This window comes from Arachis ipaensis, chromosome B5 (genome assembly GCF_059453495.1).
Source record: "Arachis ipaensis isolate K30076 ecotype BB chromosome B5, ASM5945349v1, whole genome shotgun sequence".
NCBI classification, from domain to species: domain Eukaryota; kingdom Viridiplantae; phylum Streptophyta; class Magnoliopsida; order Fabales; family Fabaceae; genus Arachis; species Arachis ipaensis.
The window spans coordinates 135,332,891-135,404,979 of NC_142440.1; the positions used below are offsets into that span (position 1 = coordinate 135,332,891).

Genomic DNA, 72,089 nt, shown 5'->3' on the forward strand with positions numbered 1-72,089 from the left:
TTGGTCCTTGCGGGGGCTGTCTTCATGGCTGGATCGAGTAATTTTAGCTTTGAGATCGGCTTCAAGCTTTAGTAGCTTGTCTTCTAATTCTCAGTGTCGTCTAGCTTCCCTTCGTAGGTCTCTCTCGGCTTCCCGTTGATATTCGACTTCTTTTTCGAGTTGTTTTAGTCGATCTTGAAGTGCCTCCATGACTCCCGTGCTTGGCGAATTCTTATTTTTGTTAGGTTGAGAAGTATCGTCTAGTGTGACATCCGTATTTTTATGCGGCGTTCTGTTCTCCAAATCAGAGTTGTGATCGTTGTCAAGGTTGTCCTCCATGATGGTTGGGATGACTTCCAGGTCCCCGGCAACGGCGCCAATGTTCCGAGGGTTACCTGAAACTATAGGTCGATCTTGGATGAGATCTTCTGTGCTGGTCGGTGCTGACGTGTCCGACTTGTGCGTGGTGGCCGGAGCCGCCGCGTCCGACTTGTTGGACTGGTACTGCTGCTGATCCTTCGTCCCCGGAGGGTGGTGGTACCTGCAAGGGACTCCGATGCGTAAGTTAGCAAGGGTATTAAGCAGGTTTTTAGTAGAATCAGAGTATGAGTTATACCTGGGTGCTCTAGTGTATTTATAGTAGTGTAGGTTGACCTTTCTAGATAAGATAAGTTAGTTATCTTATCTTATCTTTGAGTGAAGTCATCTTATCTTCAAGGGAGACCGCCCTTATCTTTTTAGGCTTTGGCTGCCTTTAGATTGGGCTATGTTCCTTTATTTGGGCCTGCTTGGACTCCTTGTAGTGTTCTGGCCGAATTCCTTGAGAGGAGGTCGGGTGATCCTGATCTGAAGAGGTCGGTTGAGTCAGCTCGGGTCGGACAGCTCGACCCAGTGTATGAACACTATCCAAGGCATAAATGTTGTTTGTCCTAAAGAACTTAAGAGGTCCCAGCTCTTTTGTTTGTTTTCCGTCTCTGGGCATCCATAAAAATATGTGGCTCGCCATTGTCTTCTAGATTCTGTCATGGTTACTTCTATGTCTATGTGATTTGAAAAGAGTGATTTAATTGACACGTCAACTGTGTTGTCCCAGAGTACCGCAAGCCCTCCTGATCTTTGTTTTCCTTCTCCTTGGCAGTCCACTCCCACAATGTTGTTTAAGCCCCTTTTGTATCTAAGTCTCATCACTTCATTCTCTTTTCTCCTAGTTTCCATGAGAAAAACGAGGTTGGGCCCTTAGTCTCTAATGAGCTTATTTAAAGCTCGGAATGCCCATGGGTTCCCAAGCCCACGGCAGTTCCAGCTGATGTTCCTCATGGTTCTCGGCAGGGCTGCTCTGCAGCCGCTGCCGCTGTTTGATCTGTGGTATGTTCCCCGCATCTATCAGCATATCATTACTATCCTTCGCCTTTCTCTTGGTTGGGATGGTTTTCGCATTTTCTTTCCCTTCTGCTTGACCTGTTGGTGCACTTCTGGCTTTCTTCTTCCATGTGCGGGTATCATGTTTGATTTTGTCATCTGTTTTGTTTGTTATTTCAGTGAGGGCTTTGGGTTTCATGGGTTCCAGTTTTTTCCCATTTTTTGTGTTCTCTTCGAGTGGAAGTTGCTTTTGTTCCCCTGGTTTGTTAACTTCCTGGTTATGCTCCATTTTTCCTTTGTTTTGCTCTGTCTGTTTGGTGGTATCCACTTTCAAAAGAGGTGGGAAATGGCTGTTTTTTCCCTTTTTATTGGTATCACTAAGGTCCCCCTCTACAGGGGTTCCTCGGTGTCCCAACGCAGGGGGCTGGTCCTGGTCTTTTCCTACAACTGAGCCATTTGGTTTTGTCATAGTCAGGCCCGCCAGCTTCTCCAATAACATGTCATTGAACCTCTTTTGAATGTTTGTGTGGTGTGTGGTTTCGGAATTTTCCTTGTTTTGCTTTTGGCTACTGGCTACATTTACTTTGGTTCCATTTTCTTCATCTCTCATCCATGGTCCTAGGTTTTTGGCCCTGGTTTTTTCTATTATCTCATCTTTTGTGGCCTTTTCACAGTTAACTTCCTCATGTCCTAATAAGTCACAGTAATAACAAAAGCTTAGTAGTTTCTCATACCTGAACTTAGCCCATAGTAGTCCATCTTCAATGCTCCCTATGTTGGGTCCTTTTTGTAGTGGCTTTTTGATGTTGATCTTTACATTGGCTTTGATGAATCTGATGTGGTCTCTGCTTGTTTCGTAGATCTCACGGTCTTTGACCTCGCCTGTAATGGCTGCAATCTTCCTCCCCAGTTTACACGTCTTACAATGTTCTGAGAGACCCCAGATCTGTACCTTTATCTCAGCTTCTTCTAGTCCTGCTTCTGGTGGTTCCTCATCCCTAATCCATTTTTTCAGTATTAGCCATGAGTTGTGGAATGCCCAGGGGTTTCCTTTTAGTACTCTTTCCATATCTGTTTTCTTGTTAAAAAAAAAACCGATAGATCTTAGGTTTCACTTCCAACACTCTTAATCCTTCAGGGTTCTTCCATATGTTTCCCATTGCTGATTGCAGCCGTGATGTGTTGATTGTTTTTTCTGTTAGCAGTCTTCTAACCAAGCTATTTTTGCATCCTTCTATTGCATCATGAATGTCATTGTTATCAAAGAGTATGATTGGCTCATTGTCTTCTTCTGCAAGGTCACTATTTTCCATAGTTGGTTTTTCTTCATTGGTTGTCATTTTGGGTAAGTAAAGGTTTTCCAAGGTTTGGAAACAGCACAGTGGCGAGAAGGCACGATAGAAAATGGACAAGTGCACGATGAAAACGGAGGAGGCACTACACTTTCCTTAGCCCTAGCAGAGAAGGTTACGGAAAGAGAGGAGTGTTTTATTTTACGTTCAGAGCTGTTAGAACTCAATTTATTAGCTTCTTTAAAGATTATATTATGAGCAAAATCGAATTTGGACCTTCATTATTCTTTCGAGCATATCCAAGTGCAACTATGCACATAAAAGGATTGAGCTGGATATGATCTTCTTCACTGAATTCATCTCCCCTGTTTCCTTGTGTATTATACTATTGCAAGTTGTTTGACTGTACAATCAAACATGAAGATTCAATAGTAAGTAGCTATGATTCCATAAGTATTAGGGAACAACTAATCTCATTTACGTTTCTTTCAAGTTTTAGCTCTTTCACACGTTGCATTATCCTGTACATTTCCTTGCATTGTTTCATGATTTATACAACACGAATTTTCACTCAAAAAAACTAATATTCTCATGCATGCTTCGTTATGAACGCCCTTGCCGTCAAAATGTTACTTATACACCGATGCACCATTACAAATTTACATACAGCATTTGCCCTACTCTTAGATATTCCAAAAAATTTAAGAGTCAACCAATAGTCAAATTCAGACGAAGTTTACAATGGCATTAGTATTGAAGAAAAAATAAGTGAATGGCTCTCAACAAGGAAACAAAAAAATATAAAGGAAATGGTTGTCATCCTTGATTATCCATGTTATGATGAACACGAGCTAAAAGGGGTAAAAATCTACCCCACTTCCCCTTTGAATAGTGTAGTCAGTAACTCAGTATACATGAAACGAAGGTCTATAACAATGAGCACTAAATAAGGAAAAAAAAAAAATCCATCTCTACGACCAATGAGACAAAATCCTTAAGAGTTTATCTAGAAGACAAAAAAAGATAGTATGAACAACTATTCCTCCTTACTATGAGCAATCCTTGCACGATGTCTTAGTTCAGCTCTTTTCCACCTAACAATCAAGTAACACAAGGAGAAGAGTGTGTTGATCTGCCAGAGACAAGATACTTCAGGTCAATGTATTGAATAAGAAACGAGGACCATCATTTAAATGAGTTACGTGATGGAAAATACTAACCAGAATTATCATAGCAATGATGAGAAGGGGCCCCGACCAAAGAACTGACATGAATAATCCATTTGGATCAAAATAGTTTTGACTAGAGAAGCTTTTCCAGTTCATCCTCAGAACAGTGTTAAGCCTCTCAGCGAGATATACACCGGCCACTGCATCAGAACATTCTCAGTAAGAAATGATACATGGAGAGAAATTCAAGAATATCAAGACTGCCATTCAACCACACAAGGAGATGTCTCAAATGAATATAATAAAGATGTTTAAATGGAATTACAAATCACGGATAGATTCATTGATATCTTCAAGATTTAGTGACTTCCACACAGATGTTTATGAATATTACATAACTAGACATCTCAGTTTTTTAAGCTCAAATATCAATGATTCACCTACTTAATAACTTGTTACAACACTGTCATACTCCCAAGTCCTAAACATATTGCTGCATTGTTGCTACATTCATTTAGTAGATAAAACAATCAAAATGATATTTCATATCAGAATCACTCACCACCGGTTACTGGTTAAGATCATCCTAAACAAATATATCTAGTTCGGTAGGCCCTCTCCCTTATATGACAAGTTTAGAAATGTTCACAATGATCAAAGCAAATACGACAAGAGAGAAAAAGGATTTGCACACATGAAATCAAAAATCAAATCATAATGAAAAACAGTAATCTGAATTTCACATAAAAATTGCACACTATGAATAGGAAAGAAGCTATAGCTAACTACATGAAAGGTAACAGATCATATTCATACATGTGAGAAGGAACAAACACATCTGGAAGTTAGTTTTCCTCCTGGTGATGATAGTCACAAGAAGCAACACTATATGGAACCCAGCCAAACCAATCAACCATGGTTCCTGAGACACAACCAACCAACCGTCTTAACTAACTGGATAGAAATAATAACAGGATCAACAAATCCATATTTCACACTATTAATTAATTAACATGCAGATCCACACAAATTTGGAATTCAATTGCTGAATTAACTTACCTTCCAATCAATGGCGTGGAAGAAGCCGATGAAGTTGTCGTAGGCGGGGCGGAGGCCGGCACGAAGCTCGGAAGAGAGCTTCTGGATGAGATCTGCCATGAGATCCATGTGCTCCTCCACTGCAGATTTCACCTCCTCCATTCTAACTAATTTCAAAGCTATTTGTGAAGTCGATGAATCTGCACTACAATTTGAAACTATAATAATGACTATAGCAATTAGAATCAGCTGCAAGCCTGCAACAACAACTGCAACCGAAGCTAGACTCTTCTAGTGAATCTTCGCCAAACCCCCAACCTTCTTCTCAAGCTTCTCATTATGGGCCCATAACTGGGCTGGGCCCAATACAAATTTTGGTAACCAAAGCAAGACCAAAAATAAGGTAGCATTTGTTTGCGAGAGAGACTGAGAGACTGAGATTGAGAGACAGAGACTGAGAGACAGTGACAGAAATAAGTATTAGTATTGTGTTTGGTGTAGAAATATACAAGACTGAATTATATCTCAGTATTATGTTTGGTTTGAAATAAAAGTAGTGACTAAAAAACTTAAAATTACAAAAATACCCTTAATTTTAAAATACAACCCTAACTCCCAAATCCAATTTGATTTTTCTCAGAGTACAACCCTAACCCCCTTTCTCCTCTCCTCTACCATTTCTCCTCTCCTTTCATGTGAAGGAATCCTCCGGTCTTACCCGCCGCTGGTAGCACTTCCAAGGATCTCGAACGATGACGGCGCATCTCCAATTCTCCATCGGTTCACTTTCGTGACGCCAGTTGTTTCCCGAGGGTTGTGTCATTGCCGCTGTTTGTGCACCCGTGGATTTGCGTCGCCACCATCTCGAAGCTATGTCTTTGGCCTCTGCTCTTTCTCTCTCAACGGACCTGGTATTCTTTGTCAATTTACCTTATTTGCTTATTAATTTTGTGAAGTTCAAAGTTGATAATTTGGTATAGCATTTGTGAATTCCACATTTTTTGATTTGTGATAGAACATTTAATGAAAGGAATCAGTAAATTAAACAATATTTGTATAGAACTAACCTGGGTCAGAGCAACTAGGATGACGAATTGGTGGTTGACGTTGATAGCAATCGGGGAGAGGCGACAGTTTCGTTCTTCGATTGTCCTATGAAGGAGAAAACGAGGAGATGAGAAGATGGAGACTACGAAGATGAACTTGAAAGCGGCAAATCACTTACCTAGTGGTGGCTAGGCCATCAGCGACGAGGTGGCTGTTCTTGAAATAGTGCTTCAGAGGCTGCAGTGATGACCTTGAAGAAGAATGAGAAGATGGAGTTACGAGGGTTAACAAAGAATGCTCTGATTTACATTAGGGTTAATGTTGGAATTATTGAATTAGAATGGCGTAATTTAGGTACAAATTATAATTAAAATTTCTATCCCTGTCTTTAAAATTTTCTGTCTCCAGTGTCCCTACTTTTTTGAGGTACTGAAATACTGAAATTTTGAAGGCAGAGACAGAAATTTAAGTATCAGTCTCTAGCTTAACAAACATAATACTGAGTCTCTGTCTCCCAGTCACAGTTCCAGTCTCTACAAACAAACACTATCTAAAGGAATGCTCAATGCTCTATAATGGAGAGATGTTTATGAAGTCTTACCCAGTTCTAAAAATTGGACTGGTCATTGAATCGTTTTAGTTATTGACTTACTAGTTTATTAGTCTAATTAGTTAATTGTGGTTCAACGAGTTAAACCCTAAAATGGTCCCTAAGATTGACATCGTGCACTAAAATCACCCATGAGATTCCAATTGCACTAATTACGTCCCTGAGATTGAGAAAAGTGCATCATTTTTCCTTAACGATGTGATGACATGGTTGGATGACGTAGATGGTAAGTGACACGTGTCACTCCATAATTTGGCCATGTGTAATGATATGATGATGTAGTGACCAGTGACACGTGGCATACTGATGTGGATAGTTGTGCCACATGTCATAATGTTATTTGGCCACGTTATTCGTCCACGTGTCATCCATTATGTCATCGTTGTAGATGCACCAAATTAGTCCCTCACTTTGCATTAAGGGACTCATTTTAGTCCCTAAAATTGAATGTCGTGCACCAAACTAGTCCCTTCACCAATTTTTTCTCATTTTTTTCTATAAATTCAAAATTCTCAATATTTTTGAATGCATTAGTTTCAATTATATTTTTTCACATGTTATTCAAATAGAAATGCTTTTATAAAATATTTTTTCTATTGCGAATACCCTAACCGCCGACTTGGAGTTGACATGAAGGCATTTCAAGCACCTTCACTACTATCTCCGACCTCTTTCAGTACTTTTATAAAATATTTTTTCTCTTGTGGATACTCCTAACCGACGTTTTGGAGTTGACGTGAAGGCATTTCAAGCTTTCCTCATTACCATCTCTGACCTCTTTCGTTTAGACTGTAGAGGTCGGAGATGATAGTGAGAGTGCTTGAAGTACCTTCAATCTAGCTTATTTACATATCATGAAAACGTGTATTTCATAAGAATTAAAAAATGTATATTTTAATTATTGATTTTTTGTTAAAAGCACATGTTTTGTTATGGAAAAAAAAAGTGTCCAATCAATCATATAATTATTTTTTTATAATAACATACTTATATATTACAAAATTTACTAATGTTAAATTATTAAAAAATTATATAATTAAAACTAAAATCTTAAAAATTTTTATGAAAGCACTTGTATTTAAACGATATATGAAAAAATAGAATTGAAATTAGTGCATCTAAGATATTAAAAATTTTAAATTTAAAAAAAATGAGAAAAAATTGGTGAAGGGACTAGTTTTTTTTTTTTTTTTTTTGTGACTAAATAGAAAAGAAAGAAAAAAAGAGACAAAACCAAATTAATTGGCTAGGTTCATATCTAAATCTATTAGATGTTGAAGCTCACTCCATGGTTGACTCCAATTCGAGTGAATGTCCGCGCCAGAAGCAGCTGCTTTAGCCATACAATCTGCAACACTATTTGCATTCCTCTGAATTAAAAGAATAGAGACTCTCCAATTCCAATTCATAACTTCCTGTATATGCTTTGCCAAATCCCATTCCGGAATATGTGAAGGGACTAGTTTGGTGCACGACATTCAATTTCAGGGACTAAAATGAGTCACTTAATGTAAAGTGAGGAACTAATTTGGTGCATCTACAACGATGACATAATGGATGACACGTGGACAAATACTGTTGCGACATGTGGCATAAACAGACACGTGGCCAAATAACATTGTGACACGTGGCATAACTATCCACATCAGCATGCCACGTATCACTGGTCACCACATCATCATATCATATCATTACACGTGGCCAAATCATGGAGTGACACGTGTCACTTACCGTCCACGTCATCAAGCCATGTCATCACATCGTTAATGAAAAATGGGTCAGGGACTAATATGGTGTACTTTTCTCAATCTCAGGGACGTAATTAGTGCAATTAGAATCTCAGAAATAATTTTAGTGCACGACGCTAGGGGTGTTCAAAACCGATCCGGACCGAACTAAACTAACGAACCAAACCGAAAAAACCGAGAACCGAATTAATCAAAAACCGAAAAAAACTCATTTTGCTATTTTTTGTGCGATTCGGTTCGATTTTTTGTTTTTACTCTCAAAACCCTAACCGAACCGAACCGAACCGGTTCGAAAAAACCCTAAAAATGCCTAACCCCGCCCCCCAGACCCCCACCCCCCAAACGAACAAAGGTTGCTGCGCGAGTGTGAGAGCGCCCCCCAGCCGTCCCTAACCCTAACCCCCCAAATTCCCAATCCCTAACCTGCGGCTGCGCTCTCTACTCTCTAGTCTCTACTACCCAGTCGCTCTCACTCTCTCTTCTCCAAATCCCCAAAGCACGACGCCACCCAGAGCACCACGCCGAAGCCTTTCTCTTCGCGGAGACGCCACCCACAGCACGACGCCGTCGCCCACGCACAGCACCACGCCGTCGCCGTTGAGACGCCACCACCTAGCGCCAGCAGTGTTTCTGGGTTCTCCCACTCAGCGCCACTATCATCAGTTCAACCCACTCCCAGCACGGCAGCACCTCCGAGTCTCCCAGTCAGCCTTCCTCCCAAGTCAACATGGAGCCCGAGCCACCGATTCAGGTAATTTGCTGTTTATTGCTGTTTACTGGTTGTTTATTGATGGTTGTTTACTGTCAATATGGAGCCCGAGTCAATATGAACCATTTGTTGTTTACTTTCTATTATTTTTCCTCCTAATTTATGATATTCCATTTTTCGTCGTTGAAGGGAGGAGGATCCGACACGGAATTGACATGGGAGGACGAGCAGAACATCAATAAGTTCAGAAGATTGAACAATCACTTTCATGAGCCTAAGGATGAGATCAAAAATCGCTTCTGATTGTTGCTAGTTGTTGTTTTCTTGCTGGTTCAGTGTTCATTATTTTATTTGTTGTTCATTGTTTAGGGAAATTGCTTCTGATTGCTAGTTCACTGATCATTGTTTAATTTATTTGTCGTTCTGTTTTTAATCTATTTGTTGGTGTGTTTCTGCTCTTGAATTATTAGACCAAAGAAATTGGATTGTGAAACTTTAGAATTGAGCTAGGCATCACATGCGCTTATGTTAGAGTATGGATATCTAGAGTTGATTAAGTGCTTCTCACTGCCGTTTTTCATCTCTAAATGAATTGTTGTGGTTTTCTTTGAATATGAATATTTTCCCTGATTTTTATGATCTAGGTTTTATGAATCTTATGATCAATTGATTACAATAATTGTTCAATTTTCTTAACTACCCCATGGGGTTCAGCTTTTCAATTGTTGAGAATTCTGAAAATTTTGATGTTTGATTCTCTTGTACAGGTGGTGCTTTCCCAGCTTCCATTTGGGATCTCTTTTTTAAGCTTATAGTTTCTCTATTTTTATGATCTTATTTGGTGCATAAAATTAATATGGTAGCTGAATTGATTTGATGCTGATCCCATCTGGTTCCCAATTTTTCCCCCAATACCATTGACATCCAAAATATGAACTATTAACTACCCCATTTTCATAGCATAGAGTTCAATTAACATACAATCAGAGTCAGAAATCAATCACCTCTTTCAAGTACGGCTTTAAATCAAAAACAAAACAACACTCAGAATATGAGCATTGATACGGGTGAGTTTTGTAGAAATAGATTAAATGAAAAAGATTAAGATAGAAATTAAGGATAAGTAAATTTGTGCAAAAAATACTTCTATTAATGACAAATAAGTAACACAAAAATTAAATATGAGAAATAGAGGTGGAGAACAAGTGTTGAGACCTTCACTAATATTCAAAGTTCTGAGAACCGGATCAGTTATCAAATTGCTCTAGTCACTGGTTCACTAGTTTACTGGTCCAACTGGTGGTCAACCAAAAAAAATCGTTTTAGAATAAAATAATAAATAAATTATAAATAAACATCCTAAAATATAATGATAGTCTAATATAAATCTTAAAATATCTTTCAAATTTAAAATACTATAAAATATCATCAACCAAATCCATATGATCTTATCAAAATACAAACTCAAAAGTTAAATAGTAAAAATAATATCTAAATATTAAATACCAACATGAAGATTTATCAATCATCAAATGCATTGTTATCAGGAGGATTAGGATTGACATCATCATTCGAAATAGGAGGATTAGGATTGGCAGGCAAGTTATTATTCACAGATGCATTGTTATCAGCAATTGCTTCTTGATTAATACTATCATCCATAACTGAAATTAATAAATCATTCACAAAATTAAAAACAGCAACAACACAGCCATAAATAAAAAATTATCATTCAGCACCAAACAGGGCATTCAGCAACAAAAACACTATTACCAATAGCATTCAGCATTCAGCAACAAAAATTATCATTCAGCAACAAACAGGGCATTCAGCAACGAAAATCATCATTCAGCAAAACAGCATTTGATTTTATTTCCATTTTTAGCGTTCAGTAACAAATATTACAAAACAGCAACAAGTAATCCCTAATCACACTAAACCTGAAATCAATAAAGCTAAACAAAAAATTTCAATAATGATTTTATTTCCATTTTAGCAGCAGCAACAAAATTTCAACAAAAATTTCAGGAATTAAAAAGGAGTAGCAGCACAAAATCAATTATTTGATTTCCATTACAAAACAGTAACCAATAATCACACTAAACATCTAAACCTGCAACCAGCAATTACAAAACAGAAACAAACATTACAAAACATTCAAGAAAATTTCAACAAAATTTTCAGAAATTAAAAGGAAAAACAACCGATCAATCAGCCATCAGTAAACAGAGCCATTAGTAACCAGAGCATAAAAGGAAAAAGAAGAACCGAAGTGAAAGCAGGGCCACAAACCTTCAACGGAGACACGGACGGCAACCGGCGAGACGACGGCAAGTAGCTACCTGTCGGCGAGCTGCTCCAAGCCTCAAACAAAGAAGTCAGGGAGGATGGGGATGACTTACCGAGCTACAAGAGAGTGCCTGGGTTCCGGACAGGGGGAAGAGGAAGAAGCGGAGGCGCCGACAACACGGACGGCAGCGGCACTGTGGCAGACACGGTGAGGAGGAACCTAGGCTAGGGTTTTGGTTTGGTACTAATTTGCTCTTCTTCAAAATCAAACCTAGGGGGTGAGTGCACGAATTAGGCATGGCAAAAATCCCCGGCGGGACGGGTACCCGCGGGGATTTACCCGTCGAGGAGCAGGTATGGGGGGTAATTTCTACCCGCGGGGACGGGGGCGGGGGTAGAGGTCCCCGTCCCGTGGGGACCCGTTAAATCTCCGTTTGTGTGAAAAGACAAAAACGGCCTGATATATATATATGTGTGTGTGTGTGTGTGTGTGTGAACCATCAGCCATTTGAACATAACCTAACGTCCTAACCCTAGCCGTCACATTCCCCTGCTTCAGAGAGAGAGAGAGCGAGAACTGAACTGAGACTCTCCACTCCTCCTCAAACCCTCAGCCCCTCCTGGCTCCTTCCTACTGACTGCCGACCACCGACCGTCGCCCGCCACCTTCCACCCTCTGGTCCCTCAGCGCCACCTCCCACCCCAGACCCCTTGAGTGGCTCGGTCGCTCACTGAAGGTGTCGAGGCAGTCGAGCTCACCATCGCGGGCTCCGACAACGTCGTCTTCTTCTCCTGGTCACAGCAGACTCGGCAACATCGTCGTCTTCTCCTGGTTGCGGTAGACTTGTCGCGGGTCATCATCTTCTCCTCTTCGCATCGCCGGTCTTCACCGGTTTCCCTTTTCTCCGTCAGGTTCAGGTAAGTCAGCCCTGGTCTTCGCTGGTCTTCCATCCCCTTTTCTGAATTTAGATTTCTGAATTAGGGTAAGAAATTTCTGTGTTCTGAATTAATGAGATTCCATTTAATCTGAATTTTTGTGTTTTGAATTTTTGGATTTCTGAGTTTTGAATTTGTGAATTTCTGATTAGGGTTAATGAATTTCTGAATTTCTGATTAGGTTAACTAATTTTTGAATTTCTGATTAGGTTAATGAATTTCCGACTATGAATTTCTTGTTGTGTAATTTATATTTCTGAGTTAGGTTGATATGAATTTGATTTCTGATTATGATTAATATTTCTGAGTTAATATTCAAGATCTGAGCAGATTAAACCCTGGAGGTGAAAGAAGCATAATAGTGTGTGTAAATTTGATTATTTTGACATTGGAATTGTATGTTTATGTCTGCAAAATTATTGCAAAATTGCTAGGTGTAGTTTGTGAAGTTGTCCCTCTATGTTTTTTCATTGTTTCCTAGTTTAATTAATTTATCTGATCTCATGCATAACACTGTGATCATCACACTAATATTGTAATCAAATCTCATTTTCCTGTGTGTTCTATTTACCTATGTTCATAATCACGCCCTAAACCACATCAATTCATCTGTCAATGTTGTACTAACTTGGTTCCTTGCTAATGTGTGGTATTTAATTGTGTATATAAGACTCTTAAGTTAGTGAGTAATTGAGTCAAACAATTCTGCTGATATAAAAATATCTGAGTTTTTTTATATCCTAATATTGTATTAAAAAAAATCCTTATCATAAACTTTAGCTGCAAATACATGGTAATATGATATGCTATGAGTTTCATTTCAAGTAGAGGCATTTTTTCTTCAGTTGGCCCATACTATAGTGGAAGTAAGATTTACCTCAAACTTTTGATGATGAAAATGACACGACTCCATGATTGTGATTTATGAGGTGATTTATATTTTTGAGTTGGATTAATGTGATTTTGATTCATGATTTATATTTCATGATTTATAGAATGTCTTCTTCGGATGCATTGAGTAATACTCTTGAGAAGAGTACTCCATCGAAAGAACCTATAGGCACTAATATTTAAACTACACAAGAGGTTCCTCAATCTCAACCTCAAGAACCCCCAACGGATATCGCAACCACTAATAAAGGAACGACAAACTCTACAAGTGGTGTTCGAAAGAGGAAGTTAACCTCCGAAGTGTGGAATCACTTCAAGATTGTGGAAATCAAAGAAAAATTAAAGGTTGAATGCAATTATTGCAAATTGAAGCTACTTGGTGACCTAAAACAAGTCACTTCGCACTTACGTGATCACTTCAAAAGCTGCAAGCTCCGCACCACTAGAGATATAAGACAATGTATGATGAAGACAACTCCAACAACTAGTGGGAAAACAGTTGTGGTTGGTGCATATACCTTCGACCAAGAAAATGCAAGGAAAGAGTTATTAGTTATGGTTTGTCTTCACGAGTATCCGCTATCTATTATGGACCACATTGGGTTTCGATGATTTTGTAATGCTTTGCAACCTCTCTTCAAGGTGATTATTTGCAACGCTTTAAAGAGTGACATCTTGAAGCTCTATAATGATGAGAGATCGAAGACAATGAATGTCCTTGAGCGTAATAAAAGTTGAGTTGCAATTACAACTGATATGTGGACAGTAAGCAACCAAAACAAAGGTTATATGGCTATTACGGCTCATTACATTGATGATTCTTGGAAATTTCAAAGCCGTCTTGTGAGGTAATAATATTATCATTATAGATTCTTCCGAATGTTTATATAATTGCAAAGGTGTTCTTTTGGGTTTCATCTTTTTACCCAACACTTCTAGGAAGAACTTAACTCTTTTTTTGCCATATTTTTGGGCCATTTTAAAATTATTTGTATACAAAAAATTCATATTTTTAGTGCACAATCAAGCATTAAGCACAAAAATTGATTTCTGAAAAAAACAAACTTAGAGTAACCATTAATAAATTCAAAACCAAAGAACAAAAAATGATTTATGAACATTAAGGAATGAAGAGTGAGTACTGAGCAGTAAGCATTAAGGATTCTCAATATGATTTCTGAAGAAAAAAATAACAAAAAACTACAACAATGAGCAGATTTAAAGCTAATCATTCAGTATTTCAATATGATGTCCGAAAAAAATGACAAAAAAAAAGACAAAGCACGACGAACGAGCAACCATTACATTTGAGGGACAAGCACGACGGACGAGGCGACCAGGCGACAAGCACGACAAGGGATGACGGGCAAAGTGCAGCTAAGCAGCAAGGAGAACAGACGAGGAATAGGGGAATGAGGAAAGGGGATGGAGCACAACGAACAGACGAAGCTCTTGAGCGCGATGGACGGCGACAGTGAGAAGAACAGCGGCGGCAGTGAAAGAGGCTAGGGTTCTTTTAGGGAAAAGGAAGAGCACCGTTCTTTTTTATGGAGGAGTGAAGAGAAAGTAAGAAACTGAGATTGATGAGAGGACTGGGAGGACTTTGCCCTTTCTTTTTCTAACAAATGACGCCGTTTTTTCTAAAATAGGTCAAGATTCGGTTCAATTTTGGCAAGTTCTCGGCCGGTTCAACCATTTTCAAGCGGTTTTTAATTTAACAACTTTGTTTGCTAGATCAAACTATAAAAACTTTTGGTTTCCAGTTGAATTGGTTCGATCGGCTAGTCCGATCCAGTTTTTAAAATTATGGTCTTACCATGATTTTTTTTAACAAAAAATAACTTATATATAAGAGTTTAATTTTGATATACTGTCAGTGTAAAATATTTTACACAGTTGTGCAATCACATCCGTTCTTTTGGATGACCATTCACGTGGTCAATGTGAAATGTAGTTATTTTTACTGATGTGACGTTATATAATTGGATACACGTGTAAAACTACTTTACACTGATAGTGCATCAAAATTATAATATAATAATGCTAATTCTAAAATATTTTATTCCGTAGTATATATTTTTAAGGTGTTTGCTTCAGTACGATGATAAATTCATACATACCAATATGATAAAAATATGGACAAATAACAAAACAACAGGTGGATTATATTATCCACGTCAGCATTTAATTTTTTTTAAATATATATCATATCAGTACTTTTAGTAAAACACCCTTATAATTTAGTAAAAACAAAAAGGTAGAAACTCAGGTGCAGTTAACTTCATGTGAAGTTGATAACTGAAAAATGTGAAATGATTTAACATGTTTAACTAAATTGTCATCTTACAACTGTCAACTATCAACTTCACAAAAAGTTAACTGCATTTGAATTTTCACTAAATATTATCTTTTTATTTAATTTTATAAAAAAGATCTAAATATCTTTTTTATATTGGACAAAAACTATCCATTTAAATTAATCAAATTTTAAAATTCAACGAAATTTAATCTTATAATTTTAAATTTTAAATAATTTAAAAAATAAAACAAAACAGTTACTCATCAACACTAAAAGAGATTGTTTCAATCTTATTTATACTCCCCCATAAACCTTAATTTCTCATAGTCATTCATAAAAAAAAAAACATCTGAAAAACTAAAAAAAAAAATTAAAGAAGCGCTTCATCTTCACCGAATTTTCTCACCTCATTTTTACACTATCAAGGAACATCTCTCTCACTCACAATTTTGTGACTCAAACTCTCCTCTTTCACTGTCAGTAGTCCACTAGAGTCTCGTCTCCTTCACGCTCGCTGACATCTCGTCGTTCGTCTCGTCTCGTCGTCGACATTTCAACGTCTCGCTGTTTTCCTTGGAATCCTTGTCTCGGGCGACAAAAGCAATTTGTCGAGTCGTCGTCGGTGATCGTGGGGTCATCACTTGTTTCATCGCTCGTCATCTTTTAGTTTCTGGTTGAAAACTAAATGGGGGGAGCATGACCAAGATTGAAGTAATCTCCTTTAGTATGGATAAATAACTGAATTCGTTTTTATTTTATTTTTAAATTATTTAAATTTTGAAATTATAAGATTAAAATTAGTTGACTTTTAAAATTTGCTTAATTTAAATAGGTAGTTTTATCCAACATAAGAAAATATTTTAGGTTTTTTTATAAAATTAAATAAAAAGATATTTTTTGTTTTTACTAAATTATAAGCAGGTGTTTTCATAAAAGTATTCATATGATATATATTAAAAAAAAAATAAAATGCTAACTTAGATAATATAATATAATTCACGTATCATTTTATTATTTGTTCATATTTTTATTATATGAGTATGTATGAATTTATTATTGTACCGAAACAAACACCTTGCTAGTATTATAGACAACGAGGCCGAATTGTTGAAGTAAGCTAGAAATATTCAAATATTTTGATAGGAACAGCTAATAATGTGGCCAAATTAAATGATGAAAATTTTATTTGCCTTAGAAAAGGATTTCCAACTCTTATTATTAAAGGAGAGGTAGTTTCCAAACTAAAACTAGTTCATAATTTCAATTTCATATATATATAATAGATGAAAATCAAAGTAAGCTAGCTTAGGCCTCTTCATTTGCAGACACAGGAATGACCCTAATATAGCTTCCAATGCAGAATCGTGGCCACATCTTTTACCTAAACAAACAAGAAAAATCCATTGGTACGCTGAAACATACACCTTAATTAAATTAACAACAATGTTACAGAATCAGTATAATTTATTATTTTTTTATCAGCAAAAATATTAGGCTATTAACTAAAAAGTGTTGACCAATATAAAATGATTAGTCCTTAAATTTCTGTTAATTAGGTTACACACTTTCTCTTCATTTGCTCCTTAATTAAAAAAAAAATAAGAAGAAAAGCAACACTTCATTTATTAATTTATTTATACTTGGTTTATTTGTACCAATGGAGATTGATATATATATATAGTGATGGAGAATCTCCATCAATTAGGCTCATAATGAAGAAAATGAACAAGGATGATGATATAATTAATTACATAGTATGTAGAATGATAGGGGAGTGGGAGAGAATACTTAATTAGGGAACCAAGTAGAAGATGAGGTCATAATTGATGATGTTCATACGGAGAAAGAAGAGGAAAGGCCAAACTGAAGGCCCCAGAGCTCAAAAGATCCCTTAACAAAGTCATAGTATCCTCCTTTCAGTGCCAGTGTCTTGTTCACCAATCCATCTCTCACAAATGGGTATGTTAGAAGGTTCCCAAGTGAAACATTCACTGCTTCCTGCATTTTCAATTCAATATTCCTAATTTCAGTCTTACCATCACCTCACAGCCACACCATTTCCATATAAAATTATAAATAGAAATATTTATTAACAAAACAAAAATAGTCCAAAACAATTAGAACTTATTTTATTTAGTATTTATTAATTATTAATTTTTATAACAATTAATAAATATTATAAAATAACTTTTTGTTTTGTTTTTCTAATATTACTGCCATATAAATAACTGACCTCCTTTTTTAATACAAAATTTAATTTTTATGCATTATTGCGTTGTGTCAGTACAAAACTAACTAATTTTCAAATTCAGTATTTAAAATGTCATCTAAATATATGAATTTAATTAGATGATTTTGTAAAATTTTTTATATTATCAATGTATCAAAATTTTTCAGTATGTTTTTTTTTTTTTCTTGTAATTCTTTATTGTCTATACCTTCTCACAGTGAAAACACTGCTCTGCAAAAGGTGCATCACCATGTTGTGCCTTAACCTTAGTCTTGGCGGGTAAGCCAATTTTGACCCACTCCTCAATAAAATCACTGCACAGGTTAAAGAGAAAATATAAATAAAAAAATGATATAGAATGTAAAATTCCTTATGAATCAAAAGTGAACAATAATTTGAATGAAGACTAGTTAGTCCTTTTCTTTATACATTCTAATAAAAATGCAAGTTGGCCAGCTAAAATGATTAAAATTGCAACACTGGGTAGTTTATTGTACTAAAAACTGTTAAAATTGATTTTTTTTTTTTTGCTTTCATCGTTATAATAGATGAGAACATAAACATAAATGTAGTGTAATGCAAAAAATAACTTACGTTGAATAGGCTCCATCGTATGGGAAAGACAAGAGTCCCTTAATACCACCACAAGCACTGTGTCCAATGACCACAATTTCGGAAACCTTTGTAAAAAAATAACTTGGTTATGCTAATTAGATTTGACTCTTCCTATAATAATCACTATTAATTAAATCAATATCATTTCATTACCTTGAGATGCAGAACTGCATACTCAATAGCAGAACCAGCTCCAGCGTATTTTGTCTGGTACAAAGAAGAGTAACACCATTAAAATTAACCATCCATTTGAGTATAAAATAATGAAAATCACAAATGTAATTTAAAACGGACCTGGTCATATGGTGGGACAATGTTAGCAACATTTCTGACCACAAAGGCCTCACCGGGCTGGAAATCTAACACATGAGATGGACACACTCTTGAATCAGAGCAAGCAAACACCATGAACTGCAAAAACAAAACCGAACCACCACAAAGTTATTAGCCCTTCGTCCAAAAGAAAAATTAAATTTATTAATCATTATCTAAAAAGGATCCTAATCTAATTTGACATTGTTATTCTTTTTCGATTTTGGACAAGTAAAATTTAAAAGTTATCTATTTTAGTTTTTATTATTAGTTTGTTTCTGTTAAGTACTTACCTAAAATATTATAGCAACAATTTTTTGACATGAAATTGATGAATAAAAGAAAAGAAAAATACCTTGGGGGCTTGTCCTTTGGCAAGTTCACCATACAAAGCAGGGTTCTTGCTGTGGAACAATAGAGAAAATGAAAAACTTAAGGTATAAGAAATAAAAGAAAAGAATAAAGAAAATAAATGTTTAATGAATTAAGTTACTAACTCATATTTCTCTTTCTTGAAGTGAATGAAGCCAGCTTTGATCCTCTCAGAGGCTGCATCAGATGCAGCGATTCCACCGGAAGATGATGTTCCCAATGAAGCTGTTATCTGTTCAACTTTCTCAGCTGCTGTAGCCCTCAGCTCACCCTTCTCCCTGTCACCATTTTTATTTTTTATTTTTTTAATTAATTAATTAATATTCAATCATGATGAAGGTATAATAATACTGTTCTGGAATTTTGCATTGTTCTTAATTGTGTATTTGAGATTTAATTTATTACCTCAAGAGTCTCTGAAGTTCTTCAATAGCCTCCTCGTACTCCTTTCCCATCTCCTCTCTCTTCATAAATCACAAATAAAGAAATATGTGTCAACCTTTGAATCAATAATAAAAATAATGAGTTAAATTAAAGATTGTGGATGAATTTTTATGTTCAAGTTTAAAGAGATATGAAACTAATAATTTATGAAGTTTTTGCCTTATTAGGTTAATAGCTTGATGCTAAGTTAGTAGCATTAAATTTGGTTATGTAAATAAATATTGTTAAAATCTGAAAAATATATATTGAAATTGATATGACCTTGTCATATGTGATGGTGAAAATATATGAAAAAAATAAAAAATTAGTAATAAATATTGCAAAACTGATTTATGATGAAATGAACCTTTTCTTTTTCTATGATTAGTTTGGATTTGCTATATAATTCGCCTTAGAATCCTCCAACAAATAACTAACACACTCTTATAAGTTATAACTATGGTGGCTCCACCATACAGAGCAAAATTTACATTATATAGAATTTAAAATTTTGATATGAAAAATTGGTTAATTGTGTGGTGCTGATTGGTGATACATACTAGTGTATGAACATGTTCATGCCACACACCTGTCACTCAAACCTAACTAAGCTACCAATGTGGTGTGGTAGGTCTCTAAAGAAAAAATAAAATGTTGATCCATGTGAGAATTCTTAACTTTAGAAACTTGATCGAATGTTTATCTTCCATGTAGCAACCAAATTCACCTATTATATATCCTAAGCTCAAAGAGAGATCAAATTTTGTAGTATGCTTAGTATGCTATTTATTAATTTTATATCGAATATTTATGTATATACTAAATTCAACTATTAAAATCAGTTATTAGTATAAAATATATGTTAAAATACATAATATATATTAAAAATAAATTAAACAATACATATATTTATACACAAATACATAATAATTAATTTTAATGGCTAATTTTAATATATAAATAATATTTTTGAATTTTATATATGATCGTGTCATGCATGCATATGATTTGTAAGGTAGTTAATTATTAGGACCAAAGTAAAAAGCATTTTTTTTTTGGTGACTAAAGTAAAAAGCATTTGACAATTAATAACTAGGATTGGCAACTAATAAAGTCAAAGGCGCAAAAACAAATGATATTATTTTGTAGACAATATGGGGAATGACCAAGGAAAAGAATTGGTCTTTTTATTTTATATATAAGTAAGAGAATACGTAGTTTTCACTATATATGTCATTATAAATTGTATTTTGTAACGTATGTATGTCAACATATGACTAGAGTCTAGATCTCTATAACAATAATAATAATAATAATAATAATAATAATAATAATAATAATAATAATAATAATAATAATAATAATAATAATAATAAGAGTTATGTTACGTATACATTAAAATCAGTCATCAAAGTTAGCCACTAATATAAAATACATTGAAAATAAATTAAACTACACATGTATTTATACATAAATACATTGATGATTGATTTTAGGTTTTTAGTGACTAATTTTAGTATATAAATAATATTTTTGAATAAATAATACACTTTTAGTGCATCAACGTTGAATGAACGTTGTCGAAATAGCCCATGACACACTAACATTATAAGCCAAAATTACAAATAGAATTGTAGGTTTTTACTGAAATTTAAAAGAAGAAATAATTTCTTTCATTGTAAAATAATGACTATTTTTTAAAAATTTGATAATCCGAAAATGTAATTATTTTTTTATAAACCAATTAAGAGAGAGAAAGTAAGAAACTAAACAACAAAAACACAATTTTCATTGATAAGATAGAAAAAATAAAGGTGCATCATTTGTTGCACATATATACCAAGGGCAAAGTCGGGGTGATGATGGGTTGAGCAATAACAGGCCTGTCTTGGATGAGAGGAGGAAAAGAGGAGGAGGAGGAGGACGACGAAGGGGTGCTAAGGGCGGCGCAAACGGAAGGGCGCAATGCGGCTCTCCTTACGGAGGTGTTGGCAGCTGGAGAGATGGAAGAGAGACACCAACCGTTAACGGAGGAGGTCGACATTGGTTTGCAATGTTATTACTCAAATTTTGTAGCTATATAGTATTATTGATTATTGACTAGTACTATTATACTATATGGTCATGAACGTGGCCTATACGTGATTCCATGCACCCTCCCTTATATTGGTGAAATAAGAGGTAGATAATGAAAGTGAAAGCCAAACAAATGAGAGCTTCAATCCTATCCTTGTAGATGAGGTTTGAATGTTGGAGATTAACTACCAAAGAATGACCATAACCCTATGTCACTTTGGATCACCTTTTTCTTGTCACATATATACATACATAACCCTTCTATTTTTTTTTTTTTCATTTTCCACCACCACCACCACCATATTCATATTAATTAATGAACGTACATATATCTATTCTCTTGTCTACTACTCACACACACATATAATTAGGAATTCTTTTTAAAAGTTAATTTCTACATATTGTATTATGAGTGGCATTAGAATAATTCACCTTTTTTGAGTGCCTAAGAGGGTGTTATGAATGGACATTGCATTGTGTATATAGATATTATCTATGAGATTTTTCGTACGTTAATTATTATAAGAATAGAAATTGTGGCAACGAGTATTCCAATGGATTTAGAAATTAAGTAATCATTAATAGGTGTAGGGTACGTTTTGTCCCATTTTCTTTTTTTTTTTTTCTTAAAATAAAATTTGTGCGTGTCATGACATGCAAGCAATGCCGGTTTGCCACGTAGGTGAAAACTATAACCACTTATACCCCATCTGAAAAGCTAAGGGACAAAACATTTTATTGCAATAATATTATTGCTCTACATTTAGATGCATCTCTATTCGCTATTTTTGCCACAACTTAGGAGGATTCGTTACATTCATTTGCACATAAATCCATATAGTATGTTGAAATTAATTATAAAAAAAATGGAAGTACATATTTTAATACACTATCTTCCACATATGCTTTGGAAGCTAGATAGAATAAACAAAAGGTACTCACACAAGAGTATATTTATCTGAAAATGATATTAAGCCTATCTACAATATATAATAGTGTGAAATAGTGACATATATTCTAGCCAAAGATTAGATCACTCTACAGTCTACATTTTCCTCTTCTGTGCCATATGTGAACTTCAATATGATTGGTGAGACCATGCAGCTGCTAGGAACATTATTGGAGGTTTAATTTTTCCATTTTTCTTTAAGTTAGTTGATAAGATCCACACACTCTCATATCACTTAAACTTTGTGGCTTGGTAGAAAAACCTCCCAAAAAAAAAAAGTAATAACCTTCAACATCGAGTGCCAAGATTGAAAAAGGAAAGTTATGTGTATGGTCACATGCAGTTTTAACATTCAATAAAAGAAAACAAATTGAAAAATAATTATTCATGTATTTTTATAACCCTTTCTATATCCATAGATTGAACCAGTGGTTCACATGTGACGGACCTCATAAGCGATGGACTACAAGGATAAAACCCTATCCTTCAATCTTTCAATTTGTGGTTCTCAACATCATAGTAGAGTTCTTTAATTAGTTCACCTACAATGGTTGAGCCAGTGGTTCACATGTTCTTTTTTGTGACAATTTTTTTTGGGTTTCAAACGGTATCTTCTGACTCAATAAACTAAGAGTTAATTTTTCGTGAATCAAAATTTTATTTAAAAATTTGTCATTGACCAATAAATTATTTTACATGTATAAAATAAAATTCGAATATTAAACACTTATTTAAGCCAATTTGTAAATTAATCATTCAATTAAGTTAAGTTAGCCTTTTTTTTTTTTGTTAACAAAAGGGTTAGAGGCCTAAAACACAAAGAAAAACTAAAAACAGTTAACTCTTCTGAACTTTTTGGGTCAACAATGACATCCTTTTATTTTTTTAGGTCTGATGAAACTTTACCATTCTAGTGGGCTTACATATCAAATACCTCCACACAAACAAGACCCATATCCGCAGCTCACGGCCCATTTTTCCAAGTTACAAACAGTGGAAAGAATCTTTAATCAGTGTGTGTAAATTTGTGATGTGTATAATTGGGAGTTGTCCAATTTATCTTATCAAATAAATAAAGAAATAAAATATAGTTGTAATGGAGAAATTTTCTTTATAATCAAGATGTGAGCATACAGTTCCCAATAACAGACTCATTACCTAAAGAAAAACAGGTGCTCAAAACGGGGTTATATAGTGATGCCTGTGAATTTGCCTATAAATAACCATGAGAAAGTTCATAAAGAAAAAAATTCTAGAGAGATTGAAAGAACTAAAGAAGAACATATACATACTTACCCCAAATTCTTGGAGAGAAGCCTATATATAATTTTTCAAACCCAATAGTTGGCTTTAATTTGTGGTAATCATAACTTATGATATTTGTGATAAAAAGACCAAATATACATTCTCAACATCAATGTTATTTATACCGTTCATTTTCTACATTTTTACTCTACACCTCACTTTTATGACAAAATAATAGAAAAATTTATATTTTTTCCTTTATCATACATAAAAGGAAGGTGCAGAGAATGAGTATAGAAAATGAAATGTAGAAATAACATTATTGATTCTCCTCCAAATTTTTCAACAAATTCCTTTGTGAGAAACTAAGGGAAACGGCAGTAATAGTAATGCAGTAGCTGCTAGGAACTTGGAAGCAAAATCCAAAGAAGAGAGAATAAAATTTAGGGTTGGTTTTCTCATGAGCAATAATAATGACCAATATGATGCTATATATATTACATACAAATTACGACTATGATAGGGCTATTTGATTTTGATGTCAACATTCAGTGTACACAATGAAGAAATTATGTCGACATTGTTTTCTCGGCATGTCTATGTCACTACTTGAATTAATGAATTGTTTGCGGTTAACAGATCCATAATGCATGCATAGCACATGTTTATATTAACAATTTAATTTAATTTAAATATGAAGTGTATTATTTTAATATTTTCACATGTTTGGAGTTTTAATCTAAAGTATTCTATATATGGACAATACTCACATACATACTTAGAAAATATATACATAGCATACTACGCAGATTGAGCATTCATTTGTTTCTTTGTTTGTTTGGTTCTTTATATATTTTTAGTTGTTTCACCTTGTTATGTTGAATTCTTTTGTAAAAAAAAGAAAAGGAAATATATAGCATGATGGTATATTTGATGATAAAATAATATTTTATTTAAAAAAATAATGAGACTCACATAACATTACTTATTATTAATTTTGCTGTATTTTCTGTATAGTTTTACTATGTATAGAAGTTGGCACCTTAAATTATTGGCACTTCATACTCTTAAAGTTTTCGTTAGATTTTGTTTACTTGGTATAAAACCATATTAAAAAAGAAAAATATTAGAAGGTATAATTTATTATTTTAAAGGTTAAATATAATTTTAGTTTCTAAGGTTTAACTTGAAAATCGAATTCATCTCCAACTTTTTTTTTTTCATTCGAATTCGTTCTCAAGGTCCAATATGATTTTAAAATTATCATTCTAACAATTATATCCTTGTGGTTGTTAATGTAACTTATTGATTTTTTAGCAAATAATAATAATAATAATAATAATAATAATAATAATAATAATAATAATAAGTAAAGAAGGCTTGTGGAAAGAAGATAATAACATCATCTTCGAATACTAAAATGAGAGAAGAAGAGGTAGGATTTAACAACGCTGCTCTCATGGTGTCTCAAAGTTCAAGATCTTCTCGATTTCGTTCAAGTTCTTATGTGAACATGGAGAGAGGCCCGTTTTGCAAGCTTCCTCAACAAAAGAGAACTCAAGTCGATGATTTTGGGGTTGCGTCTATTATGAGATATGTTCGTGTTTTCTCTTGTGAATTAGAGTTTGGGGATATGAGTTTTCTTGTTATGGTATTGGGTTATCGACGGTTTAGAATGGATGTGATTTTTTTTTCTTGGGCAGACCCGAAGTCTGCAGGATCACAGCAAGATACTAAAATTACAAGGATTAGGAGAAAAATTACAAGTTTGAAAGCAAGATTGAGGGATATTGAATGAAAACTTAAGGTTGTTGCTGCTCTAGGGATTAGGGGTGGCAAAACTCCCCAAGATGCGGGAATTCTTGCGAGGACTGTCTCAAATGGAGATCGACTGTGGGGAGGTTTCCCTGCGGGGATGGGACGGGGAGCAAAATTCTCCCGAAGCAAGCGCGGGGATCCCCGCCCTGTCCTCGCTAATCCCCGAAATTCATAAATTTACTTAATTGTCCTTAATAGTTTATTTCTTATATATGTTTGTAGTCATTTCACATGCGATATATATATATATATATATATATATATATATATATAGAGAGAGAGAGAGAGAGAGAGAGAGAGAGAGAGAGAGAGAGAGAGAGAGAGAGAGAGAGAGAGAGAGAGAGAGAGAGAGAGAGAGAGAGAGAGAGACCATCAACGCGTCGTTCTCTATAATCGTGGCGTTCCTTTACACAACTCTATCGTCGAGTCCATTCTCCTCTCTGCTGCCACATTCTGCACCTCGTCCACTACTCTGTGCTCTGACTTGCCGTAGTATCTCCCACTGCATCATTTTGAAAGAAGTCACTGTCTTTGTATAGGATGGATACTTTCAGCTCTATTCCTATGGAAATTAATAATTAGTCAGACAAAGAGATGGGGAATAGGGTTCCCATAGGGAATGGGACCCTGTGAAAAATGGAAATGGGAAGCAATACTCCCCTACAGCAGGAACGGTGACAGGGACGGCGAACAAATTTAAGGGCGAGGATGGGAGCAAGGAGGCATTCTCCGCCCCCGCCCTGCCCTGTTGACATCCCTACTAGGGATGGTTGGGTGGATTATTTTTGTATTTTTGTGGCTGTAGAATCCACACAAACTAGTGCAACCATATGGAATCACTACAAGAAAAACGTTGAGTACCGTTGGATTTACCGTCCGATTTAGCATTGTAGAGTAGCGGCAGATTTACCAGCGGTAACGGCGTTGAATTTGGAAGGTTAAGTAATTACCAGTAGATTTTGTTCCGACGGCAAATCCGCCAATAATATTTGGAGGGAAAAAAATTAAATTGGCGCATCCTTTACCGTCGAAAAAATTTGACGGTAGACCTAATTAATGAAACGCTACGTTTTGGTGACCCGCAATAGTTTACTGTAAGAGAAATCCGATGGTAACAAGGCGTAAATTCAAATCGCGAACCCTCTTTCCCCTCATTCGAGATTCACTCTCTCTCTCACTCAACCACTATTTCCTCCCCTCTCCCTAACACCACCATCTGCCATCGCCGACGCCACCACCATCACAGCCCCCTTTCCGTCGTCGTCAACCCACCCACTGCCGACACCCCTCTCTTCTTCTTCTTCTCCCTCTTCCCTCCTTGCCACTTCATCGTTCACCTTCTCTCTTCTCGAAATCTTCGTGCCGCACTACAAACCTACGACTGCCACTGCCGAGCTTCGCCTCTCTCTCTCTCCTTACGTCTCCACTCGACTTTGCTTCTTGCTCGCATGTCGCTGAACCTGCCTCTGCCTCTCCTCTGCCTTGCAATAACAGGTAACCATTTTAATTTTTTTTTAAGTTATTCTAATATTTTATATGCTATATTAATTTTAAGTAGTTGATTCATTGATGTTATTGCTGTTAATTTTATTGTTGATTGGTTTATGATGCTGATTAGAATATGGCAGACGGCAGTGGTTGAAATATTGAATTGGTTTATGAATTTGTTTATAAATACGAATATGCATTGGTTTTGATGATTATGAATATGCTGAGGTTTTGTTGATTGTTGAACTGGTTTTATATGAATTCATAATGTAAAGAAAAAATTGACATTATTCCAATTATCCAATGAAATTTTTCTTATTTTGAAAATGTAACATTTTAGGAAGAAATATTATTTTGAGTATATGTGTTATGTACATTATTGAGCTTCTTGTTTATTATTTTCTTATTTTTAACTCGCAAATATTTTGAAATCATCTTAGGCACACCAATTGAGTGGAATTTAAACTTTGAAAAGTGTTTCAATTATTGAACTGAATTGCTAAATATTATTGTTGGAGTTGTTTGAAATTGTCTGAATTTTGTTGATTCACTGTGTTCTGACTGGTTTTGCTCTTTGCAGACATGACGATGGTAGAGGTGTTGCAGATCAGGTTGTTGGTCGTGGTCGTAGTCGTGGTCGTGGTAGAAGGAGGGTTTCTTTCGATACCCCTGGAAATTCTGGATCCTCTCTCTCTACTCTGACTACTCCCGTGACGTCACATGTTGCGGGTTCAGCAAACCAGCCGTTCATCATGGCCCCTAACCCCAACTACGTCTCTCAGTCTACGGCGACGATGCCGCCTCTAACCACTCAGCAGCCCGCTGCCACAGCGATGCTGCCTACAGTGATGGAAGCCGCGGCCCTGGAGTCCTCTCATGGAAATAAGGCAGCTTATGCCTTTCTACCACCTCCCATCATACGGTTAACGATTTGACCTGACGGTGACACGAGGTAAGTATCATTTTAAGTCTTCTATATTTTCTTATTATTGAATTACTGAAAGTGTCAAATTATTGATTCTAATTTAGTGGATTTATGGCTGTAAGTTTGAATGGCTGAAAGTGTTTCATGTTTCCTGATTATTGAATTGCAAAAAGTATATGATTATTGATTCTAGTTTAATGAATTTAGGGTTGTAGGTTTGAATGGTTGAAAGTGTTTCATGTTTTCTGATTATTGAATTGCTGAATGTGTCTGATTATTGACTCTAGTTGAGTGAATTTAGGGATGTAGGTTTGAATGGCTGAAAGTGTTTCATGTTTCCTTATTAGTGAATTGCTAAAAGTGTCTGTTGTTCATTTATTGTTGGCAGATGTTAATTTATTGTTTTATGGAAAATGGGGTTTGGTAGCAATAAACGGAAATTTAAATTACACGAAATTAAAAGAAGCAAAGCAATATTTAAACGACAAAAGAAATTAAACTAAAAGTAATAAATCAATTAACTAGTAAAAGAACGGAAATTCAAATGCTAAAAGGATCTTGACAAGGGTTGAGAGTCAAAGATCACTATCCTTGTCATTGACCACAAACATGGTGATTATGAAGAGTTAATCTCACTTAGTCAACCCCTAAACATCAGGAAAAAGTCAAATAGGCATAATTGATCTTAATCAACAAATTCTAACCAACTCACTAATTAGACTTAGTGAAAGGATAACGTTAGTGGAAACAAAATCAACTAACATCATAAATCACCAATCAATGACTCGAGGTCACCTAAGTTCTCAATCCCAAGTCAAAAAGAAAAATCTACTCTATAATTAAAGACGACATTTCATCAAACACTTGGAAGGCATATAAACAAAGTATCATAAATTGCATGAATTAATAAAATCTACAACTAATCAAAACAAGAAAGTAATAGTATCAACTCACTTAAGCATCAATAAATATGAAAACATCAAATTGCATTAAAGAAAAATTAGAATTCAACAATTATTTATAAACTAAAAAGTAACAAAATAGAGAAATTAACAAGAGAAACTAGGCAAATTAAAATAGTAGAATAAGAAAATTTAAAGAAAACTACACTAGAATAATATTAAAACATAAAACTAGAGAAAAATTAAACTAAGAAACCTTAAAAAATCTAAAATTCTAGAATCACCTAAACCATAATAAAACCCTAAATTATGACTACATTTGAGTTGGCACGTAGTTACTTGATTTTATGGGATAAGTCCGTTAGGAGAGTAAAACACGTACTCTCTACGTACTCGTCCTGGTATAGCACGTGTATATTTAGTTTTAATTAAATTTCAATTTATAATTTTACCTAAATGGAATTATAGCCAATAGACAGAACACTTTTTAAACTATTTTTGTCCTCATTATTTAAATTTTTTAAATTCCTCGTTAACGACCATCAAAATATACAAGAGAGAGAGATAAAATTTTGTACACTTAATTTCTTTAAATTTACTGATAAATCAGGTCTTGTCCAAACTTTTTCAAATAATTGGGATTATAATGTTTAATAATATTAATCCCATTATAAAAAAAGGAAAAAAAATGGAACAACACTCAAAATGAAGGGAAGGTCCTTCCCATGCCGTTGAGAGTAGCACAGAACCCAACCAAGTCTTGCCTGTACGGCAAATATGACCTCCTCTTATCCACTCTCCTCATCTCTCTGTTCCTCACATACAACGCCTCATGTGCCGACACTGCCGCCGGCGACCTTTTCCCGGCGACTCCGCCGCCGCCGCTCTCATTGTTGCGACTTCCACCGCTGCACTCCTCTTTCGGTTTCACATTGGCTTCTTTCTTCTCTACTTTCTTCTTCTTTTCTTTCTTCTCCTTTTGCTCCTTCTTGGACGAACCAAACCCTGACGAAGAGAATGACGGCGATGCCGACGGCGTCAAGAAAACCAATGTGTTCTTTCCGTCGCTTTTGCTCCGCCGGAGAAAATCTAGAATCTTCCACCTCTTAGCCGGCGACGACGACGACGACGAAGATCCTGTCGAATTGCTCTTCTTGCATCTGCTCGGCGATGCCTGTACCGGATTCGGAGTCCACACGCAGTACGTTCCCGGTGGAATTCCGTCCAGATCGTCGTCCACCTCCGACGAAGACAACGACGACGGAGGATCGCGGTTGCTCCGGCGATTCTCCGCCTCTTCGCCTATCAACAACTCCTCCATCGAAAATCGAATATCTTCCGCGCCAGAATTCCTATCACCTTCGCCGTCTTCGTCGCCGTTAGCTCCTCCGCCGCATTCCGGCGGAGTTCCAGCGAGATCTTGGTTGAAGACCGGGAAAACAGGACCGTTGAAGCGATCAAAGAAAACGCCGTCAGCGGCCTTTCGAAACGCTATGAACTCGAAATTGGTGTCGTCGTTTTGGAGATGGTCTTGGTGGTTGTCGTTTGGGAAAAGATCGGTGTCGTTTTGAGGAGGAGAGTAGTGCTCTCGTGTAACTTGATCAGCTATGTGTGCGAGTTTGTGAGAAGAGTAAGTGCTGAAGCTTGGGCACACAAGAGAGTACTCCTCGATTTCTTCTTCTTGTTTCCGCATTTCTATAAATTCCTCAGTTTCTCTCGGTTTTTCTCTTAAATTTTAATACAAGATAAAAGAGAATTAATTGTGTTCCTTTTCGCTGTGGGGTTTCCTAAGGAATGAGGAATCAGTTGGTGCATATTTATATTGGAGGAAGAGGAAGATCAAGAACTTCAGATAGAAGGTAAAGACTAAAGACTAAAGACACAGCACTAAAATATTGTAGTTTGTAGCTACAACAATGGATGGGAAATGGATGCGCTCTCTTTTTAAGAAATCATTATTTTTTTTAAATATCTCATCTCATAATTATTAAAACAAAAATTTTTTAAAAGAATCCTCTTAATTTTTTTTAATAATTGAGGAGGTAAAGTGTAATTTTTCATCATTAATTTTATAAATAGGATCAACAACAAATATGAGAGAAAGTAGTAAAAGACTAGAGACTACGCTTTACACTTTTAATTTTTTTAACAATTGAAAAAATCCATTCCACAATAAATACGCTCCTGTTTAAGAAATCATTATTTTTTTAAATATCTCATCTCATAATTATTAAAAAAAAATTTTATAATTTAGAATATATTTTTTACAATTATATTAAATATATACTAAAATTAATTATTAATATAAAATATATATATATTAAAAATAAATTAAATTACATATATTTATACATAATTATATAATGATTGATTTAGTATTAATTTTTGGTGTGTAAATAATACTTTTTTTTAATATTTATTCTAATATATTGATATGTCATAAATATCAAATTTTATTATTCTTTTTATTATTCTCACAAAAAATATTTTAATTTATAAAAAATGCTATATATAAAAAATAATTAACTTTTTATTTTTACTATATATTTTATATAAGTGTTATTGATTTTTAGCATAAAATGTATTCTGATAATAATTACACATTATGTTACAGGCAATCTCTATGTACATTAATTACATTAGATACACTAATAAATTGATGCATTTTGATGCCAAGTGATTTGAGTTTTTAAAAAAACATTCATATTTAATATGAGAGAAAAGAAAAACAACTTTTATAAAAAAAAATTATTTATAATAATCGTGATGTAAAAAAATTAAAGTTTGAAACTTTAGCTTTACATATGGTTTCAACAAGACAACTAATTTGAACGTAACTTCTATATAAGTCAGTTTGCTACTTTGTTATGTGTGTGTTTGGATTACAGTTTGCAAATTGGAGTTTGCATAAAATTGATTTTGTAAAATTGATTTTGATGATAAGTTAGTTTGGGTTAACGTGATTTATATTTGGTAATCTTTATATCAAAATTGATTATAGTAAAATAAATGTTGTTTGGATTATACTACTCAAAATCACTTTTAGATGAAAAATTACTAAAAGAGACATCAATTTTATATACCTGCAAAATCAGAATACTATAAAAAATAATATAAAAATATTTATCATATAAATAAAATAAATACAATAAAAAATAAAAATATAAGAGAGAGTACTATAAATTTTATAATGTCACACAAAAAGAAAATATTCTATAATTTTTTTTAGTATCGTCAGTGTTCTTTAATTTAGTATTATTTTAGACTATAAATTTTTATTATTTATGACTGTATTGTTATTTATAATTAATTTTTATTTTTTTGTCCTTTTTTTATAGGATCATAATTTATATTAGTCAAAATTTTGATAATAAACGTAGTATATAATAATTACAATTACAAATTTTATAAAGTCAGAATAAAAAATAAAAAAATTAATACAAAACAAAAATAGAGTACATCAAAGAATAGAAAAAAATCATACAGATAAGAAATAATAAAAATTCTATAAAACCAACAACATATATCATATGAACAAAAAAATACCATAAAACGTAAATAAAATTCATACGAATAAAATCAAATAAAAATAAAAAAAAATTCATACACAACATAAATATAATGCGGTAAAGGATAGAAAAAAAAGAATTCATATGAAAAAAATAATAAAAATTAATAAAATACCTGAAAAATTAGAACACTATAAAAAATAAAAAAAAGTCAACAATATTTGTTATATGAATAAAAGAAATACAATAAAATAAATAAAAAATCATACAAACAAAGTCAAAAAAAAAGATTTCATAAAAAATATACATATAAAAAAAATAATATAGTAAATGATAAAAAATCCATATAAAAACATAACATGAGAATTCAGAAGACTTACACAAATAATATAAAAATATTTATCATATAAATAAAAATATAATTAAAAAATATAAATAAAAAATACAATAAAAATCATAAAAATTAAAATATGAAAATGAGTACTAAAAATAATAAAAAATTAAAATATTCAATTTGTTAGTAACTGAAATAAATCTGAACCATTTTGATGAAAAAAATGAAACTAAAAAACTATAAAGAAGTAGGAAGAACTACAAAAAATGACTGTGAAAATAATAGTTATTGGTATCATTCTTATAGAAGAAAATGAAGTGTAGGGTTAGTAAAAAAGAAATATTTTAGCTTCTTCTAAAAGTGAAACGTGAAATGTGAAACGCAGAAATTACAAATTTTAGCTTTTTCTAAACGTGGGTTCAGAGGCAGAATCAATTCTGCGTTCAGAAACATAAAAATTACTAAACATCAAAGTGAAACTTTCAAGAAGTTCAAACGGACTTCTCTCCTCTCTAACGTGTTTGCCAAACACACCCTATGTGATTAAGACTTCAAAGAAAATATAGCTATATTATAAACATAAATTGGGTTTAACTAACAACCAATAAACCATCAACCATTGTTAGCAAAACCGTATAAATAATGTATGTACGGGTTAGAATAATAAATGGCACTTTGTTTTAACATTTTCTGATGTGAACATAATTCCAAACCGTACCAGAGAGGGAGCTAATTGCAATCATCTGGAATTTTCCAACTTTGTTAGTATTGATTCCACTTAAAGTGCATGATTACGAAAATTACGTTTTACAATATGTGTTTGCGTGCGCGTGTGGTGATTTAGGGACAGGTAAGGTGTGTGAAATAAATGACACCACTATTTTGGGGGCCAAATGGAGGTCCCAATCAATAGCGGTGGGATATTAAATTATAGGTGTCCTCTTACATTACATACGTGTGTCACACACAAATGCAAAACTACTAGCAGTAGCAAATTGCATACCATATGGATCATAGATGGTTATGCCGTTTCTAGGTTATTATTATTATTATTATTTGGCCACTACAAGACATTAGAGGTTGTTCGATCCATGGGGCACCTTTAAATATACTGCACTAAATTTTTATTTTATTTTTTTTTATGTTGTTAACAAGTATTTTTAAAAAATATTGAAGGTAAACTGTCTGAATATAAAATGTAAGTTTAATGTAATTTATTAAAGTTTTATGTGTATTAAAATTGCAAACAACATCTTTTACTAAATCCTTACTTCTCCTCCTGTATGATATCGTTATTAATTTATTGTCCGTTCTTGAATGTTTACGTGGATTAATTAAGAAAATATTAGAATAAATATATTGTGCATGCCTTCAAATAATTTATTAATAATTTTCTGTCTGTTATATTTTAATAATTAATAATAGCCCATTTCCTGGCATATACATAATTACATATACTAGATTATCACGCAATAATGCTTCATTGTATTACATTACGCTTAACCTTCTTAAATAAAAAAATATATATATTTTGTCCTCTTCCATTCTCTGGAGTTGAGGGATTTCCGGAATTTTTATTATTTTTGATTATCAATAAGCTGCATCAAATTTTGTTCATTTATAGCCATGTTGTGCAACAATATTAAAGCTCAAACCAGATATGCTGCATTATATTGTTTATTGACTCTATACATTTTAAAATTTGAGCTCAAGCTTCTTCTTGTCCGATTCTAACATGGTCTATTCCCTCACAAGTCACAATCATACTTTCTCATTTTAAAAAAAATTTAGCATAACACTTATACACAAATAGAATTCATAAGTTTTAAAAAAAATATAAAACTAATTCCAAATTCATAGTTTTATAGGTTACCATAAAATAAGACATAATTATAACAGTATATTGTTCTAAAAATACTGCATATATATTAAATGGAAAAGTATAGGGTATTAACATATTATCTGCCAACTTATTACTAATAATAATTAATTATTATATTTTAAACACATATATAAAGAGACACATTCAAAAAAATATATCTATAAAAATACTTTTATTAAACACAATCATAAAAAAAATATTTTTATTAGACACATTTAAAAAAGACACTTTCATTGAATACAATTATAAATAAGAGTTGGCAGAAATTAGTAGAAATGTTGTTGGTAATGTTGCGGGATTGATAAGCTCTTTTTTTCTTTATATTGTGCCGGGTTTGCTCTGTTTAATTAAGTAGTCCACTAAAAATATCTAAACCCCAAACCCATTAAACAAACCCAATAGTTAAATGTTGCCAAACACAATACACCCCACACCATTTCCAGCCCTAACTCTTCTGGAAGATGGTTGTTATGATTCTCCACATCCCGCTAATAATTTCCACCCTTTCATGCCACATTAATGTTAATTCCCCATTCTTGTTCTCAAGTGGCGGCAACTTCTTTTTCTGCCAATACTGGCGTCACATCTATGTACTATATTAGGTGCATCATATTATTATCGTTTTTTAATTTTAATAGTTCATTTCTCTATTTAAAAAACATGTAAAACATATATAAATGTATAAACATACGTAATAATTGATTTAATTTCTAGAGTTTATAAGGTATTTTTATCTCAATTGCGTAATATATAAACATACGTAATTAGATATAATATATAAGTATAGTTAACATTATATTGTGAATACCAACTTGAAGACTAATTTGAAAGTTAGCAGCCACGTGACTTCTAGAAAATTTGCTTCAATAATCCTTGTAAAGAAAGAAAATAATAACTGTTTTGAACTTTTGATATAATAATATCATATCAAAAATTTAAATTGAATCCTAGCATATTTATTTAGGTGAGTTCTCTGCTAACTAAGACAATAGTATTTAAAGGTGACTAAAAATTAATTTACAAAATTGAAAATTGACATGTAAAATAATTGATTATAATAAAAATCATTTTAGGAGTACGTGGTTGTGAATTACATTAAAAATAGAAAAAGCTAAGTTATAAAGGATAAAAAAAATATACCGAAGGAAAAAAAAGGAGTTAAAAAACTGTGAAGTTAATAAAAATGAGATTTTTTATTTAAATAAATTAAATAAATATTTTATTTATTGAAATAAATAATTATAAAAATTATTATAAAAATATGTCTCTCAATCTTATCTTGTTTACATTGTAAATCAGATAATTATGAATATATTCTGTTTACAATATAAATGAGATATATAAAATTTTAAAAAATACATTTATCTCGTTTACAGTGTAAACAAGATATATTCATAATTATTTCATTTACAATGTAAACGAAATATGTGTATTTGTAAAATAAAATTATAATTTTTAAAGATAATAAAAAATATTAATAATTTAAAGGGGTAAATACGATTTTGGTCCCTAAAGTTTGTGCTCAAAATCGTCTCTCTTATAATTTTGGATTTAAAATCGTCCTTAACGGTTTTTTTCGTATTAAAATCGTCCTTTTTATTTTTTTTTGGACAAAAATACTCTCACCACTACCAACATAATTACTTCCTCCACCACCACCACTACCAACACCAACACCAACACCACTGCCACAACCTCCATAAACAGCACCACCAGCACCAATGCCGCCGCTGTCCCCCTCCCCCTCCCCCTCCCCGTCTTCCCTTTCCCGCACCCCCACCCCCACCCCGCCCCCCTCCCCGTCTTCCCTTCCCAGCACCCCCACCCCCGCGTCACCCCCCCTTCCCTGTCTTCCCTTCCCAGCACCCCCACAAATAGAAACAGAAAGAAGCAGAAACAGAAAGCACAAAGAAGCAACAAATCAACAAAGCCAACAAATCAACAAATCCAACACAAAGCCAAATCAACAAATTCAAGCACAAAGAAGCAGATGTAGAGGGTGAATGGTGGCGGCGGCTGGGTGGTTCCTTTCCCCCACCCCAACGCGGTGGCAAGAGTATGCATGAACGGCGACGTCTTCCTCTGGTCGTGGTTTCGGCGGCGGTTCGTGGGCGGACCGGCGATGGTGGCGGCGGCGTTTCCTTTCTTCCCTCCACCCCCAACGCGTTTCTTTTCTCCCCCCACCCCCAACGCGTTTTCTTTGCCCCCCTCCCCCAAAACGTTTTTTTTTTAATTTTTTTTAAATTTTATTTTTTTATTAAAATAGGGATAGTTTAGGAATTAAATTAAAAATTTTATTAAAAATGACGATTTTAATACAAAAAAAACGTTAATGACGATTTTAATTCGAAAATTACAAGAGGGACGATTTCGATTTTGGACCAAAACGTTAGGGACCAAAACCATACTTACCCCTAATTTAAATTAGACCAAACTCTTAAAAATGAAACCTTTCAAATAATAGAAAAAAATAGGTGGTTTCAAATAATAGGGACAGTTTCAAAATAACAAATAACATACGCGGGTTGGTTTTTAAGAAAATAATGTGTTGATTTTAAATAGGCAATTTCAAATTACATGCATCCAGTCGCCCATTAATTAGTTAGTTAAAACCGTTTATATTTTTTGTTATTTTAAAACTGTCCATCTTTTCTATTATTTGAAATTGTTTATTTTTCTTATTATTTGAAATCGTCCATTTTAAGAGTTTGGTCTAATTTAAATTATTAATTTTTTTATTATTTTTAAAAATTATATTTTTATATTTACAAATACTCATTTATACGATAAACGAAATCATTATAAATGTATCTTATTTACACTGTAAACGAGATAAAATTAAGAGACATATTTTTGTAATAATTTTTATAATTATTTATTTCAATAAATAAAACATTTATTTAATTTATTTAAATAAAAAAATTTATTTTTATTAACTTCACAACTTTTTTTATTTATTTATTTTTCTTTCATATATTTATATTTTTTTTATAACTTAACTTTTTTCATTTTTAATATAATTCACAAAAATATATTCTTAAAATAATTTTTATTATATTTAATTATTTTACATGCCAACCTTCAATTTGTGAATCAATTTTTTATTATTATTTTGGTTACTAAAAAACTCTTCATTTATTTAATGTAATTTGCATTTAACAATTAGATTATTAATTATTATATTGTTATTGTGTATGTAAAGATTCTCTTTAATCTTTCACATTCAACGTTGACCTTGGGTAAAGCAAATATGCAATGATGAAGAATAAAGTTTTCCACAAGCAGGCAGCAGCCACCATTAATTTCCCAAACAGATTCGTATATGAATGTAGTTCAAGTCCTCTTTGATTCATTCTAGAATGAATATCGAATAAAATAGTAATTAGATACTATAACATAATACTTTACACTGCGATCATATGTAATGTACGTAGACATTTTCTAGAAGGAAATCATGCATGTTATAGACGAATATGATAAACAGTAGTGGGTACTGCAAGTAAAAAAAAAAAAGAAATCAAAACCTTGCTTGTGAAGAAACCAAATAATTGATGAATGCGTCCAAAGTTGAGGTTGCACGTGTCAAATTAAACCAATTAAATTATATTATGTACTATAATGGATACTACATTAATTAATACTACAATTTTCAATTTTCAATTTTCTGTGATGACTGATGAGGTAGTACGATGGACTTTTACCGCATGTTAATAAGTCAATTATGTAACAAAAAGTAAAAGACTATTTGGAATTTTCCTGATAGTGATGGTCATTAGATAAGGGACAAAATGATATTTTCAGGGAGACGGGGTTCGTTGTTATTTTATTACTATTAAATATTAATATATGCACACCAACCGCTGCCCATTTTCTAGCCCTCTAGAACCGGGATACTTAAAGGATAGAGTAATAATTTGGGCAAATTTACTCATTTAAATTATTTGAAAAAATATGTTATCAGATTATAATTTTTTAAATAGAAAAAATATAGATAGATAATAAAAATTCTAAACAATGTAAATAATAAATATATTGAATGTTCAATTTAATAGGTATACAGATAATTATGTTAATTATTTTAATTGGATGATTATTTTTTTATTTGATTTACTCATATACAGTTAATAATGACTGGATGTTCAATTCACTAGGTGTGCAGATGGTTATTCTAATGTTAAGGTTTAGGAGATAACTTAGAGATGGAGTATATTTTTTTATTTTATTAGGTCAATTCTAGAATCCATTGTTCATATTGTTTACAAAAATCATTATCTACCTAACAAAATTCTTTTAAATATTCACACGTAAATACAACTTTCGCAATACTCACATAATCAGTTATAACTCAAATAGCATAATATTCTCATACTCATATAAGAGGTCACGAGTTCGAATCTCTTTATCTTTAGTTAAAAAAAAAATATAACTTTCACAATTATATATAAACCGGGACACCCTCCCAAGAATTATATTACACGCAAATCACTCCACCTTGTCGTGATTTACGTTAAATGGTGTACATGTAGAAACTGTGCACCATGTAGCGATTTATAAAAAAATTGGTATAAATCAAATATATAGTCTTTTCTTCGATCACCAAATTAATACGTTAACACAAAATGATTTCCCTAGTTTTTTAAATTAATTAAAATAGTCTTTTTATCCTTTCTTAAATAGAGCTCATAAACTATAAATAAGCAACAATTTATATAACTAAATTCAACATTTCATAGATAAAAGGCTATATATTCAACCTGAAGAGTTTTGGCTGTAAGAAAGGGACTACACAAGTTGCAATATAAAATTAAACACAAGAAACTAAATATTCTATGTAAAATTTAAAAAGCCTTATACATATGTAAATAAAAGTCCCGTACAAAATGAAATAAATATCTAAAAAAACAATAAATTAGTTCTTCTTTTTTGATGATTTAAAATTTGGAGTTGAAACAAATTTCATAAAATTAATCTTAGAGTTTCGAAAATCCTAATTGAATTGAAATATTAAACATCTTGATTTGTCTTTTTGCTCTAAGAAACTCAAACTCTCTCTAACTTCTTTTTTTTTATCTTTTCATTGCTTTCTTTTTTTACCAAACTTTAAAAATTCTCCAAATAAATAATTCGCTATTGCCTCGAGCGAATTTTATACTCATGTCATTTTTGAAGAAACCGCTAGAGGGTGCCGCAGTTTTTTCATGCACCGATTTTTTTATGAACCGCTACAGGGTGTAGCGGTTTTTGTATACACACCATTCAACGTAAACTGCGAAGGGTGTAGCGGTTTACGTACAACCTAATTCGTGGGAGGGTGGTGCGGTTTATATATAATTGCAAAAATTGCATTTGCGTTTAGATATTTAAAAAGTTGTAATCTGGTAACGTATTTCTCTAAACAATTTAAATGAGTAAATTGTCCTAATAATTTAAAAGAATTATTGCATTTTGTATTAAGTTGTGTTGGTTTAATGCTTAATTTATTAATTTGTTTAAACATTAAGGATTAAAAGTTTAAATAGAAATGCTTTGTATCTAAGTGATTTTATCAATTAAGTCTAATCAAGTGATTTAGAATCATGCTATATTTATAACAGACTTTAATGTAAATCTCTTTTTGTTCATTTCTCTTCAATGTGAACCTTTTTTTTTCCTCTATGTTTTTGTCTGATTATTATTTCTTTCTCTTTGGATTTTTGTTTTCTTCTTTGATTTCCTTATGTTCTCCTCGAATTTTATTCTCATTCTTTTCAAATTTTCTATCTGCATTTGTTTTTTTTAATCGAATAGTGTAATTAAAATCGTTTAGGTTTTGCGTGTTCCAAAACAATGAATATTTCAAGTTCAAATCAGTTGAATGAGAGTAATTTGGATTATTCTTCTAAATCGAATCAAGTGGACGAGATTTGAATCGTTCTTAATTTTATCTAGTTTCATTCTTCAAGAATTTTGAATTGAATGGAATGGAATCAAATGCAATTGAATAAAGTGATAATGAATAATTTCATTCTTCTTTGCTAAAATTAGTGTTGTTTATGAATTTGAATTTAGATAGAATGCAGGAGTTTCTGAATCTATAAAATGCACAATTTTTGGTTTATTTGTTATTACACAATGGCGTTGTTATAATAATATTTGATTTATTTGCAGTCCAGGTGTGTTGTCGATAAACAATTTGTCCCAAAAGTTGGGATGACCTTCAAGAAAAATTGAATGGAATAGAATGGAATCTAATGCAATTGAATAAAGTAATAATGAATAATTTCATTCTTCTTTGCTAAAATCAGTGTTGTTTATGAATTTGAATTTGAATAGAATGCAGGAGTTTTTGAATTTATAGAATGCACCGTTTTCGATTCATTTGTTATTACACAATGGTGTTGTTATAATAATATTTTTGTTCATTTGCAGTCTAGGTGTGTTATCGTCGATAAACAATTTGTCCCAAATAATGAGATGACTTTCAAGGCAAATTGAATGGAATGGAATGGAATCTAATATAATTGAATAAAGTGATAATATATAATTTCATTCTTCTTTGCTAAATCAATGTTGTTTATGAATTTGGATAGAATGCAAAAGTTTCTGGATTTATAGAATACACAATTTTCGGTTCATTTATTATTACACAATGATGTTGTTATAATAATATTTTTCGATTCATTTGCAGTCCAAGTGTGTTATTACATAATAGTGGTGTTATAATAATATGTCACGGCTGAGATGTAAGAATATCAAGCAAAAGTAAAGGTAAATGTTCATTATCTCATGAAAATGCTACGTTGAATGATGTCAACGACCTTCAAAGTTCCCATGTGTTAGAACAAGAGAATGTCCCAAGAATAGATTGGGATCAAATATGAAAAAAAAAAGTTCACAAATGCATAAAAAAAAAAGACAACTCTAAATGAGGTAACATTAATTTGCTTTTGATTAGGCAAAAATGTGTTTGTGCATGTTAGTACATTTGCTAATATATGATTTACTTCTTTTGCAGTTGATGTTTTTAGATAGTGGATCAATAATTCAGTCAAGCTACACTCCAGCCTTTATCATGCACAAGATATGAATGATCCTAAAGAGGATATGATGCACTATGATAGAAGTTTTGGTGTTTAGTAAAATAAATTTTGATTCATTTATATTTTACTCATATAATATTTTTTTCTTTATTGAAAATGAAGGTTAATTTCTGATTTGTGTTATGTTTTATTAAATAGTGATTTTTTTGTTTTTCAAATTAGTTTCTGTAATTGTGTTGTGGTAAATAGTTTAAGTGTTTATTACAATAAATTTAGGTTCATTTGTATTTTTGCTAGTGTTGAGGTTTGATAAATACATTCAATATATTTAGTGTGAACCTAGATTCATTTAAATTAATGTGATCTCAATACAGCCCAGACATTTCTAATAAATAAATAAATAAAATTTAAATTTTTTTTTAAATATATAGCGTTACAAGGATAGCTTGGTGTGGGCTCCTGGAGAGGACATGACATATAGCGTAAAATCTTTCACCAACACAACAATAGCAAGAATATACAATTTGCCAACCATGACTCATATTTTTGACAATGTGTGAAAAGATTTTGTGCCTCCAAGAATATAGTTTCTTGTATTATTCCTGATCTTGAATGGATTAAACATGAAGGACAAGCTATTGAGGAGGAACATCATAAATCAAGGAGAGGCAATGTATACTATACTCTATAGTGGTGAGTTAGAAATGGTAAATCATTTATTTGTACAATACAATTTTTCTTCTAAGATTTGATGGTTAGCCTTATGTTAGGGAGGGATAAATTGCGTGTAACTAAATGACATAAAAATATGGTTTATCAATTGTTCGGACTATTTGAAATTGTAGAAACTTGAGAATCTTTGAAAATAATTAAAATTGTTCATTGGACAGCATTATGGAAATAAATAAAGGTACTTATGTCTGGTTAAAAGAATAGAAAGAAACGAAGATAGAAGTAATGAACAAATTATGAAAGAAAGAAAACGGATTTAATGAAATTACGTTGTTTTTAAACCAAAATCCAAAACATATGTAAAGGATGGTAATTTAAAATATCCAAATGGGATTTTGAGGTGCCATATAGGTGAGTTGGTTGTTGAAAAGATAGAGGAAAAAACAATATTGATAGGCTTGCAATTGTCATTATAATTCTTACTAGATGAACTCGAAGTATATGATTAGGAGCTAGTAATGGTTGTGAACAATAAAAATATTGTTGAATGGGTCAAGGGTAGAAAAAAAAAACATGCCGGTACATGCGATTTTTGAAGAATAGAGCTTTGAATTTGAAGCAATGGTTCCAATATATGTTGATGAGGTGGAATTTAAAGGAGACAAAGAGTTCAAATTTAGAAAGGAATGACTACATATGGTGGATAACAACAATAGTAAGTGGACTCATTAGGGTCATAGAGGAATGACATAGGGATGAGAAGTTTTAGGGACACGAGGAATAGAAGTGGCGTGTCAGGAAGCATTCAAAGAAAATGAACTATATTGACAAAACGTTAAAGTTTGCATGAAGGACATAAATTGTTAGTGACCCAAAGGAACTACAACTAAATCATGCATGGATAATGAAGTTGTGATTGAGTCATTATTCAATAATACTATATTCTATGAGTTAAAAGCTGATTTTATGTGTGTTAGATTTATTTTGTAAGAGAGGTTATTGTATATATAGATTCTGATGTAATTGATGTGACTTGATAAACTCTTGTAGATTTAGAGTCTGTCCTTGATAACAAAACCAAATGTTTTTCTCCAAGGTTTGGATAGATTCAATAAGAACAATCTAACAAAACAATCATGTGACTATCATATCTAAAATTAAGCATATATAATTCCTTACAAATCATAATATTTTGGTCATTAAATTATATTATACTAAAAGAAAAATTCTAAATTTTTTGATCTCACAGTCGTAAATGATACTCTATGTACACTTTTATTTCTCACATCCAAAATTTGAAAATTTTGCCCCAAATTAAAATTTCAAATCTAAAATACACTTAACCTTAAGAAAACATCTAATAATCTCACAATTTGTTCAAATCAAGAACTAAAAATGGTATAAATCATAAAATTCCTACTTGACAGGGGCACAATTGAACAAAAGAATGAGTATCCTATTTGAAAAATGTGAGGAAGGAACTGATCCAGACAGCGTGATAGAGTTTGATCTTTTTGCAGACTTTAATGCCATAAAAACGGGAGGGATCCACTATGGCCCGTGGGACGGTAGAGAGGAAGGAACCCATCTAAGTAGGATAAATAGCAGAGAGAAAGCAAATCCGCATGGCGATATAACGGTAATAAGAACGCGAGTCCATCTCAACGGAATGGTGAGAAGCAAGGCAGCAATATTTCATCTTGTTCCCACCTATCATGCTCCAGATAGTTTTGGATACCAAAAGAGATATATAAAGGGTTGAATGAATTATATCTTTTAGTGAAATTGCGCGAGTTAAATCCTTCTTTCTTTGCCAATTTCTTATCTCGAGTTTGCTAGAATTTTTGGATTTATGCTACTTTTTTCATATTCATATATTTTTTTTGCCTGTTCCTGAACATCAGCCATGGAAATTGGATGGCGCTTGAAGATGGACTGAGAGAACGCCCATCTCCTAGACCATTCAATAGCCTCATGATGGCTGCCTCTATTGACAGATTTTGTATTTCCACACGAGCTTTGTTGAACTTCTCTATATATATGTTCTTAATATCTTTTCGGGCTCTTATTTTATCCCTGACAAACTTGGCACGTATTTTACCTTTTCTTTCTAGATGGAAATATGAGCTACGAAATTTTTGGGTAAGTCATTAAAATAAGTTACTAAGATGGGGGCTAGAAAGTTGTCGAACCATTTTTGAGCAGTCTTGGTCAGTGTAGTCGAAAAATTCTTGCACTATCGAGTTGCATCGAAAGCTCCCACCAAGTACATTTGACTTCTAAAGTTGGTGAGATGATGTCTCGGATTGGTGGAGTTGTATATACAATACCATTTTTAAGATTTTTAAGTTTTTAGACACTTGTTTTCGCATTATTACCTTGAAGAATGGGTCTTCACAATCATAGTAATAGTAAGTCAACTTGTGGTCATTTCATGCTTTGTTGTTTCTGAGTTTAGCTTCTAGAGGTCAAATATTTTCATCAACTTCTTTCTAATGATGCAACTCATGCTACAACTGTTGCTTTACTTCTCTATGACATGCGAGTTCTACCTCCAACAAAGCCAATCGACATTTTGACATGTACTAGTCCCATTAGTTCCGTGGCAATTTGTTAGTTGGGCTCATTTGATGAGATGAGAAAATGTGGACTTGTAGAGCCACGTGGTAAGAAATCAGTGGTGGTTGTTGTAGGAATGGACTACGATGGCTCCTAGTTCTCATACAAGACTTCGAATCCGAAGTCTTGTGTGACCCAACGTTTTTTTTGTGCCATGTATTTTGGATGCACTTCGAGTCCCCTATAATGACGTCAATGTTTCGGGTCTACCCGAAACTTATATGAGAAAGATGGGTTTAATCTAGGTTGTCTAGGTGAGGTAACGCTCCTTTGTGTACTCTTGAGACATCAATTGGAGAGTACCTAGAAAGGACTCCTATATCCAAGTTAGCATGTTTTAGTAGTGTGTAGGTAAAAACTGAATAATAATTACTTGAAGTGTGAAGGTATTTATAGAGTGGAGTAGCTTGATTCAATCACAAGATAAGAAATTTTCTGTTGATGGTTGACAGTTACTTTCTTTATGTATAGATGATTATTGCAGAGTCAGTGATTATTCTACTGCAAGTAGAATAATCGAAGTAGTAAGTGGGGAGAGCCACTTATTTGGTCTCCAAGTGAGGTTGAGTCGTGGGTCTTGGAACTCGAATTGAAACCCTTTAATTTCAAACGTATTGACCCGGTCGACTCTTTTAGTAGGGAAGTCTTCCTGCCTTAATAGGCAGTGTTATCAGAAATGGACCGACCCACCCGGTCGGATCGGAAACCTGGTAAACTGGTGACCAAGCTAGTCCGGGTGAGCTTGTTGACCGGACAGGGAAGAGAACCGGTAAGAATCAGTTTGAACCGTTCAGATTTGACAAAAATTGGTGAACCGGCAGGTTTGATTTAACTTGGACCGGTTCAAACTCTTAATTTTTTTTCCATCACATGAAACGACGTCTTTTCGATTAAAAAAAATAAACTGAGTTGAAGGAAACCCCAGTAGCTCGAAGCCTCATTCCTCATCCCCTTTCCCTGTTTCCCAAACCCATTCCCTTTCGGCCATGAGAGAAACCACCTGAGAGCTGAGAGTCTAAGACTGAGAGTGTGAGAGAGTGAGAGAGACCCGTTCAGCTAGCGCCACCTCACCGTCTCACCATGCTCGCAGTCTCACAACCGCATGACCCACCACAGCTAGTGCCACCTTCATCGAACATTCGAACATCGTCGGCTCTTGTGTGTCTGTCGCCTCCTGCTACTGCTACTGCTCGTCGCCTCCTATCCTGTGTGTCCATCGCCTCCTGCTACTGCTCGTTGTCGGCGCCGTGCTTCTTCTCCGGTCTCCCTCTTCTCTGCCGGCGGTGCATCAACCATGTATGTATTTTTATTTTTTTAAAGTTATTCAATCTTTTAAATTTTCAATAATTTATGTTTGATTTCTGTTGATTGTTGATTTATGTTTGATTTCTGTTCAATTCAAACAGAAATGGATAACACTGGTTCAGTTTGTTGATGTATTTTTATGTTTGATTTCTATTGATTGTTGATTTATATTTGATTTCTGTTAAGTTCAAATAGAAATTGATAACACTGTTTTAGTTTGTTGATGTATTTTTATTTTTGATTTCTATTGATTGTTGATTTATGTTTGATTTCTATTCAGTTCAAACAGAAATTGATAACACTGGTTCAGTTTGTTGATTATCTATTTTTGTTAGATTATTGATTGTTGATTATCTGTTATATATGTTGGTGGTTGTTGTATATCATTCTTAGTAGATTATTGTTGTGTATTATTCCTGTAGATTAGTCATTTAGTTCTGGTTGATTAGGAATTTAGGATGGCTTCATCAAATACACGATCAAAAACACCAACTTCCTAAGAACAAGGATCAACTCCTGATGCAACAATTTGAACCCAAAAAAATAGTAATAGAGAAAAAACTAATCTTGCATGGGGCCATTGTAAATAAGTTGTGGATAAAGAAAAATAGTTCTGTTATGTATTTATTGTGAGAAGCTTATTAGGGGTGGAGGAATTAACCGGGTTAAGCATTATTTGGCTGAAAAAGGCAGAGATATTGAGGCATGTTGAAAGGTGCTAGCTGTACTGAGACACCAATTCAATCAAAATATTGATGATCTTCAAACCAAGAAAAGGGAAACTCAAGAAGAATATGCAGAAATTTATAATTCTTGTGATGGAGTTGAAAGAGAATTTGATGAGATTGAACGTAATGAGATGCGACAACAACAAAAATCAAGGCTTCTAGCACCTAGCTCAAGAAAAGAAAAACAACTCAAGGGATTACAATATTTTTTTCCACCGGCAGCAACACCTGGAGCTCAACCAACTATCAAAAGTGTTCTCCAAAGCAAAGAAATTGTGAAGAAGTGTGATATTGCTATTGCGAGATGGAAGATGGATGCCTCTGTACCATTTAATGTGGTTAATTCAGCTTATTATCAGCCGATGATCGATACTATTGCAAACATGGGTATAGGGTATAAAGGGCCAAATTATGGAAGAGTTCGTGGATATTTGTTGAGTAAATTGGTTGAAGATGTAAAGAAAATAATTGAATATTATCGTGAGGTTTGGAAACAAACTGGATGTACTATCATGTCCAATGGATGGACTGATCGTTGTAGGTGTACTTTAATTAATTTCTTGGTTTATTGACCTAAAAGAACTATTTTTCTAAAGTCAGTTGATACTTCTCATGTCTCAAAAACTGATGATGCTTTGTTTAAGTTACTTGGGGATGTTGTATTATTTGTTGGTGCTGAGAATGTTGTACATGTAGTGACGGATGATGCTACAAATTATGTTGCTACTGGAAGGTTGTTGGAATCAGAGTTTTCTAGATTGTATTAGTCTCCTTGTGCAGCACATTGTATTAATTTGATGTTTCAGGATATTGGAAAGTTAAAGGAAGTGAGTGAAACTGTGTCACAACCTTTCAATGATTATGAAATATATCTATAACCATTGCCATCCTTTATACTTGATGAGAAAGTTCACAGGCGGACGAGAAATACTTCATCCAACTCCAACTTGCTGGTTTGCCACTAATTTTATTATTTTGTAAAGTATTTTAGCTCAAAATGATCCATTGAGAGCTATAGTGACATCTAGAGAATAGACAAGCTCAGCTTACTCTAAAGAAGCTAAAGCTTAAAAGTTTGTGGATCAAGTCTTAGATTCTAAATTTTGGAATCAATGCACTGATATTGTTAAGCTTACTGGGCCACTTTTTCGTGTATTGCGTATTGTGGATAGTGAAGATAGAGCTTCAACGGGTTTCCTTTATCAAGCTATTTATAAGGTTAGGGAAGAGATGGTGAAGAGGTTTCAAAAAAAAAAAAAAAGAGGGTTGTTGATCCTTATTTGAAGATTTTAAATACACGTTGAGATTCACAACTTCGAAAAAACCTTCATGCTGCTGGTTATTAGTTAAATCCAGCTTTTCGATTTAATGCTGGAGAATTTGAAAAGCACAAGCAAACAACTTCTGGCCTATTAAATGTCATTAAGAGATATGCTTACGGTGATGCAGATTTGAATTATAAATTGACAAGTGAGATAAGAATCTTTAAGAATGCTAAACAAGACTTTGGAAGACAGTCTGCAATACGTGAGTGAAGCACAATGATGCCTAGTAAATTTTTTATTAAAATTATTCTTCTATGATTGTGATATGTTTATGATTTTATTTTAATGATTGTGATATATTAATTTTTTTATGTTAAGATTAATGTTGGAAATCTTATGGATGTGGAGCACCAAACTTGTAAAAGTTAGCAATTCGTGTTTTGAGTCAAACTTGTAGTTCTTCAGGTTGTGAGTGTAACTGGAGTATTTTTTAACACATTCACTCAAAGAAAAGGAATCGGTTAAAGTATCAAAAGCTTAATGATATTGTTTATGTTCATTACAACTTAAGGCTACAACAAAGGTACTTTTTATTATTATTATTTCTTGAAGTCATTATTTTAAATTTTTAGTCATAATAAGAATAATCAAGTTAATTGATAATATAGGAATCGAATGAGAAAGCAAAGTTATGATCCAATTTGTCTTGATGCATTTGAGGATCATTCGAAATGGATAATGGAAGATTCACCACTATTTTTAACTCCTGAAGAAGTTGATGCTTTACGGAATGATCTTGCAAATATGTCTCTTCAATCAGCTTTAGATGATTTGGGTATGTTTTTGTTAGGGATGATTTTGTAATGCTTTAACCAAATATTTTACCTTATTATTGATTATGATTTATGAAACATTATTGAAATGCTAGATCAATTAAATCTAAAAGATGATCGAGATGATGATGAAGTTAATAATAATTTTGTGAAAAATACAAATCAAAATGAAACTAATTAGGATATAGTTCCAGATTTGTCAGATGAAGCTAAGAAAGATATCCAGACTTTGAAATTACTCCTTGAATATAATCCATGAATTATTATTTTCATTATGTTAAATTGAGATACTAATGTAAAGGTACTAATAAATTTTATATTTATTTTCGTATAACTTATTTTTAGGATTTGAGACTTAATGTTTATTAAAATGTTATTGAAAATATGTTTTTTAAATTTTAATTTTTAAACTTTTGACTATTTTATATATTATATTTATGTGGGATCGGATTAACCGGTTAAATCAATAATTTATCAATTGAACCAATATAATTCAATAATATGACTAGTTCAATTACCGGTTCGATTCTGATAACTATATTAATAGGCCAAATAAGGTAGAATAGTCTAATCTTCGCCTTTCTTTTCTATAGTATAACCTTGGGCCTCTAATATTTTGGATCATATAAGAACATATTTTTATTTGAATTTGAGATCTTATATATATCTTTTATATATTTTCTTCACTAAAATACTTTCTAAAGCGTATATTCGCAGGAGTTTAAAGAAAAATGCTTTAAAAGAATAATTGATGTTAATTCACAAATTTAATTATTCACAAGCTAAGAGTTTTAGAAACTTTTGTTAAATGTCAACCTTTTAAAACCCTAAAAATTCATTAAAAAGGTGAAAAAATTTGTCGATAAATATAATTAATAAATAATTTGTTGCGGCCCAGCCCAGCTGAGCAGGGTTACCGTCCGACCTGCAACTGACCGGCCTGCACGGCTAGGTCGGTGCTTACAATCTGTCCGGACCCAGGACCCGAACACGCGTCCTGACTGACAGCTGGGGGAAGCGAAGCTTCCTGGAAGGTGGCCTCACCTTGCGGGGTCCGCCCTACTGACAGGGTATATAAGGGGAGGGTCCTACCCCTCCTACAAGGTACGTCATCATAACTTTCCTCTTTTTCCACCTGCACCCTATACTGACTTGGGCGTCGGAGTATCCTTGCAGGTGGCACCCCCTCAACCCATCAGGAGCTCGGAAAGTCAGCAGATAGCGTGAACTGTTTCCAGGACTCAGACCAAGGCAGGACCCATCTTCATATCTAAACCGTCCGGTAACCCGACTTACCGAACATTGGCGCCGTCTGTGGGGACCTCTAGCCAACATGGATTTTGCTTTGGTTTCTGGAGTGGCCGACGGCGGCGCCGGGACCCGTGAGGAGGGGATAGATCCCTGAGGTAATGGAGTAGCCGCTAGAGCAACCGTTCGCGAAGGCAGCAGATCTCCCCCGTGACACACAGAGGGACGACCCTTTGGAGGGACAGGCAGCGACAGCGCTAGGATAATACAAGAGCTGCACCACAGGGTGCAGAACTTGGAGCGAGAAGTAGCCAACCGTGAAAGTCATCAGCCCACTCCTAGCCAGGAGCCTTCCTGATCCACTCAAAGGGGATATAGGAGCCTCCAGAGGAGTCGCTCCACGCAAACCGCGAGCTCGCGGACAGAATCAGAAAGCCAGGAGAGCAGAGGGGTGCCAAGGAGAAGGTGAGACCCGCTGGTCTACAACCGATTGCCAACGAGAGACACCGAAGAAGAAGATTGGAAAAGAGACAGAGGACGAAGAAGAAGAAGCCGACCACAACAAGTGCACCGCCAAGAAAAGACGAGGAGAGGCTGGCCTAACAGAGAACACGACAGGGAAAGGCAACCGGTGGTCATGGGGGAACCCCTTTCCACAACTCGATCCTCGGAGTACGACTACCGAAGCACTTTGACAAGCCGATAGATATGAGGTACGACGGTACTAAAGATCCCCAGGAACATCTAACGGCCTTCGAGGCAGGATGAACCTGGAAGGGGTAGGCGACGAAGTAAGATGCCGGGCTTTCCCGGTAACCTTAGCCAGGCCGGCGATTCGCTGGTTTAATGCCCTTCCCCAAGGCTTCATAACCACGTTTGCCGACATCAGTCGTTCTTTCTTGGCACAGTTCACCACGCGCATCGCCAAAGCAAAACACCCGATTAACCTGCTAGGGGTGACGCAGCGAAACGGCGAGCCGACCAGAAAATACCTGGACAGATTCAACGATGAGTGCCTCGAGATAGATGGCTTAACTGATTCGGTGGCCAGCTTGTGCTTGACCAACGGTTTGCTAAATGGGGATTTACAAAAACACCTCACCACCAAGCCCATCTGGACAATGCAGGAAATCCAAAACGTAGCCAGGGAATACATTAATGATGAAGAGGTAAGTCAGGTCGTGGCAGCTAATAAACGATAGCTTACATACCCTAGTGTCCGCCCATCCAGTGGCGGCAAGAGGTCCAAGGAACACTCCAGAGACGGAGAAACAGCCAAGACTTTCAAACCCTTTCCCCGTGTTGGGAAGTTCACAAACTACACCCCCCTAGCGGCTCCAATCGTCGAGGTTTATCAGCAAATCGCCGACAAGGGCATCTTGTCGAAGCCCCGACAACTCAGGGACAGGATGGGAGGAAACAAAAACCTCTATTATGATTATCACAAGGGATATGGCCACAAGACCCAAGACTGCTTTGACCTGAAAGACGCCCTAGAGCAGGCCATCCGAGAAGGAAAGCTGGCTGAGTTTGCCAACCTAATAAGGGAACCTAGGAGGAGGGACCGATTGATGACAAGTCATCTTAGCCTAGTTTCACTAGCCTTTTTCTTTTGTTTTCAATTGAATTATGCACTTTCTTGAGCCACAAGCAAGCCAATTGGGTAGATTTTCATGTTTCCATTGATTTAATCAACCATAGATAAATTAATGCAATTTTATGAGGATTTATGCTATAATTGCCACATATTATGAAAGAATGACAATCTCATGATTTTGAGCATAGCTTTGATGTGTTTGGTTGATTAATGATAGGTGAAGAAAGCTTGGAGAAAAGTTGAAGCAAGAAGGAATGGCTAGGAGCAAGAGAGAACAAAAAGTTTGAGCAAAAGTTTGCCTCAAACTTTCGGAATAAGTGAAAACACCCCAGGGAACAAAAAGCTTGAGCAAAAGTTTGCCTCAAACTTTAGCTCAAACTTTTGGAAAAAAAGCTTGCGCCAACGTTTGCCTCAAACTTTTTGGCAAACGTTGGCATCACAAATCAATACCCTGGAGGACAAAAGCTTGCGCCAACGTTTGCCTCAAACTTTTTGGCAAACATTGGCGCCATCAGCAACACACCTTGGAGACAAAAATTTTGCGCCAACGTTTGCCTCAAACTTTTTGGCAAACGTTGGCGCCATGAGTGTGCATAAGGGGGCCAACGTTTGAGCAAAAGTTTGATCCCAAACTTTAGCTCAAACGTTGGTAGCAGCAAGAATGGAGCAGCTGGTGTAAAAAGTTTGAGTAAAAGTTTGCCTCAAACTTTTACTCAAACTTTTACTCAAGCTTTTATAATTTCCAACCCGGTTCACTTCGGTTCTCTCTCCAACTCCAAGAGCAATCAACCAAGTCCTCTATCAACCCAATTCCATCAAGAGCAAAGGCCCAATTCAAAGCTTGAAGACCATTTGAAGAAAGTGTATAAATAGCTTAGGATTTAAGTTTTTAGGGGAGCTTTCCTTTAGTTTTCGTAGGGAGTTTTCGGAGAGCTTTTGGTGTTGAGTAATTTTGAGTTTCTAAGTCTCGGGGAAGGAGAATTGAATTCCCTTCCTCTTAGTTTTCTTGCTTTCAATTTCAATTACATTTGCTTGGATCTTAGGTTGGAGAATTGAAGGAATTCTATTTCAATCTCATCCTGAGATCTCTCTGTTTACTTACTGCACAATTGAATTTCAGTTTCTATTAATTGCTTATTCTTCTACTTTCTCTGCAATTTACATTTCCTTTGCAATTGCTCTTGTTGGATCTAGGAAGGCATTGAGATCTATACTTGGTTATCTAGTCTCTTGAGTCCTGAGATCTGGATTCCCATTTTCAATTTCTCTGTTTACTGCTCTTCAAGCTCTTTTATATTTCTGTTTTAGATCCGATTCAACCCAAGGCATCTTCTACTCTTCTGTGTGTTGAATTTTACTTTTCCTTGTTTAATTTCTGCAAATCCAATTCCCAATTCCCTTTACAATTCAAGCCATTTACATTTCTTGCACTTTAAGATTCTGCAATTTACATTTCTTGCGTTCTAAGTTTCTGCCATTTAATTTCTTGCTCTTTAAGATTTAGCACTTTAACATTTCAGTTCTCTTTAATTTCATGCAAATTACCCATTCCCTTTATTTTCCATGCAATTTAAATTCTGCAAATCATAAATCTCTCAACCAAATCATGATTCACTTGACTAAATCAACCACTAAACTAAAATTGCTCAATCCTTCAATCCCTGTGGGATCGACCTCACTCCCGTGAGTTATAATTACTTGATGCGACCCGGTGCACTTGCCGGTGAGTTTTGTGTCGGATTGTTTTCCGCACATCACCGATCAACCGAGGACAAAAGCCGCGCTGTAAAGCAGATACGGGAACCTGAGGAGGACGCAGAGCGTGCCCTCACCGTGGTGAATATGGTGATTGGAAGGGATGTCCCTCCCAGGTCGAAGTCGGCTAGTAAGAAGGACGCCAAGGTTCTAGCTATGTCCTCTGGCCCCGCGCCGACCTCTCGGAGGTTACCCTCGATATCTTTCAGCTCCGAGGATCAATGGTTCGATGAGGTTGCGGAGAGCCCACCGATGGTGATCACGGCCAGGGTGAGCACCGGCCTAGTAAAGCGGATCTTGGTGGACACAGGAGCTGATTCCAATATCATGTTTCGCAATGTATTTGATGCCCTGGGCCTACGAGACGCCGACCTCAGAGGTCACCAGCACGGCATGGTAGGCCTAGGTGATAACTTCATCAAGCCAGACGGCGTAATTTCCCTCCCGGTTTCCATAGGCGGAGGCAGGGGAAAGAGGTCGCTAATGGCGGAGTTCGTGGTCTTAAGAGACTCGACGGCCTACAACCTCATCCTGGGGAGGAAGACCATCAACGAATTTGGAGCGGTGATCTCCACCAAGCTATTACTAATGAAGTTTGTTGCTGATGATGGATCAGTTAAGACCATCAGGGGAGAGCTAGAGACGGCAGTCGCATGCGACAACGCCAGCCTCTCCTTGAGAAAGAAATCTAAAGAAGCATCTGGTGTCTTTCTTGCCGACCTAGACGCCAGGGTTGATGACAAACCCAGGTCGGAACCAGAGGGAGACCTCGAAAAGTTCAGGGTCGGCGATTCAGATGAGAAGTTTACCTTTGTAAATAGGAATCTGCCCCATGACCTGAAAGAACCCCTCATAGAGATGATCAAAGCCAACAGCGACTTGTTTGCCTGGACGCCGGCTGACATGCCGGGTATAGACCCCCAATTCATGTCACACCATCTGGCCGTGAGACCGGAGGCAAAGCCAGTGGCCCAAAGGAGGAGAAAAATGTCCCAAGAAAGGGCGAAAGAGGTGGCCAAATAGACGGCCAGCCTACTGGAAGCGGGCTTTATTTGGGAACTCGATTACTCGACTTGGCTTGTAAACGTGGTCCTGGTTAAAAAGCCTAGCGGGAAATGGAGAATGTGGGTGGATTACTCCGACCTTAACAAAGCATGTCCCAAAGATTCCTTCCCCTTACCGAATATCGATGCTCTTGTCGACGCGGCGGCAGGTTACCGATATCTGAGCTTCATGGATGCCTATTCTGGGTATAACCAGATACCGATGCACCCACCAGATGAAGAAAAAATGGCATTCATAACGCCGGGAGGGACATATTGCTACAAAGTCATGCCGTTCGAACTGAAAAATGCAGGGGCCACATACCAAAGATTGATGAACAAGGTCTTCAGGGACCTCATCGGTAAGACGGTAGAGGTATACATAGACGATATCTTGGTCAAGACCGCCAGGTCCGAGGCCCTTTTAAGTGACCTGGAAAGCGTCTTCGCGTCTCTTCATCAACACGGAATAAGGCTCAATCCGCTGAAGTGTGCCTTCGCCGTCGAAGCCGGTAAGTTCTTGGGGTTTATGATAACCCAACGAGGGGTGGAGGCCAACCCAGAAAAATACGACGCAATCCTTCAAATGAAGAGCCCGGGAAGCGTGAAAGATGTCCAAAGGTTGGCGGACAGACTCACAGCACTATCCCGTTTCCTCGGCGCGTCAACGGCCAAAGCTCTACCTTTCTTTAACCTGATGAAGAAAGGGATCACGTTTGAGTGGACCCCGGCATGTGAAGAAGCTTTCAAGCAATTCAAAGAAATAGTCTCGGCACCACCCGTCCTCGCAAGACCTAAGAAGGGAGAAACGCTATACTTGTACTTGGCAGTAACCGACGAGGCCTTGGCAGCGGTCTTGGTGCGAGAAGAGGGGAAGACTCAACAACCGATATATTTTGTGAGTAAAGCACTACAAGTAGCAGAGCTAAGGTATAGCAAGCTGTAGAAAGTGGCATATACGCTTCTGACATCATCGCGCAGGCTGCGGCAGTACTTTCAAGGACACCAAGTGTTCATACCCTGGGTCAAGCTGTCCGACCCGGGATGTTTAGCGACAAGCCGACTGACCTCTTCAGGTCAGACTATCTGACCTCTTTTCAAAGAGCTCAGCCAATGACCGACCTCTTCACAAAGAGCTCGGACAAAATGCCACAGAGGCCCAAGTAGGCCCAAACGAAGGAACACAGCCCAATCTAAAGGTAGCTGTTCATACCCTGGGTCGAGCTCTCTGACCCGGGATGTTTAGCGACATGGCGACCGACCTCTTCAGGTCCGACTACCCGATCTCTTCTTAAAGAGATCGGCCAAATCAACAGGAAAGCCCAGTAAAGGGCCCAAATAGAGGAACACGACCCAAATCCAAAGGCAGTACAAGCCTATAGAGATAAAGGCGGTTCCCTTGAAGATAAGCTGACCTCGCCCAAAGATAAGATAAGATAAGATAAGATAACTAACTTATCTTACCTAAGAAGGTCAGCCCACGACCATTATAAATACACTGGAGCACCCAGGTATAACTCATACTCTGATTCTACAATAAAACCTGCTTAATACCCGTGCTAACTTAAGCATCGGAGTCTCTTGCAGGTACCCCCACCCTCCGGTGACCAAGGATCAGAAGTGCAGCCAGTCCAACAAGTCGGACACAATAGCTCCGGCCGCCACCAGCCAGCCAGACACGTCATCTCCGACCAGTACAGAAGATCTCATCCGAGATCGACCTACAGTTTCAGGTAACCCTCGGAACATTGGCGCCGTTGCCGGGAAACCTGGAAGTCATCCCATCACCATGGCGGACGAACAGGATAGCGACCACAACTCAGATTCAGAGGACAGAACGCCGCACAAAAACACGGATGCCACACCAAAGGATACTCCAGAATCTAACGGAGACAAAAACTCATCACATCCGGGAGTAATAGAAGCACTTCAAGATCGCCTAAAGCAACTCGAAAAAGAAAGCCAGTACCAGCAAGAAGTCAGCAAAGATCTTCAAAGAGAGTTATGGCGACGTCGAGAATTAGAAGATAAACTCCTACAACTTGAAGCCGATCTCAAAGCAAAGGGTACCCGAACCACCCCTGAGGACAACTCTCGCAAGGATCAAGACCCATTCACTAGGGAAATCATGAAGACTAAAATCCCTAAAGACTTCAAACTTCCGGATATGACTTTGTACGATGGCACTACAGATCCCAACCATCACCTCAGCAACTTCAGAAGCAGAATGTACCTCACCGACGCCTCAGACGCCATTCGCTGCAAAGCTTTTCCAACGACTCTCACAAAGACAACAATTAGATGGTTCGACAACTTACCTCCTAAGTCCATCTCAAGCTTTGACGACCTAGCCAAAAAGTTCTTGGCTAGATTCTCCATCTAAAAAGACAAGGCCAAGCACGCCTCCAGCCTACTAGGAATAAGGCAAGGAGATCGAGAAAGTCTTCGCAACTACATGGAAAGATTCAACAAAACATGCCTGGATATACAAAGCTTGCCAACAGAGGCTGCCGTCATGGGCCTCATCAACGGCTTACGAGAGGGACCTTTCAGCCAATCTATATCAAAGAAATACCCCACATCTCTAGATGAAGTACAAGAGCAGGCAAAGAAGTACATCAACATGGAAGAAAATTCCCGACTTGGAGAAGCCTCGAAATCCGGTTTCACCTACCGAGATAAAGATAAAGAATCCAAGAAGAAGGAAGACCGAACGGGCGAAAAATCAAAAAGTATCATAATTACACCCCTCTTCGGGTGTCCCTTGTGGATATTTACAAAGAAGTCTGTAACACAGAAAAGATACCCCCAGCTCGACCACTCAAAGGCAAAAGAGGAGGAGGAAATCGGAACGAATATTGTGAATATCATCGGGTCCGAGGACATTCCACCAACGAGTGCTTCGACCTAAAAAACATCATAGAAAAGTTAGTAAGGGAAGGAAAACTAAATCGGTATCTAGCCACCCGAGATGATGAACAGAGAAAAAGACGAAGAGATGAAGATGTCGGACGAGCTGAGTGATCACCTCGTACGCCAGAAAGACATGTCCATTGGTGCACGAAATTGTAATGTTACTGTTCACATTACTCTCTTACAACTTCGCACAACTAACCAGCAAGTGCACTGGGTCGTCCAAGTAATACCTTACGTGAGTAAGGGTCGAATCCCACAGAGATTGTTGGTTTGAAGCAATCTATGGTTATCTTGTAAATCTTAGTCAGGAAGTCAATTATGTTTATCAGTTGAATTATGAATAACCAGTAGAGCATAAATTAAAAGTTACTTGTTGTGTAGTAATGGAGAATATGTTGGAGTTTTGGAGATGCTTTGTCTTCTGAATCTCTGCTTTCCTCTGTCTTCTGATTCACGCACGCACGTCCTCCTATGGCAAGCTGTGTGTTGGTGGATCACCGTTGTCAATGGCTACCTTCCATCCTTCCAGTGAAAACTACGCTCACGCGCTCTGTCACAGCACGGCTAATCACCGGTTGGTTCTCGATCCGGTTGGAATAGGATTTACTATCCTTTTGCATCTGTCACTAACGCCCAGCCTTCAGGAGTTTGAAGCTCGTCACAGTCATTCAATCCTTGAATCCTACTTGGAATACCACAGACAAGGTTTAGACTTTCCGGATTCTCATGAATGCTGCCATCAGTTCTAGCTTATACCACGGAGATTCTGATTAAAGAATCTAAGAGATACTCATTCAATCGGATATAGAATGGAGGTGGTTGTCAGGCACACGTTCATGGTTTGAGGAAGGTGATGAATGTCACAGATCATCACCTTCATCACAGTTAAGCGCGAATGAACATCTTAGATAGGAACAAGCGTGTTTGAATGGAAAACAGAAATACTTGCATTAATTCATTGAGACACAGCAGAGCTCCTCACCCCCAACAATGGGGTTTAGAGACTCATGCCGTCAGAGAATACAAAGTTTAGATCTGAAATGTCATGAGATACAAAATAAGTCTCTAAAAGTTGTTTAAATACTAAACTAGTAGCCTAGGGTTACAAAATATGAGTGGACTATGATGGATGATGCAGAGACCCACTTCTGGGGCCCACTTGGTGTGTTGGGGCCCACTTGGTGTGTGCTGGGGCTGAGATTTCATGCAGAGGCCATTTGTGGAGTTGAACGCCAGTTTTTGTGCCAGTTTGGGCGTTCAACTCCAGTTTTTTATCCTTTTCTGGCGCTGGACGCCAGAATTGGGCAGAAGGCTGGCGTTGAACGCCAGTTTACGTCGTCAATTCTTGTGCAAAGTATGGACTATTATATATTGCTGGAAAGCCCTGGATGTCTACTTTCCAACGCAATTGGAAGCACGCCATTTCAAGTTCTGTAGCTCCAGAAAATCCACTTTGAGTGCAGGGAGGTCAGAATCCAACAGCATCAGCAGTCCTTTTTCAGCCTGAATCAGATTTTTGGCTCAGCTCCTTCAATTTCAGCCAGAAAAATACCTGAAATTACAGAAAAACACACAACTCATAGTAAAGTCCAGAAATATGAATTTTTCCTAAAAACTACTAGAAATAGACTAAAAACTAACTAAAACACACTCTAAACTATATGAAATTATCCCCAAAAAGCGTATAAAATATCCGCTCATCATCCATACGATACACGGAAGATTTGCAGGAGGAGGAATCTCCAAGTCATCCCGCAAAAGATATCTCAAAGAAGTATATCATGTCGAAGGGAAAGAGGAAGCACCCGACATCCCTACAATCACATTCACCAAAGAAGACGCATCAGGTGTCATCTCAGGACACGATGATCCCATGGTCATCACCATCAGACTGGCGAACGCCAATCTCCACTGCACATTAATAGACCAAGGGAGCTCCGTCGACATCTTATTTAAAACTGCCTTCGACAAGCTCGGCTTAGAAGAAAAGGAGCTTAGAGCATACCCGAACAGCCTATTCGGACTGGGCGATACCCCAGTACAATCACTGGGATACATGTCACTACATACAACCTTCGGAAAAGGGAACCAATCCAGAACACTCAAGATAGACTACATCGTGGTCGACGTGAGTTCAGCCTACAATGCCCTAATAGGTCGGATAATACTAAATCAACTCGGCGCAATTGTCTCAACTCCACACCTATGCATGAAATTCCCAACTACAGAAGGGATAGCTACAATAAAAGCAGATCAAAAGATGGCACACCGCTGTTATAACGAAAGTCTAAACCTCAGAGGCAGAGGAGAAGAGTTCCATACAATTGAGCTTGGTGGAGTTCAGAGACGAGAAGAACTCTGTCCACAGCCCGAAGGAGAGGTAGAGAAAGTTCAGATTGGAGACACCTCGGACAAAACAACTAATATTGGCACGATCCTGAAAGGAAACGCAAAAGAATTACTAGTACAGTTCTTACGAGATAATGTCGATCTCTTCGCATGGAAAGCTGCAGACATGCCAGGCATAGACCCCAAGCTAATGAGTCACAAGTTGGTGGTTTATCCAGGATCTCGGTCGGTACAGCAGAGACGAAGAAAACTTGGGCCAGAACAATCCCAAGCTGTGGAAGAACAGGTACAAGCACTACTGGAGGTAGGATTCATAAGAGAAGTCAAGTACCCACTATGGCTAGCTAACGTCGTCTTGGTGAAAAAATCAAATGGGAAATGGCGAATGTGCACCGACTACACCGATCTCAACAAAGCCTGCCCAAAAGATCCTTATCCACTCCCAAGTATCAACGCTCTGGTAGATGCTTCATCCGGATATAGATACCTTTCATTTATGGATGCATATTCCGGATACAACCAAATCTCCATGTATCCACCAGATCAAGAAAAGACCTCTTTTTTAACACCAAAAGCAAATTACTGCTACATAGTGATACCTTTTGGTCTCAAGAATGCGAGAGCTACGTATCAAAGGCTAATGAATAAAGTCTTTTCAGATCATATCGGAAAAATCATGAAAGTCTACGTGGACGACATGTTAATAAAGACACAAAGCGAAGAGACATTACTGACCGACCTGGCTCAGGTGTTCGACACTATAAGGAAGCATGACATACGACTCAATCCCGCAAAATGCACCTTCGCAGTAGAAGCGGGCAAATTCTTAGGTTTCATGCTCACACAAAGAGGAATTGAAGTAAACCCGGACAAATGCCAGGCCATACTCAACATGAAGAGTCCGACTTGTATCAGAGAGGTACAACAACTCAACGGGAGATTAGCGGCCTTATCCAGATTCTTAGCGGGAGCAGCAATAAGATCCCTCCCCTTCTATGCCACTTTAAGGAAAGGAAAGAAGTTCGAATGGACAATGGAATGCAAGCAAGCCTTCCAGGATTTCAAAAATTTTCTGGGACGACCACCTATCTTAACTCGACCAAGAGAAGAAGAACCACTCGTATTATACCTTGCGGTAGGAAGTCAGGCAGTAGCCTCAGCACTAGTTCGAGAGGACGACAAAGGGCAATAACCTGTATACTTCATTAGTAAAGCGCTGCAGGGATCCGAGCTGAACTACCAAAAAATAGAAAAGTTTGCCTATGCTCTCATACTGACATCTCGACGACTACGCCCGTACTTCCAGGCTCACACCATTAAGGTCCGGACCGACCAGCCGATAAAAGGGATACTGCAGAAAACAGATCTAGCAGGCAGAATTTTACAATGGGCAGTCGAGTTATCCAAGTTCGACCTCCAATATGAAGCTCGGACAGCCATCAAATCACAATACTTGGCCGACTTTATTGCAGAATTCACAGATACCCTGGAAACCCCCACAGAATGGAATCTCTACGTGAACGGGTCTTTAAATAAGACTGGAAGCGGCGTAGGTGTGATAATAGAAAGCAACCAAGGAACCCAATTAGAGTTTTTCCTCAAATTTGGGTTCCCGTCCTCAAACAACCAAGCGAAATATGAAGCGTTACTAGCTGGTTTGAAGCTGGCTAAGGAGGTGGGAGCTCAAAAACTCAATATCTTTAGCGATTCACAAGTAGTCACCTCACAAATAACAGGGAGCTACCAAGCCAAAAATCCCACCATGAAAAAGTATTTGGATAAAACCTAGGAACATCTCGGACAACTCGGGGAATATAAGATCTGCCACATACCCCGCGAACAAAATGCCCGAGCTGATGCACACTCAAAACTAGCCAGCACCAAACCAGGGGGCAACAATAGAAGCCTCATCCAGGAAATGCTGCAGAATCCATCAATCTCGGAAGAGGAAAAAGTCCTAGCCATAACAAGTCAGGATCAAGGATGGATGACCCCTATAATTAATTACCTCAAAACAGAAACACTCCCCACAAATGAGAAGGAGGCAAAGAGGTTAAAACGGGAGGCTCAGTACTACACCATCATAAACAACACCCTATACAAAAGAGGGATTTCAATACCACTACTAAAATGTGTGCCGACCTCCAACACAAGGGAAGTTTTAGAAGAAATACACAGTGGCATTTGTGGTAATCATCTCGGAGCACAAGCTCTCACCAAAAAAGTACTCCGGGCGGGATTTTACTGGCCAACTCTACAAAAAGAAGCTACAGAATTTGTAAAGACATGTCCCCCACGCCAGAAACATGCAAACTTTCACATCGCCCCACCAGAAGAGCTCATCAGCGTAACTTCACCTTGGCCATTTGCAAAATGGGGATTTGATCTCCTCGGACCTTTCCCCCAGGGATCAGGACAAGTCAAATTCCTCATAGTAGGGGTAGACTATTTCTCAAAGTGGATCGAGGCAGAGCCTCTAGCCAACGCCACTGCTCAAAGAAGCCGGAAATTCCTATATAAGAACATTGTCACAAGGTTCGGGGTTCCATATTTCATCACTACGGACAATGGCACCCAATTCACAGATGCAGGCTTCAGAAAGTTAGTAGCCGATCTAAACATAAAACACCAGTTTACCTCTGTCGAACATCCTCAAGCCAATGGACAGGCCGAAGCTGCCAACAAAGTCATATTGGCTGGGTTGAAACGGAGACTGCAAGCCGCAAAGGGAGCTTGGACCGAAGAACTTCCACAAGTCCTATGGGCGTATCGAACAACGCCACATTCCACCACAAACGAATCACCATTTTGACTAGCATACGGAGTGGAGACAATGATCCCAGTAGAGGTCAAGGAAGGGTCGCCTAGAGTAGTCCACTACAATGAAGAAGCCAACTCTCAACTTCAAAGAGAAGAACTCGACCTACTTCCGGAAATCCAAGAAAGAGCTCGGATCAGGGAAGAAGCGCTAAAGCGCCGAATGGCTTCAAGATACAATCAAAAGGTAGTGCCAAGAGGTTTCGCGGAGAATGATCTCATCCTAATCTGAAACGATATTGGAACAACTCGACCCGGAGAAGGAAAGTTGGCAGCAAACTGGAAAGGACCCTACCGAGTCATAGAAGTACTTGGGACGGGCTACTACAGACTGTCCGAACTCGATGGACGAGAGCTTCCCAGATCGTGGCACGCCTGCAACCTAAGAAGGTACTATAGCTAGAAAAGGTAAAAGATCTCATCATAGGATGCACTCTTTTTCCTGAAAAGGTTTTTTAATGAGGCACCAAGTTGAGATCCAGATATTATCCGACTTAAAAGGATGAAAAACTCCAATATGTATATATTTGCATTTTCTTTTGAATAAAAAATATTTTAGATATTCTACGAATTCTCAAGATGCATTAATCTGAAGCATTCATCGTCCGATTATAAAGCAACAGATCGGCAGAAAGTGAAAAACAGATTCACTGCACGATCACGATAAAAGACCAATAAAGATGAAAACGCGATTCATCTAAAGGTCGACCAAAAGACAGAAACCACCTTCTACAAATCGGCAAAGATGAACACAGAATAATGCAAGAAGTTATCGAAAGTGATCCAAAAAAAGAACCTAACGAGGTCTTATGGATTGCTAAATAATAACTTAAAGACTGGCCGACATTGAGAAGTCGGACCGAGTCAACCAAGTTATCAGCAAATCCCTGGAAAGAGGTTTGGCCAACTCTGTAAAAGAGGAATTGCTATAACTTAGAAGAGATCGACCTAACGAAGTCAGTCTCCTACAAAAACAAGTTATGAAAGTAATCCCTGAAAGAGACCTGACAAAGGTCCAAGAAAGAGGATTACAAAATAACTTAGAAGAGATCGACCTAAAGAAGTCGGTCTCTTACAACGGACAAGTTATAAAAGTAATCCCTGAAAGAGACCTGACAAAGGTCCAAGAAAGAGGATTACAAAATAACTTAGAAGAGATCGACATAAAGAAGTCGGTCTCCTACAACAAACAAGTTATATAAGTAATCCCTGAAAGAGACCCCACAAAGGTCCAAGAAAGAGGATTACAAAAATAACTTGGAAGAGGACAACATGAAGAAGTCGACCTCCTACAAACAAGTTATATAAGTAATCCCTGAAAGAGACTTGACAAAGGTCCAAGAAAGAGGACTACAAAAATAACTTGGAAAAAGACGACGCAAAGAAGTCGATCTCCTACAACCAACAAGTTATAAAAGTAGTCCCTGAAAGAGACCTAACAAAGGTCCAAGAAAGAGGACTACAAAAATAACTTAGAAAAGGACGACGTAAAGAAATCAGTTATGGATAAATACAAGTAAGAGTAAGCAAACCAAAATACGAATTGGATCCACGCATCTACGACCTCAAAGTACAAAGCAGTTCAAAGAGGCCGAGCAGCAAGGCTCCAGTATTCTAAAAACCCAGAAAGGTGCCAAGACAAGTGTAAACAAGCATGCCATAGAATACAATATTATAAAGCTTTAGGGTCAAGCCCAAAAGCTTGAAAGCTACTTGTTTTTTAAAAACAAAAGTTGCTAAACAAGCAACCAAAGGGAGTACCAGCAGTCAGCAAAGTATTCAACTATACAAAATAAAGAGTTTTAAAGCCCACAAGCCAGGCCAACTACGCAAAAAGCACAGCATCCACGGTACCATCCTCCCGGTTCAAGATCTGACAGTCCGAATCAGAAACAGAATGACCAACCTCAACCATAGGAACTGTAGAAGCGGGCACCTTGGCAGAAAGCACAGGGGGAGGATCAACATCATCATCATCTTGGTCGTCGGGGACAATCTTACCATCCCTCACAATATTGTCCAAGCTGAAGAGAGTAAGGTCAACCTCAGGAGCAAGAACTTGAACTTGCTCTTTTAAATTATCATAGGCAGCGTTCACACTGCCGACGAGGTGACCTTGGAGCTCGGAATAATCAGCTCGGGCGCTCTCCAACTCCTCCCTCAGACGCACCACCTCCCGATAAGATGTAACGTAACTTTCCTTATGCCTCAATGCCGTGTCCTCGGCCAACCACACAGAAGCCACCAGAGCAAGGGAACTCGCCTTTTCGTTCTCCAGATCTTTCTCCAACTTGGCTACCTTTACCTCAAGCTCTTCCTTTAGGCCCTTCATCCGGTCGAACTCCTGCTTAGCCTCATCCATAAATTCTCTGGTGGCATGGAGAGGAAGATTCTGAGCAGTTCGGTACAGGGCAGCCCCCATATATGCCATTTTAACACTGTTTCGGGTCATAAAATCCAGATGGCGAAGGATTGATACATCATCCATGGGGAGGGCACCGTGGGGACCGATTTGCTGATCTAAGAACTCGATTGCATTAAAATCAGGAGCGTCAAGGTTGAAAGGCTCAATCGTTTTTTGTTTCTTGCTGGGAGGAGCACCGGAAGTAGTGGCAGAAGTCTGTGGAGGATCAGTCAGATGAACTCGAGGAGTGGGGATCACCTTCCTCGGCCCAGGAGAACTCGGCACGGGCGGCTTCATTGGAACTTAAGAAGATCCCTCTCCAGCCGCCTTGGCCGAGATGTTTTGAGCAGCAGCAGCCTTCTTCGCCTTCTTGTAGGCCTTCATGGAATCATTGTTCTTTGACATCTCTGAAAATATAGAATCAACCATAAGGATGAGTTACAACATAGGAGAAGCAAAACTAAGAAACAAGTATAAGAAACAAGTCAGACGGTACCCAAAGCAGTTCGAGCCAAAGATGGATCACTCAAAAATCTTTTTGTATCCAGATGGGGTGGTTTCCCCCACAAATCTTCAAGAACAACTACAAAAGCCCGCTCAACCTCATTAAGTATCTCCCATGTATAACGAGGCACTCTCACATTCTTTTGCCACTCTAGAGGAAAAGCAGGCTCGTCATTCTCATCAAGAAAAAAGGGGCGGACCCCCTCAACAGCACGGACTCGGAAGAAATAATTCTTAAAATCTTTAAAAGACTCATCATACATGGCAAAAACTTTATGCCCCTGGGCCGATCTGAAAGAAACCCAGGAAGCTTTCTTTTTGGAAGAACCTCCGGGCTTGGCCAAGACAAAAAGATACAGGAAAAGATTTTGAGAAGGTGTTATACCTAACTCTTGGTAAAGCAGTTGAAATATCTTGATAAAACCCCAGGAATTCGGATGAAGCTGGGATGGAGCAATGATACATGACCACAACAAGTCAGTCTCGAAAGCAGTAAAAGGAAAAATAACATCCAACTGGCTAAAGAAATATTCATAGGCATAGAAGAAGGGACGCTCCCCCTCGACCGAAGTAGGAAAACAAGCCCTCTCATCAGAGTCAGGAGCTACAAGCTCATAATCCCTCTCCCGAGCACTGTTACCACAAATCCTATGACGTTTCCTCAGCTCTACACAAAATTCAGCGTCCACGACAGAGACACACATTAAGACAAGGGAGTCCAGCCAATCGGACATCCCTTCGGGAACTTTGGAAGACATCTCTACAACGTTATTGCGAGAAGACATGAGGCCAACTAATCCTACAAAAAGAAAAGAAGATTGGATCACTAAAAAACATCTCGGAGGAAGGGCAAAGCAACTCGACTAATATGATACAGACAGAAAAGGAAAACCCCAAGACTCAAACCAAAGTCCTGGGGCATCCTTTGGAGGCAGTGGCAAAGCAAGATTTCAGGAAAAATCTACAGCTCACGTCTGACATTTCTCAAAACAAGAAAAGGAGCTTTCAAATAACAAAACATTTCAGGAAAACACGAAGTCATCAAAAGCCACTATCTTCTTACAATCTATCAGCAAAAGAGCGTCGCCAACATCAAACATGCCAAGCGGAAATCGTCAAAGATACAACCTTTTTGTGTGCCAAACAAAGTCATCATTCCAAAAGCCTCAAAATCAAAAGCACAAACAGAAACAGTGATAACATGCAAAAGCCCTAAAAGCATCAAGCAACAGGTAACCCTCGGAACAACAGCCAAAGCCTAGAAGGATAAAGGTGGTTCCCAGAAGATAAGATGACCTTACTTAAAGATAAGATAAGATAAGATAACTATCTTATCTCCAGAAAGGCCACTCCACACCATTAGAAATACACTGGAGCACCCAGGTATAACTCATACTCTGATTCTACTAAAAACCTGTTTAATACCCATGCGAACTTAAGTATCGGAGTCTCTTACAGGTACCCCCACCCTCCGGTGACAAAGGATCAGCAGTGCAGCTAGATCAACAAGTCGGACACGACAGCTCCGGCCGCCATTCACCAGCCGGACACGTCAGCACCGACCAGTACAGGAGATCTCGTCCGAGATTGACCTCCAGTTTCAGGTAACCCTCGGAACATTGGCGTCGTTGCCGGGGAACCTGGAAGTCATCCCACCATCATGGCGGACGACCATGACAACGACCACGATTCAGATCTAGAAGATAGAACGCCGCACAAGAATGCGGGTACTACACCAAAAGATACTCCTCAACCTAATAAAAACGGCAATTCACCAACTATGGAAGCCATGGAGGCACTCCAGGATCGCTTGAAACAACTCGAAAAAGGGGCGGAGCATCAACGGGATGCTGAGAAAAATCTACAAAGGGAAATAAGGCGACGCCGTGAGTTAAAGGACAAGCTCCTAAAACTCTAAGCAGAACTTAAGGCCAAAACAACTCGATCCGGTCACGAAGACAGCCCCCCACAAAAATCAAGACCCATTCACCAAAGAGATCATGAAAGCTAAAGTCCCAAAGGACTTCAAAGCTCCCGACATCCCGTACGACGGCACATCAGATCCAAGCCATCATCTTAGCAATTTCAGAAGCAGGATGTATCTCACGGAGGCCTCAGATGCAATCGGTTATTCTCCATCCAGAATGACAAAGCCAAACATGCCTCGAGCCTACTAGGGATTAAGCAAGGAGATCGGGAAAGTCTTCGCAACTACATGGAAAGATTCGATAAAGCATGTCTGGATATACAAAGTCTGCCAACAGAAGTAGCTATCATGGGTCTCATCAATGGCCTACAAGAAGGACCTTTTAGCCACTCAATATCCAAGAAGCACCCAACATCTCTGAACGAGGTACATGAACGGGTACAAAAATATATCAATATGGAGGAGAACTCCCGATTGGGAGACAGCTCAAAAACGGGATTCTCCTAACCCACCATGGGACAAGGATAAAGTGTCCAAGAAAAAAGAAGATCAACCCGGTGAGAAGCCTAGAAAATACCACAATTACACCCCCTCTTTAGGTGTCTCTTGTGGATGTTTACCAAGAAATATGCAACACTGAGAAGATCCCACCACCTCGCCTAATCAAAAACAAAAGAGGTCGGACAAGTTGAAGGTCCACCTCACACTAAAGAGGTCGGACGAGTTGAAAAGGACAACGGAGTGCGAACAAGCCTTTGGAGATTTCAAAATTCTTGGGGCAACCACCCATTCTTACCAGACCACTGGAAAGTGAAGAACACATATTATACCTCGCAGTGGGAAGTCGAGCAATTGCCCCAGCACTAGTCAGAGAAGACGAAAGTGGGCAACAACCCGTCTACTTCATCAGCAGAGCTTTACAAGGGGCCGAACTAAACTATCAAAAGATAGAAAAAGTTCGCCTAAGCCTACATACTCACCTCTCGACAACTCCACCCAAACTTTCAAGCTTACACTATCAGAGTTCGGACCAACCAGCCCATAAAAGGCATCCTACAGAAAACTGACCTAGCTGGAAGAATCCTACAGTGGGCAGTCAAGTTATCTAAATTTGATCTTCGATATGAAAGCTCGGAAAGCCATCAAATCACAGTATCTGGCCGACTTCATTACAGAGTACACTGACACCCCGGAAACCCCTACAAAATGGAATCTCTACGTGGATGACTCTTCAAACAAAACCAGGAGTGGTGCAGGTATAATTATAGAAAGCGATCAAGGAAGCCAAATCAAGCTAAATAACCAAGCTGAATACGAGGCACTACTGGCTGGTTTAAGGCTTGCTAAGAAAGTAGAAAACAAATTCACTGCACGATCACGATAAAGACCAACTCGGATAATAATAGCAAAACATCAAGTGATAGACGTGGCAGTAAAAGGGAAACCCCAGGACTCATACGAAAGTCCAGGGGCACCCTTTGGAGGCAACAACAGGGAAAGAACACAGAGAAAAGAAGTCGAAAATCTATACCCAAACAGTCCGAACACCTCTCAAACAAAAGGTCAAAACAAAAGCTAGAACTTTTGTACAAAAGGAGTCAGGCAACAATGAAAAGAAATAGGAACAGCAACCAAACCCTAAGCAAAGCACACATTCTTCTCAAAGGCAAACGACAAAAGAAAAGTCACAACAAACGATTAAAGATGCAAACTTTTTAAAAACCCAAATACAAAGTCAAAGCTTTACATCAAAAGCATGCCAACTTCCACATCACCCCACCAGAGGAGCTCATCAGTGTAACATCACCTTGACCGTTCACAAAGTGGGAACTCGACCTCCTCGGACTATTTTCCCAAGGATCGGGACAAGTCAAGTTGGATTACTTCACAAAATGGATTGAGGCAGAGCCCCTAGCTAATACCACTGCTCAAAGAAGTCAGAAATTCTTACAGAAACACTGTTACAAGGTTTGGGGTTCCTTACTCCATCAACACAAACAATGGCACTTAATTCACGGACACATGTTTCAAGAAGTTGGTGGCTGAGTTAAAAATAAAGCACCAATTCACATCCGTAGAACACCCACAAGCCAGTGGACAAGCAGAAGCTGCCAACAAAGTCATACTAGCTGGGTTAAAACGACGCAAAGGGAGCTTGGGCTAAAGAGCTCCCACAAGTCCTCTGAGCATATCGGACAACTCCACACTTCACCACGAGGGAATCATTTTTCCGATTGGCTTACGGAATGATCCCAGTAGAGGTCAAAGAAGGATCGCCCAGAGTGATCTACTACAGTGAAGAGGCCAACTCCCAACTTCCCAAAGGAAGAACTCAACCTACTTCCAGAAACCTGTGAAAGAGCTCGGATCAAGGAAGAGGCGTTAAAACGTCAAATGGCCTCAAGATACAATCGGAAGGTAATCTAGCAACAACGATCTCATTCTAATCCGAAATGACATCAGAATAGGTTGGTCAGGAGAAGAGAAGCTAGCAGCCAACTGGAAAGGACCATACCAAGTTGTTCAGAAGAATTGGGAAAGGTTGCTACAAAGTGTCCAACCTCGAGGGGCAAGAGCTACCAAGGTCATGGCATGCCTGCAATCTAAAAAGGGCGCCAGGCCGAGATCCAAAAAGATTGCCCGACCTAGAAAGGTAAGTACTAACATGTACACACTCTTTATCTTCATTTTATTGTTTAAAAGATTGCAGATTCCCTAAAAAGTTTCCTACCAAGACGCCCGACTACGACAGGTCGGCAAGGTGAAACACCAAATTCACCGCCCGATCGCGACAAGTCGGCAAGGTGAAAACCAACTTCACCGCCCGACCATGATGAAAACCGAATTCATCGTTTGATTTCGACAAAGATCGACAAAGTGAAAACAAAATTCACTGCTATACCAAGACGCATTAATCTGAAACGCAAAACAAAACAAAACAAAAAGAGGTCAGAAAGTTAGCCCCAAAGGACCACCTCGACCAAGCAGAAAGTGGACAAAACAAAAAGAGGTCAGACAACAAAATGCCAACACTCTATAAACATCTCACAAAGGCCAAGGAAAGGTCAAAAGACCAAAGCCAGAAGTGCTTCGCTGAAAAGTACAATGTCTTGAAAAAAGACTACTTAAAAAGCAAAAAGCACGGCCTCAAAGTCGGCGCTAAAAAGTCATCCAAACAAACTAGAAAAAGGTTCCCCATCGGAACACTACCTAAAAAATTGTTGGATTATGACTAAAAAGCTCGAGCGGTGAAGACAAACAAGTCAGAAGAAAGCTGAAAAGACCTCTCAACAAACTAAAAAAGGCAATACCAGACTCGCACAAAGGAGAAACTACTCAAGATCAACCAAAGTCAGGATGCTTGAGCACGACTTCCTCAAAGAGATCGAAGCTCCGAAAGCACGATCTCGCAGAAAGGTCCAAACTCAAGCATGGGCAAAGTCGTACAGGTCGACGTCAGCTAAGAAGAGGCGCAAGAACGATCTCAAAAATGAACAAGCCAAAAGGTTGGGAAACAACTTAAGGTGCAAATGTGCTTAGCTAAAAGGGATACAATTCCACTCAAAGAAGGCACAATCTCAAAACAGGGCTACGAACGTCATCCGAGACTAAAAAAGGTTCTATATAAAGAACACTAAAAAGTCATCGGACAAGTCACTAAAAGCCCGAATATCAAGCCGCAAGGATAACTTCGCCAAGGCAGAGGGTTGTCAACACAAAAGCAAGGCGTGATCCAGAAGGCAAGGGTAGAAAACCCACACTACCACTCAAAAGAGGACGGACTGTGAAGTACCAAACCTCTAGAAAATCTGCAAAAGATTGCAAAGCAATGAAGAAACAAGCTAGACAGATGCTTGAGCATGACTTCCAAAGAGATCGAAGCTCTGAAAAGCACAATCTCACAGAAAGATCGAACTCAAGCAGGGGCACTGTTCATACCCTGGGTCAAGCTGTCCGACCCGGGATGTTTAGCGACAAGCCGACCGACCTCTTCAGGTCAGACTATCCGACCTCTTTTCAAAGAGCTCGGCCAATGACCGACCTCTTCACAAAGAGCTCGGACAAAACGCCACAGAGGCCCAAGTAGGCCCAAACAAAGGATCAGATGTGCAGCTAAATCAACAAGTCGGACACGACAGCTCCGGCCGCCATTCACCAGCCGGACACGTCACCACCAACCAGTACAGAAGATTTCGTTCGAGATCGACCTCCAGTTTCAGGTAACCCTCAGAACACCAAGTAATCGTCAGGACGGATTAGACAATCCGACAAGTACTCCAGAAACCCGACTTGGCAGGTAGAATGATGACTTGGGCTATCAACTCTCCCAGTATGACTTACAGTATGAACCCAGGCACGCGATCAAGGCTCAAGCCATGGCTGATTTTCTGGTAGAAGTAATAGGGGACCCAGACGGGGCGCCGAGCACACGGTGGAAGCTCCATGTTGACAGAGCATCTAACCAAACATTCGGAGGAGCATGAATTATCCTGGAGAACCTAGTTGGAGTTATATACAAGCATTCAGTCAAATTCGACTTCCTGGTGTCAAACAACCAAGCGGAATATGAGGCCCTGCTGGGCGGCCTAGCTCTAGCAAGGGAAGTCAGAGCCACAAGACTGGAAGTGTGTAGTGACTCGCA

The 72,089-nt window shown here is 37.0% G+C and overlaps 3 protein-coding genes across 4 annotated transcripts; all 3 read right to left on the reverse strand.

The window, feature by feature from the left end:
- Positions 1 to 3,431: 3,431 nt before the first annotated feature.
- LOC107644046 (uncharacterized) lies at positions 3,432 to 5,124 on the reverse strand. Its single transcript, XM_016347825.3, has 4 exons — positions 4,859 to 5,124; positions 4,616 to 4,721; positions 3,851 to 3,999; positions 3,432 to 3,762 (listed from the first exon to the last, which is right to left on the reverse strand). Exons 1-4 carry the CDS (start codon positions 4,997 to 4,999, stop codon positions 3,667 to 3,669), a joined length of 492 nt encoding a protein of 163 aa, XP_016203311.1. The 5' UTR covers positions 5,000 to 5,124; the 3' UTR covers positions 3,432 to 3,666.
- Positions 5,125 to 16,524: 11,400 nt separating this feature from the next.
- On the reverse strand, positions 16,525 to 21,605 carry LOC107644047 (carbonic anhydrase, chloroplastic). 2 transcript variants are annotated; one of them, XM_016347827.3, is made up of 10 exons: positions 21,159 to 21,605; positions 19,301 to 19,359; positions 19,021 to 19,173; positions 18,879 to 18,927; positions 18,506 to 18,622; positions 18,365 to 18,418; positions 18,191 to 18,276; positions 17,805 to 17,910; positions 17,155 to 17,364; positions 16,525 to 16,747 (listed from the first exon to the last, which is right to left on the reverse strand). In XM_016347827.3, the coding sequence occupies exons 1-9, from the start codon at positions 21,360 to 21,362 to the stop codon at positions 17,200 to 17,202; spliced, it is 993 nt and encodes a 330-aa protein (XP_016203313.1). In that variant the 5' UTR covers positions 21,363 to 21,605; the 3' UTR covers positions 16,525 to 16,747; positions 17,155 to 17,199. The 2 variants fall into 2 exon arrangements, with proteins under 2 accessions (XP_016203313.1, XP_016203312.1); XM_016347826.3 differs by having other exon boundaries at positions 17,206 to 17,364; positions 21,159 to 21,521.
- A 7,600-nt stretch (positions 21,606 to 29,205) lies between these two features.
- Positions 29,206 to 30,621, reverse strand: LOC107642050 (uncharacterized). Its single transcript, XM_016345375.3, has one exon. It carries the CDS (start codon positions 30,412 to 30,414, stop codon positions 29,422 to 29,424), a length of 993 nt encoding a protein of 330 aa, XP_016200861.1. The 5' UTR covers positions 30,415 to 30,621; the 3' UTR covers positions 29,206 to 29,421.
- Between the last annotated feature and the right edge of the window lie 41,468 nt (positions 30,622 to 72,089).

Excerpts from the sequence above, each read along its gene's own strand:
- LOC107644046 (XM_016347825.3), bottom strand. The coding sequence starts at position 4,999 with ATGGAGGAGGTGAAATCTGCAGTGGAGGAGCACATGGATCTCATGGCA. Across the intron at positions 4,000-4,615 it reads GTGTTTGTTCCTTCTCACAT|TGGCCGGTGTATATCTCGCT; the intron begins GTATGAATATGA and ends GTTCTGATGCAG. Across the intron at positions 3,763-3,850 it reads TCATTGCTATGATAATTCTG|ATCAACACACTCTTCTCCTT; the intron begins GTTAGTATTTTC and ends TGTCTCTGGCAG.
- LOC107644047 (XM_016347826.3), bottom strand. The coding sequence starts at position 21,362 with ATGTCGACCTCCTCCGTTAACGGTTGGTGTCTCTCTTCCATCTCTCCA. Across the intron at positions 19,360-21,158 it reads TCACCCCGACTTTGCCCTTG|AGAGAGGAGATGGGAAAGGA; the intron begins GTATATATGTGC and ends TGATTTATGAAG. Across the intron at positions 16,748-17,205 it reads GCCTTTCCTCTTCTTTCTCC|GTAAAAGATGTGGCCACGAT; the intron begins GTATGAACATCA and ends TTGTTTGTTTAG.
- LOC107642050 (XM_016345375.3), bottom strand. The coding sequence starts at position 30,414 with ATGCGGAAACAAGAAGAAGAAATCGAGGAGTACTCTCTTGTGTGCCCA.